Genomic DNA, 68,581 nt, shown 5'->3' on the forward strand with positions numbered 1-68,581 from the left:
TAAAAGAGATTCCGTGATAGGTTTGCCAAAATTAAAATTTGAAAAGAACAAAATATGTGAAGCATGTCAATTTGGCAAACAATCTAGGAACTCATTTAAATCCATAAAATGTGTCTCTACCTCTAGGCCTCTAGAATTATTACACATGGACCTATTCGGACCAACTAGAACAACAAGCCTAGGTGGAAATAAATATGGTCTAGTTATTGTAGATGATTATTCTAGGTACACATGGGTCATGTTCCTAGCACATAAGGATCAAGCATTTTCTGTTTTTAAGAAATTCCATAAAGAAGTAACCAATGCTAGAGATACCTCAGTAATAGCTATTAGAAGTGACCATGGTACCGAATTCGAAAATCAGTCATTTGAGGAATTTTGTAGTAAAAAGGGGATAACCCATAATTTTTCTGCACCTAGGACACCACAACAAAATGGAGTTGTGGAGAGGAAAAATAGAACTCTAGAGGAAATGGCTAGAACTATGTTATGTGAAAGTAACCTCCCTAAGTACTTTTGGGGAGAAGCCATTAATACTTCTTGTCATATATTAAATAGAGTTCTATTGAGACCCATCATAAAGAAAACACCTTATGAACTTTGGAAAAACAGAAAACCAAAAGTTAATTACTTTCATATTTTTGGATGTAGGTGTTTTGTTCATAATAATGGGAAAGATAATCTAGGTAAATTTGACTCTAAATCTGATGAGGGCATATTCTTACGTTACTCTACAACAGTAAAGCCTATAGAGTTTTTAATAAAAGAACCCTAGTTATAGAAGAATCTATACATGTTGTATTTGATGATTCTAGTGACATCTCCTCTAGTAAGAAAGTTAACTTTGATGATGATGCTGAAATTCTTGAAGAAAAGATAGATGAAATGACATTACAAGATGATAATCAAAAATTGATTGAAGGAGCATCATCAAGCCAAGAGGCTATTGTGGATCATGGGCTAACTAAAGCTTGGAGGTATGCTCACGGGCATCCTAAGGAACTAATTCTAGATGACCCATCTCAACCGGTTAGGACTAGAGCATCCCTTAGGAATTTAAATAACCATCTAGCTTTTGTCTCACACTTTGAGCCCAAACATATAGAAGAAGCCGAAAATGATGTAAATTGGATAAATGCAATGCAAGAAGAATTAAACCAATTTACTAAAAACAAAGTGTGGAATCTAGTTGAGAGACCTTCTGAATATCCAATTATAGGTACAAAATGGATTTATAAAAATAAACTAGATGAAAATGGAATCGTAATAAGGAATAAGGCTAGACTAGTAGCAAAGGGGTATAATCAAGAAGAAGGTATAGATTTTGATGAAACCTTTGCTCCTGTAGCTAGACTTGAGGCTATTAGATTATTATTAGCATATGCATGCTCTAAGGACTTCAAACTATTTCAAATGGATGTAAAAAGTGTATTTTTAAATGGGTATATTAATGAGGAGGTATATGTAGAACAACCTCCTGGTTTTGAAAATCATCAATACCCTAATCATGTTTATAAATTGAACAAAGCACTTTATGGTTTGAAACAAGCACCTAGAGCATGGTATGAGAGACTTAGCAAATTCCTATTAGAACATGAGTTCTCTAGGGGTAATGTAGATACAACTCTATTTCTGAAAAAGAAAAACCAAGATATGCTGTTAGTACAGATTTATGTTGATGATATTATTTTCGGTGCTACTAACAATCGTCTCTGCGAAGAATTTGCTAACTTGATGCAGAGTGAATTTGAGATGAGCATGATGGGAGAGCTGACTTACTTCCTTGGACTCCAAATCAAACAATCTGAAGGAGGCATCTTCATCAATCAAGCCAAATATATCAAGGAGATGCTCAAGAAGTTTGATATGGAGGGAAACAAATCAATCAGCACCCCCATGAGTTCATCATGCAAATTAGACCAAGATGAATCAGGTAAATCTGTAGATCAGAAACTGTATCGAGGTATGATAGGATCCTTATTGTATCTTACTGCAAGTAGACCTGATATTATGTTTAGTGTTTGCATGTGTGCTAGATATCAGGCTAATCCTAAAGAATCACATCTAGTTGCAGTTAAGAGAATTTTTAAATATTTAATAGGAACTAAGAATATAGGGCTATGGTACTCTAAAGAATCTAGCCTAAACTTAATAGGATACACAGATTCAGACTTCGCTGGATGTAAGCTTGATAGAAAAAGTACCAGCGGGTCGTGTCAATTTCTAGGAGAAAACCTTATCTCATGGTTTAGCAAGAAACAAAACTCGGTTGCATTATCTACTGCTGAAGCTGAATATGTTGCAGCCGGGAGTTGTTGTGCTCAAATCCTGTGGATTAAACAACAACTAGAAGATTATGGCATTAAACAAGATAAAATTCCCATTAATTGTGATAATACAAGTGCCATTAATCTAACTAAAAATCCAATTCAGCATTCAAGAACTAAACATATTGAGATAAGACATCACTTCATAAGAGATCATGTATTGAATGGTGATGTGACACTCCAATTTGTTTGTACTGATGATCAATTAGCAGACATTTTTACAAAACCCCTAAGTGAAGAGAGGTTTAGTGTGCTTAGGAGGGGATTAGGAGTGATTGATCCATCCTAGTGGTAGTTTCCACTAGATTCGTTGATTTTGATGATTAGATTGTGGTTAAAATAGAGTTTCTTTTCAATGTTCATCAAATCAGATCATAATTTAGTGATTTTCCCTCATTCGGCACGAACATAGCATGATTTTTAGGTGCATGTCAAAGTTAGAGACGACTCGAGTAAGTTTCAGAGTCGGCTCCTAAGGGAGAGTCGACTCGCGCATTTGCGGGAGTCGACTCGCAAAGATGGCAGCAGAGGGGGAGTCGACTCGCATATAGTCGGGAGTCGACTCGAGGTCTACAAGCGCATAAGAAGAGTCGACTCGCGCATATTCTGGAGTCGACTCGAGGTCGAGTCGACTCGCGACTCAGTGGAGTCGACTCGCAGTCGGGATCCGACTTTTTAACCCTAGCTTTGTCGTTTCGAAAACACTTTCTTTCTCAGCCGCCATTGTTCACAAGCCCTAGAGCCGACTCCTAGGTCGTCCCCGATTGTCTCCAAGCCCTTTTCCGTCGACCTTTCACCGTCCCTTAGGGTTTTCCTCCCTTTCTAGGTCGTCCCCGGTCGTCCCCAAGACTTTCCCGTCGGTTCTTCACCGCTCATTAGGTTTTCCTCCCATTTTAGGTCATTATGCCGCGTAAGACCGTAGTCCGGAAGAGGTCCCAACCCGAGGCCCGTCCCGAGCGGCGCTCCAAGGCTCGGCACGATCCCGCGAGGCCACAACCTCCGGCTCGTTCCCCGCCTAGGGCGGTTCCCGCGAGGCCATTAGCCGGGAAGGCCGTCTCCACCGGGAGATATGTCGATTTCGACTTCCTCTCCCGGGAAGGGTTCACTATAGGTGATAGACTTAGGGCCCAGGGCTTAGAGTACTTCCTCACCTTAGATCTCCCCACATATCCAGACCTCATTAGAGAGTTCTACGGTACCGTCCATCGGGGAGATGGAGGTATCGAGGGCACAGTAGCCGGTGTCCCTCTGTTCATTACGGAGGATCTCATTGCCCACATCCTCCACCTTCCACAAGTCGGGGTGGCTCCCACACACTCCGAGGACAGGGTTGAGGCCCTTACGGCCGTACTAGGGCATCCACCTCAGTCCCCCCTAGACGAGGTATCTGCTAGCTCACTTCCGATTGAGGTGCGGATCCTCTTGAGTATATTGTCTAGGTCCATCTTCCCTAAGACAGGGAGATTTGATTTTGTAAATGAGAGAGACCTAGCTCTTATGTTTTATATTCTTCAGGACACCCCAATCAACTTCCCCAAACTCATCTATAGGTATCTGTGTGAGCCCCTAGATAGACCTAGGCTCACCCTCCCATACGGCATGATATTCACTCTTCTGTTCAGGGAGTACGAGATTCCCATTCCTGAGGGGGAACCCTCTAAGGCATTGCGATGGACAGATCGCATGCGAGCGGGGACCCTACACAGGATGGGGTTTTGGAAGAGAAAGGGGATCTGGGTTAGGAAGTCATCCATCACCACACAGACCACCAGACCTTCCCCCAGTCCTGAGCCCGATTCTGACTTTCCCGACGTACCAGACTTTCCATCCACTTCTGCTCCTACCACCTCCGCCAGACCCTCCTCCTCAGCTCCACCCACTCAGCCTATGGAGGTCCGGATCTCGTCTGAGCAGCTCCGGGAGCTGCGGCAGGAGATAGTCCGAGATCTGCTCCAGGAGCTCCGGGGTTCAGTGCCTGCTCCCACTCCTGCACCTTCGTCAGCGTTGGTCCCTTCCTTGACAGCCGTGACTGACATGACGGCCCATGTGCGGGAAGAGATCGACAATGTACGGTTCCTGGTCCAAGCCCAGTTCCACAGCATGAGTGAGGTCACGAGCACCACTCGACGGATGCGGGATGACATCGGCCGTGACATGTCCACCACCACCGCGGGGGCCGAGCGCTTGTCGAATGTGCTCATCGACAAGCTGGATGGACTGCAGAAGTCAGTACTCGAGCTGGATACGACACAGAGCAGGGCCATCCAGGCCATCATTCGCCAGCTAGAGAACGTGACCAATGCGGTCCAATCACTCGTGGAGCGCATGCCTCGAGGAGATACATCCTCGAGAGGAGGAGCCACATCCTCGAGAGGAGGAGTCACATCCTCGAGAGGAGGACCTACATCCTCGAGGAGACCGTAGCTACTTTTTGTATTTTGCTTTGACATGTATTGCTTTACGTTACTTATTGTATTTTGAAATGTACTTACATACAAATTAATACAATGAGTAGCCGCATTTTTCTTCAATAATGTGCCTTTTGATCTATGTTTGATTGTGTATTCTGTTTACCTCCTTTTTGATATGATGACAAAAAGGGGGAGAAATATGTATAAAATATGTAAAAGGGGAAGAAATATGTATAAAATATGTAAAAGGAGAAATATGTATAAAATATGTAAAAGGAAAAATATGTATAAAATATGTAAAAGGAATCAATGGAAATCAATAAAAAGATAAACTCTTAAAACACACAAATTTGTTCTAAGTGGATTCGGTACCTCGAGGCTCATTATCTCTCTTTTGGGGCTCCTAATGGAGTAATCTCCAGAATCTATTCAAGGGATATTCGGAGATTAGCTGAATCCTACTCAAGAACAAATTGACAGATTTTCCCTCTAAAAACCAAAATTTCAGTTCAAAAACTTCAAAGCATTAAAAGGAAATTCAAAGAATCAAAACAAAGTAGTATGCATATGTTGAGGGGGAGAATCTGAATTTTTAAGAGAGCTAAATCATTAAATATATATAAGCCAAACAATTGATTGCATGATATGAAGGCTTATATAATTCCAAATGAAAGGGGGAGCTTTAACTCCGAAATTTATTGTTTCACTCCTTTCAAGCTTGGATAAATTGAACCACCAGACATTTGAATTCATTTATGGATTTTATTTCATTATTTATTGTGCAATTCACTTTACATATACTCAATGTTTTGTCATCATCAAAAAGGGGGAGATTGTGGAGTGATTGATTAAAACCCTATTTGATTTTGATGAGCTCAAAGCATTTGAGTATATTTCTTGTTTACTAATGAATTCAATTAAGTGTTTCAGTGAAAATCTTGTCTAAGTGTCTCAAGACTTGGTTCATAATTTTTGGATAAGTTAAGAAGTCAGCTTGAACCAAAGTCTGAGACTCGAGTCGACTCCAGAGTATCACGAGTCGACTCCAAGCGTATCAAGTTCACTGGCACGAGCTCGAGTCGACTCCGGATCAGTACGAGTCGACTCCGACTGAGAACAGACAGACGAACAGAAAGCTTCAACTCAGAACCTGTCAACGAGTCGACTCCCGAAGTGTGCGAGTCGACTCCGATGTTCACCGAGTCGACTCCAGGGTAGTAAGAGTCGACTCCAAGAGGAATACAAAGAAAAAGTCAGAGAGCAGTTTTCGGGTCTGAGATTCGAGTCGACTCTAGTGGAACGCGAGTCGACTCCGATGGTTGGCAGGTCGACTCCAAAGACAGCAAGAGTCGACTCTCAGCAGTACACAAAGAAAAAGTCAGAGGGCAGATTCTGGACTCTGAGATTCGAGTCGACTCCCGCATTACGCGAGTCGACTCCGAGACTCCGCGACCACAAAGAAGACAGAAGACCAAGTTACTGCCTCTGAGATTCGAGTCGACTCCCAGACAGCTAGAGTCGACTCCAAGGCAGCTTCACATCAAAAGGGCAGAAGATCAAGTTTCGGAAACTTAGAGCCGAGTCGACTCCGAGGAAGCTCGAGTCGACTCCAAGACTGGACAAGCCAAAAGACAGAAGATAGGGAGTTCGGGCTCTGAGCGCCGAGTCGACTCCCAGGACAGTCGAGTCGACTCGAGTAGACCAAATTCAAAAATACGTCCACGGACTTCATGGGATGAGCCGACTCCGAGAAAGCCAAGTCAGCTCCAGAAGTTGGCGAGTCGACTCTGGGTCAAGACGAGTCGACTCCCAGTCGCGAAGGCAACTTTAATTCAAATCTGGAACAGTTGCCGAGTCGACTCCGGAAAAGTATGAGTCGACTCCCGCTACAGCCGAGTCGACTCCTGATCGCGCGAGTCGACTCTAACCCACCAACGGACACATTGTTAGGCTGCACAGAGTGTGCAGAACGGGCAGAAAAAGCTCTCTAACAGCTAGTTTCTGTGGGGGTTGGTTTAAATAGCCACAGAGGACTGTAGCAAGGTAGAGAACAACCATTCCACTCCAAGTAATCAAGCTTTCAATCTCTGCAACTTGTTCTTCAACGAAAAAGAGGGAAGAGCAGCATTAACTGCATCCACCTACTTCTTCCCAACATTGAAAGAGCCTTCTCCTGCATTCAAGTCGACTACACATTCAAGAGGAGACCCGAAGTTCAAGAAGCCCTTCCTCTTCTCCAACTTAAAAGCGTTTGAGGGCTCTTAACTTCGTTATTGTTCATATTGCCATTTATCTGCTTTTGAGAAGCTGTATTTTTCTGTTTGTCTCTTTTATCTACACCTTTGTCTTTGCTTGGTTCAATCGGGGCATTGAATCAAGAGTATTGAGGTTGGTTGGTGAGCCGAGTGTAAAACCAACGTGTAAGGGTTCGATTGTGATCCCGGGAAAACAATCGGGGTTGGTTCTAGTCGGTGAGCCTGGGAAAACCGACCGAGTTCGTTGTGAGCTCGTAAAACAACAAGTTTGGTTGTGAGCTTGGAAAACAACCGGCTGTAATCCAAGGGGTTATAGTGAATTCCCAAGAGAGACTTGGGGAGCGGACGTAGGAGCAAGGGTTAGCTCCGAACCACTATAAAAGCTTTGTGTTTGTGATTGCTTGTCTCTTACCATTACTCTCATTTCATACACATCACAGCAACTAATTAATCATCTTGTAAAAAGCATTAATTAGTCACCCACAAACGCTTTAATAGTTAAAATTATTTTAAAACCCAATTCACCTCCCCTCTTGGGTTGTCTATCTGGGCAACAATATGAGCCACTACATGTAGAACCTCTTCCACCTCGTAGATCTAGTAGAAATTCTCGTCCTTCTAAAATGTACTTAGGTATGCTTACAGAGAAAGTAGAGGAAGTGTTCCTCATGGAAAATAGGGATCATTGTAAGGATCCCAATACCTACAACGAGGCGATGTTAGACATCGATTCCGTGAAATGGCTGGAAGCAATGAAGTTAGAGATGAACTCCATGCATTCCAACTAAGTCTGGACCTTAGTTGATCCACCAGAAGGTATAGTACCTATTGGATGCAAATGGATCTACAAAAGGGAGATAGGTTCGGATGGAAAGATAGAGACCTATAAAGCAAGGCTAGTGGCAAAAGGTTATAGCCAGCGCGAAGGCATTGACTATCAGGAGACCTTTTCATTTGGAGCTATGCTGAAATCTATTCGAACATTGCTTGCTATTGCAGCATTTCATGATTATGAAATATGGCAGATGGATGTGAAGACTGCTTTCCTAAATGGATATCTTGATGAAGCTATCTATATGAAGTAGCCTTTGGGTTTCACTTCCAGTGATGGAGATCACAAGGTCTGCAAGCTACAAAGGTCCATCTATAGACTAAAGCAAGCATGTCAGAGTTGGAACACTTGTTTCAATGATGTAATCAAATCGTTTGATTTCATCAAAAACGAAAAGGAACCATATGTTTATAAGAAGGTTAGTGGGAGGGCTGTTGTATTTCTCGTATTGTACGGGGATGATATTCTCCTAATTGGGAATGATATTCCAATGCTTACTTCGGTCAAGATTTGGTTGTCTAAGAAATTCTCCATGAAAGACCTTGGGGAAGCCTCCTATATTTTGGAAATTAAGGTCTATAGACATAGATCTAAAATGATGCATGGCCTATCACAGAAAATATATATAGAGGAAGTGCTGAAGAGATTTAGCATGGAAAACTCAAAAAGGGGATTGCTACCCCTTAGGCATGGGATTCATCTCTCAAAGAAGATGTGCCCCAACACATCTGAAGAGATTCAACGCATGAGCAAGATCCCTTATGTTTCGGCTATAGGAAGCCTCATGTATGCCATGCTATGTACACGACCTGATATAGCACATGTTGTGAGTGTCACGAGCAGATATCAATCAAATCCTCGCGAAGAGCACTGGACAGCTGTGAAGAACATTCTTAATTAATTAAGAAGAACTAAGGATATGTTCTTGGTCTTTGGAGGAGGATCATAATTAAAGGTAAAAGGATACACAGATTCAGACTTTATGACTGACATTATTGATAGAAAGTCTACATCAGGATATGTGTTCTTGTGCAATGGTGGTTCGGTAAATTGGAAGAGTTTTAAATAATAGATCATTGCAAATTCTACCATAGAAGTTGAGTACATTGCCGCCTCTGAAGCTGCAAAGGAAACATTCTGGTATAAAAGTATTGTTGAAGAGTTAGGCGTGATATCATCAGATGTCATCACACTCTACTGCGACAACAATGGCGCCATAGCACTGGCTAAGTGTTGGGATTTGTATCCTAAATGTCAATCGTCAGCATATTGATGATTGAATTTTGTAAATGAATTGACAAATCAATAAAGCATTTTTTGGCATTATTCATCATTTTACATCTTCAAATGAACTCTTATATGATGAAGTCCTTAGGACTTATTAATGATAAAGGAGGATTTTCTTCGAGTCCTTAAACTAGTTTGCGACCAAATGATATGTTGTTACAAGGACGACAACATTATCGAGATTAGGTCATTGTGTGACATATACGTTGGTTGTCCTCTTAACCAAGGAGTGTGGAGACACTGGTATGCCACACAGGTGAAGTGTAGGAGTACATTTCACTGAACGTGACCAATTTTGGAACGCTGTACGGTCAAGAGATGTTCCGAGTGGATATGGGTATAAGTTTGGCCCTCTAACCTGAGACCGCAACCTGTGACTAGCAGGCAACTCATTGTACTTTGGTACCGGACTACCTAGATTTTTAATTCAGTGATGGAAGGTCACTGGGTGCAGTCAAGTACTTGCGTAGTCAGTTGTGAGTCGAGATGGAATTGACCCCTCCTGGAAACAAGAGATAATGTCTTATGATTAATTTAGCAAAACCTTGGCCAGGGTAATCCCAGTGAGGAGTCACGGGATATCTAAAGTTAATCACATAATGGTTGTACTAATTATAGGGTTGACAGTGAGCTCTAAGTTATCCTGGCATTAGGAGTCAAAGGGATTGAATTATACAGTAACCATAGTCCAGGGTTCCAGAATATTTGCTTCGCATATATTCGGCCTATCCGGACGTCGGCTACCATTGCTAGATGGTCACATCGATTAGTATAGGAAGACGTTCCTATACTACCGGCTTAGGTTCGAACCTATGAGGTCACACGCATAGAAGTTTCTAGATTGATCAAATGGCTGATTGATGATTAAGAATCATTCAGGGATAATTTGGTCAATTCTATTGACAAATTATCCAAAGCAAAAGTTGTATTAAAATAATTATTGAATTATTGGAGGATTAATTAGCAATTATATTGCTAATGAACTCAATTTGATTGAGTAATTGGGCTTAGGTTGAGCCAAATTGAATAGGATTCAATTTAGGCTGCATCAGGATTTGACCTAATTGGATTGGGTTCAACCCAAGTAGATTGAGCTTGACCCAATTAATGGAACTTGACCCAATTGGATTGGGCTTGATCCAAATCAATTAGAAGACCTTATTTGATGAGGATTATGAATCCAAATAATCAGAATTGGATAAGGATAAGAATCCCTAAATTTTAGGAACCCATCCTTATCTTCTTGGAGAAAAATGACACCTTGATTTATCCCCAGGATTTCCCATGTCTATAGTATTTATTTTTGGCCAAAAATTTGGCGTGAGAAGAGAGGAGGCATGGGGCTATATTTTCTATAAAAATGGTGCCTTAAATCTTTCTAGAAAGATTTAGATGAATTTCCTAATTTATAGGGATTGCATGGCGCATGAAATAGGGTGGTCTGCGGCTGAAATTTGGACGTATGAATTCCCATCTTTTAGGGATCCAAAATACACAAAATTTGGATATGTTTATCTCCTCTTAGCTGCCAAACCACCAGAATTTTTTGGGGATTTTATCAGCTAAATTAATTGGCTAAATTAGGTGTGATACGTGGGGGGGTCTTTTGGCTATAAAAGACCCCCATGCCTTGGGTTCAAGATATACCATATTTAGAGATTTCAAAAAAATCTGAAAAAATTCTCTGAGGGCCTCCATCCCTTATTATCCTTCTTCCTCACATTCATCCTCCATCTTCTTAAAAAAAAAATCGAAGGTTGAGTGTTCAGAAGGAGAAACCTTCAGCCATTGCAGCATTCCTGCGCGAGCTAGCACTCCCGCGGAAGACGATCTACCTAGGGCTTCGCGTGTACTTCTCATAGAGGCCATTCGTGTACGTGGCTGCGAAGTTAAGGATCAGATCCACAAGTTTCTTTCATTATAAAAGGTATTAATTCTATATTAATCTTTTATTTTGGAGTCAGGGTCTAGGTCCGATTTCTCGAGGTTTTACCCTCCTTTGGGGCTCCTCACGGAGTTATCTCCAGAATCCATTCGATGAATATTCGGAGATTAATTGGAATAGAGTTCTTAAGTCTCAGATCTGATAGTTAATCATGCATGAAAGTTTTAGCATAATTGTTTAAACGATTCCGGCATAATCTTATGTGTTCTTAAGGTGCTGATTTCTATATTTGATCTTGTAAGCATGCATGAATTAAATTATTTGATTCGATTTTTCTGCTGCATTTTTGAAACTTAAAAAGAACTACGTATGGCTTGATCCCTCTTATGAAGGGGTACGTAGGCAACCCGATCAGGTTCAGCCATGGTTTTTTTAAAAAAAAAAAATTCAGCATGCTAAACACCGAAGAACCTAGGATTCACTTTCAGTCATATCAGAGCCAGGTTCATGTTTAAACTTTTATGTTTTAATTTTTGTAATTAAATCTGAAATCATGAGCATGCTTAGATTAGATCTAAAGTATTTTTATGATTGATTTAATTGCTGATTATGCATGATTAACTAGATCTGAAATTTTGAATACATATGATGCATGTTTGTGTTAAGATTTGTAACATAAATAAATCTGAAATCATAATATTGTTTAGATTAGATCTAAATAAAGTTTATAATTCATATGATCTCTGATTTTAATAAATAAATCAGATCTAAAAATAAAAGTGAAAAAACAAATACATAAGATGTATGTTGTTTGTATTAATTCATGTTGTTATATATATATGATGCATGAACATAAAACATAATGACTTAAACATGATTACATGTGATTAATTACAAAAACTCAGATCTGAAAATATGTTTTAAGCACTGAAAGAATGTAATTAATATGTAATTAAAAAGAAATATGCAATGATCAAAACTTTCATAAGTCTAAACTTAATTGAGAATTAAGTGTTATGAAATAGAATTGTAACTCAATTAATTAACATTGCATAATTCTTTGGGCATATGGGTTAGCTTGAATCAAGTTCCTAGGATTGGGTTAGACCTAAGGTTAGAATCATACATGGACAAATAGAATTAATTGATCAAATCTAATTAAGTAGTAACTAGATTAGGTCAAGAAAATTCTAGGTCAATTTACAATGGTTGTAGATGGATCAAGTCCATATCTTTGATTAGACCAAGATGGAACTTGATTTAGGCTCAGAGGTGTAGCCCGAGTCATTTGAGTAATCAAATCGAAATTGATTAACCAGTCGGTGTCTAAGGTAAGTTTGGCAGTTTTGACCGGTGGTTTTTAATTGAGAGCTACTTGCACTGATTCGTCTTTGTCGAGTTAATGGCATATCCCTTCCACCGATCTCACTTACCTGGCCGACATGGTCAATCACATTTTGATTGGATCACTTAATGATTCGAGTTAACCCATGCCTATAAGGAAAATCAGTTTGACTGATTTAGGTGCCTCCTTAACCGGTTTGAGTCTAATCTGATTTGATGAAGTCAGTGGGAGAAATTAGACTAACCGGATCTTCTCATCTATCCTAATTATGAAATCCTCTAAAATTATTAGGTCCTTAAAATGAAATAGTTATGGGGATAACTAGGTCATAGCCTCCCATTAAGTTGGGTGATAATGGGTTCAATGTTTTGATAATTATTGGAGGCACCACACGCCTGGTACTTATCAAGCATTGGAATTGTCATTCAATATATGATGAGTTAAGTATACCTTCAATAGGCGGTCAGGTGAGCCGAGCCACACTCGGGCTTGGTCGTCTATTAGTTGATTAGACTTAACCTTATCATTTAATGGTTGGACCTGACTAGGGTATTCGGTGGAGGCGCCACACGCCTGCCGAAGAACCTAAGGCAAAATTATCACTAGAAGTTGCTTGGTGAAGCAACTGGTTTAGAACCTACCAATAGGTGCATATGAGTTAGCCGAGCCACACTCGGGCCTATATGCGATCTATTGAGTTCTAGTGCCCACTAAAGAATTAGGAGTAATTTTTCGAATTAGAGGTAGAGGCTACCAATTTGTATAAAATAGTGGGAGTACCTTTAGACTAAAGTCCAAGTCTATTGAGTTTAGTCAATTCATATACTAATAGCCAAATTTTCTTTTTATGCAGAAATGGCCACTAATTTGTCACTTCGCTCATTGTTGGATAATGACAAGTTGACTGGTCCAAATTTCAATAATTGGCATAGGAAACTGAAAATAGTGCTAGAACATGAGAGGATCCTTTATGTGATAACAGATCAAGCACTTTTGCAGCCCGCTGTTAATGCATCAAGATCGGCCAGAGACACTTATCAGAAGTGGCTCAGTGACCGGATCACTGTTCGATGCATCATGTTGGCAACAATTAGTGATGAGTTTAGTAGGCGTTTTGAGAATACGCAGCCGGAAGATATCATTCAAGTGTTGAATGAATCATTCGGCGTTCCTGACGACATTGAGAGGCACAAAACTAGTTGTGCCATCTTCAGCGCCCGAATGAAAGATGGGACCTCGGTAACTGATCATGTATTGTACATGATTGAGTTGATCGAGCGTCTAAGCTCTCTTGGCTTTCTCCTTCATGATCAATTGGGGAAGGATGCCATACTAAACTCATTGCCTGGATCATACCGTTCTTTTCTCACTCATTTTCGTATGACGAAACCTGTCGTGAATTATCACCAATTGTTGGGGTTACTACAGACGTTTGAGAATGATCACCAACTTCTTAAGAAGACGGTGAACTTAGTGGGAGGATCATCCAAGGGTTGCCCCTTTAAGAAAGGGAAAAAGAAAAATAAAATCCAAAAGAAATAGGTGCACCATGCTTAGCCTAGTTAGAAAAAGAATAAAAAGGCTGATCAGAGCAAGGCGGAGTGCTTCTTCTGCAAGAAGCAAGGACATTGGAAGAGGAACTGTCCTCTTTACATTGCATCGCTCGATCCGAACCGGCCTAAGAAAAGTGGGCAATCAGTTGCCAATCAAGGTACTTATATGATAACACCTTGCAATTTTTCTATTTGTGATAATTCGACCTGGGTATTGGATACCGGTAGTCCTTTTAATATTTGCAATTCATTGCAGGAGCTACAAGTCAGTGAGTGGTTTGAAGAAGGAGAAAGATTTCTGAATGTTGGAGATGGAAGATCAGTTCCAGTTCTAGCTTTAGGAATTCTTAATCTTAAATTCAGCTCTTACGTAAATGTCCTTAGTGATTGTCACTATTGTCCAAGTTTTTTATTGAATGTCATTTCTGTAGGCCTTTTGGCCAAAAATGGTTATGAAATATCAATAAAAAAGGATTATTGCAATGTCATTTGGAATGGTGTTGTTGTAATGAATGGAATTCTAAGTAATGGCATTTACATTTCGTCACAGCCTGTTCATGTAATGTATAAATCCAATAAGCGCCCTAGAATAGATAACGTCACGGATGTCTACCTTTGGCATCATAGGCTAGGTCATATTAACAAGAACAGGATGAACATGTTAAGTAAAGAGGGAATCCTCAATGTTAATGATTGTGAATCATTGACAACCTGTGAGTCATGTCTTCCTGGTAAGATGACCAAATCACCTTTTACCGGAAAAGATGAACGAGCCAGTGACTTATTGACCCTTATACATTCTGATGTATGTGGGCCAATGAGCACAGATGTTAGGGGTGGGTATTCATATTTCATTACGTTTACAAATGATCTTTCGAGGTATGGTCATGTCTATTTAATGAGACATAAATCCGAAGCATTTGAAATGTTCAAATTGTATCGTAATGAAGTAGAAAAACAAACTGGAAAGAGTATTAAAACTCTTCGATCAGATCGAGGGGGTGAATACATTTCAAATGAGTTTTTGACATATCTGGGAGAGAATAGGATTCTTTTCCAATGGACTCCTCCTGGTACACCGCAGTATAACGGTGTATCAGAAAGGAGAAATCGAACTCTGTTAGACATGGTTCGATCCATGATGGAGTTTGCGAGTCTGCCCATATCCTTTTGGGGATATGCACTTGAGTCAGCCTGCTACATTCTAAATAAGGTTCCAAGTAAGTCGGTAAATAAAACACCACATGAGATGTGGACTAGACGTAAGCCGATGCTCTCTCACCTTAGGGTTTGGGGGTGTCCGGCGTATGTCAAATGTTTGAAAATAGACAAACTTGAACCCAAGTCTGACAGATGTTTCTTTGTTGGTTATCCTAAAGAAACTAAAGGATATTACTTCTACTTTGCTGAAGATCAAAAGTTGTTCGTAAGCAATAGAGCTGTTTTCTTAGAGAAAGAATTCCTTAGTGAAGGAACTAAAAACTCTAATGTTGAGTTTAGGGAAGTTCAACATGTAGAAGACCCGACACCATCCACTAAACCAATTGAGTCGGATTTGATTAGATCAGACCCAGAACCCATCTTAGATGCACCATTAAGGCGATCAGGTAGAGTACCACGTCAGCCGGACAGATACTATGGTTTCTTGGTCTGGAACGGGGATCCTGTCGAACTTGATGAAAACGATGAGGATCCTATCACCTATATGGATGCTATGTAGAGGCATAACTCTGATGCATGGCTTGGAACCATGCAATTTGAAATGGAATCCATGAAGGTCAATGATGTATGGACATTAGTTAACCCACCCGAAGGGATTAAACCCATAGGGTGTAAGTGGATTTTCAAAAGAAAACGGGGCGCAGACGGAAAGGTGGAGACCTATAAAGCCCGTCTGGTTGCAAAAGGATATCGTCAGCGTTATGGTATTGACTATGATGAGATGTTTTCTCCTATGGCAATGCTCAAATTCCATTCGAATTATGCTTGCGATAGCAGCACACTTAGATTATGAAATCTGGCAAATGGATGTAAAGACCGCTTTTCTAAATGGAGATTTAGAAGAGGAGGTGTATATGATGCAACCTGAAGGTTTTATATCTGCAGATGAGTCTAAGGTGTGCAAGCTTCAAAATTTATTTATGGATTAAAGCAAGCTTCACGGAGTTGGAACATACGATTTGATAAGGTGATCAAATCATATGGCTTCATTAAGAATGAAGAGGAACCTTGCATTTATAAATGGGCAAATGGTTCAGTTATCATATTTCTTATTTTATATGTGGATGACATTCTTTTAATCGGGAATGACATTCCTGCATTACAAGGAATAAAGGTTTGGCTATCATCTCAATTTGCCATGAAGGATTTGGGAGAAGCATCTTACATCCTAGGGATGAAGATCTATAGAGATAGATCGAGAAGATTGCTTGGATTATCCCAATCCACATGCATTGATACTGTACTGAAGAGGTTCAGTATGATTAATTCCAAGAAAGGCTATCTTCCGATGGGCCATGGAATTAACCTCTCTAAGAGGGATTGTCCCACAACCCCTCAAGAAAGAGAGAGTATGGATAGAATTCCATATGCTTCGGCAGTGGGATCTATAATATATGCCATGACATGTACTAGACCAGACGTGGCATACTCACTAGGAGTAGTGAGCAGATACCAGTCTGATCCAGGTAGCAACCACTGGAAGGTTGTAAAAACCATCCTTAAGTATTTGAGAAATACTAAAGATCAGTGGCTTGTCTATGGTGATTCTGACTTAAAACTTGAGGGATATACCGATTCAAGTTTTCAGTCAGATCAAGATGATAGCAAGAGCGTGTCAGGATATATCTTCACTCTTAAGGGTGGGGTCATCTGCTGGAAGAGTTCCAAGCAGCATACAGTGGCAGATTCTACATGTGAAGCAGAATATATCGCAGCATCTGATGTCGTCAAGGAAGCTGTATGGTTGCGGAAGTTCATCACCGAGCTTGGAGTGACACCCTCCATTGATGGTTCAGTTCCTATATTTTGTGACAATACTGGGGCCATAGCTCAAGCAAGAGAACCCAAAGCACATCAGCGGACCAAGCATATTCTACGTTGCTACCACCTGGTTCGAGAGATCATCGATCGAGGGGATATCGATCTTCAGAAGATTGACACAAAAGAAAATCTGGCTGACCCATTTACCAAAGTCCTTGGCATCAAAGAGTTCGACGAACACAAGTCGAAGATGGGTATTAGATACTGTGCCGATTGGCATTAGGCTAAGTGGGAGTTGTTGGGATTTGTATCCTAAATATCAATCGTCAGCGTATTGATGATTGAATTTTGTAAATGAATTGACAAATCAATAAAGTATTTTTTGGCATTATTCATCATTTTACATCTTCAAATGAACTCTTATATGATGAAGTCCTTAGGACTTATTAATGATAAAGGAGGATTTATCTTCGAGTCCTTAAACTAGTTCGCGACCAAATGATATGTTGTTACAAGGACGACAACATTATCGAGATTAGGTCGTTGTGCGACATATACGTTGGTTGTCCTCTTAACCAGGGAGTGTGGAGACACTGGTATGCCACACAGGTGAAGTGTAGGAGTACATTTCACTGAACGTGACCAATTTCGGAACGCTCTACTGTTAAGAGATGTTCCAAGTGGATATGGGTATAAGTTTGGCCCTCTGACCTGAGACCGCAACCTGTGACTAGCAAGCAACTCATTGTACTTTGGTACCGAATTACCTAGATTTTTAATTCAGTGACGGAAGGTCACTGGGTGCAGTCAAGTACTTCCGTAGTCAGTTGTGAGTCGAGATGGAATTGACCCCTCCTGGAAACAAGAGATAATGTCTTATGATTAATTTAGCAAAACCTTGGCTAGGGTAATCCCAGTGAGGAGCCACGGGATATCTAAAGTTAATCACATAATGGATGTACTAATTATAGGGTTGACAGTGAGCTCTAAGTTATCCTGGCATTAGGAGTCAAAGGGATTGAATTATACAGTAACCATAGTCCAGGATTCCAGAATATTTGCTTCGCATATATTCGGCCTATCCGGACGTCGGCTACCATTGCTAGATGGTCACATCGATTAGTATAGGAAGACGTTCCTATACTACCGGCTTAGGTTCGAACCTATGAGGTCACACGCATAGAAGTTTCTAGGTTGATCAAATGGTTGATTGATGATTAAGAATCATTCAGGGATAATTTGGTCAATTCTATTGACAAATTATCCAAAGCAAAAGTTGTATTAAAATAATTATTGAATTATTGGAGGATTAATTAGCAATTATATTGCTAATGAACTCAATTTGATTGAGTAATTGGGCTTAGGTTGAGCCAAATTGAATAGGATTCAATTTGGGCTGTATCAGGGTTTGACCTAATTGGATTGGGTTCAACCCAAGTAGATTGAGCTTGACCCAATTGATGGAACTTGACCCAATTGGATGGGGCTTGATCCAAATCAATTAGAAGACCTTATTTGATGAGGATTATGAGTCCAAATAATCAGAATTGGATAAGAAGAAGAATCCCTAAATTTTAGGAACCCATCCTTATCTTCTTGGAGAAAAATGACACCTTGATTTATCCCCAGGATTTCCTATGTTTATACTGTTTATTTTTAGCCAAAAATTGGCATGAAAGAGAGGAGGCATGGGGCTATATTTTATATAAAAATGGCACCTTAAATCTTTCTAGAAAGATTTAGATAAATTTCCTAATTTGTAGGGATTGCATGACACATGAAATAGGGTGGTTTGCGGCTGAACTTTGGACGCATGAATTCCTATCTTTTAGAGATCCAAAATGCACAAAATTTGGATATGTTTATCTCCTCTTAGCTGCTAAACCACCAGAATTTTTTGGGGATTTTATCAGCCAAATCAATTGGCTAAATTAGGTGTGATACGTGGTGGGGTCTTTTGGCTATAAAAGACCCCCATGCCTTGGGTTCAAGATATACCATATTTAGAGGTTTCAAAAAAATCTGAAAAAATTCTCTGAGGGCCTCCATTCCTTCTTCTCCTTCTTCCTCACATCCATCCTCCATCTCCTTAAAGAACAATCAAAAGTTGAGTGTTCAGAAGGAGAAAGCTTCAGCCATTGCAGCGTTCCTGCGCAAGCTAGCACTCCCGCGGAAGACGATCTACCTAGGGCTTCGCGTGTACTTCTCATAGAGGCCATTCGTGTGCGTGGCTGCGAAGTCAAGTATCAGATCTACAAGTTTCTTTCATCATAAAGGGTATTAATTCTATATTAATCTTTTATTTTGGAGTCAAGGTTTAGGTTCGATTTCCCGAGGTTTTACCCTTCTTTGGGGCTCCTCACGGAGTTATCTCCAGAATCCATTCGATTGATATTCGGAGATTAATTGGAATAGAGTTCTTAAGTCTCAAATCTGATAGTTAATCATGCATGAAAGTTTTAGCATAATTGTTTAAACGATTTCGGCATAATCCTATATGTTCTTAAGGTGCTGATTTCTAGATTTGATCTTGTAAGCATGCATGAATTAAATTGTTTGATTCGATTTTTCCGCTGCATTTTTGAAACTTAAAAAGAACTACGTATGGCTTGATCTTCCTTATGAAGGGGTACGTAGGCAACCCGATCAGGTTCAGCCATGGTTTTCAAAAAAAAAAAAAAAAAATCAGCATGCTAAACACCGAAGAACCTAGGATTCACTTTCACTAAGGAGCCGAGCTCTCACCAGAAGTCCAAGCACATAGAGCGGCGATATCATTTGATATGCGACTACCTCGAAAAGAAGTATGTAGAGGTGCGGATAGTAGACTCCACAGATAACGTGGCAGACTCATTCACTAAGCAGCTGAGTCAACAGAAGACAGAAACACATCTTGAGAAGATGGGGCTTAGATATATGTCTGATTGGCTTTAGTGCAAGTGGGAGATTGTTAGAAGTATGCCCTCAAGGCCAATTTGGCAGACGCATTGTATTTATTCTGCAGGAATGAAATTTGTACTTGATCTTTTTATTAATTAATAAAATTGGGCATTTTGTTAATTCATGTTATTATGTATCCATGAATCATCCTAGGAATTAATAAAATGAAAATACATATTCTCAAGAGTTGAGAATTTAAGACATGTGTTATTAGGTAGTTAATTTTTGAATTGTTCTTGATCGATGGATTATCACGAAGGACGGTGATCGATCCGATGAGATTAGTGCACAGATCACTTTCCTTGATGGACGAGTCTTAAGTCCACAGTGTGGAGACACTGGAGTGATTGTGCAAGTACTTGTTAGAGAACAAGGGTACTGAGTGTGACCAAAGCAAGAAGTCACTTGGATGTCTATCCATTCGTCAGTGACTTACTTGATGCTGTAGTTGTATGACTAGTACTTAGACCTGCGATGCATCAGCTAATCACGGTGAGGTTGCTATAGTTTGACGAGCACATAAACATGGGCCCTAAGGGTCCTTGTGGTGCAGATTGGCTGAAGTAAGTTTACTGTCGGATTAGGGTTGCATCTAGACGGGATCAATCGACCTTGATAGATTAGGAGTGATCATATGTGATTTATGAGACTGAGTTCGAAAGATCTTGGTCAGGGCAGTTCTGGAGAAAGAGTTTTTCAATCTCAAACTTGAGACAAATAAATTTGACATAAGACAGACGATAGGATTTGACGAGTTATCCATAACCTCCATCATGTCAGGATCCACGATAGATGTACTGTATCATACGCTAACTGCACGTAGAGGTTCATCTATTCTATTCTGCTGGGTTGCCACTATATGCTGCTAGGTGTCACTAGTGGATTGTGAGACTCAAAGACATTCACTTGGTAATCAGTGAACCCTAAGAGAAGAGTTGAAATTGTTTCAACCCATTGAAAGGAGTTTCAATGATATTATGGTAGAGATTATATTATATCTCACTATCAGACAGAATAGAACCTACGGGGTCATACATATTAGAGGTTTTGATCGTTCCGACGGTTGGATTGCGATTTAGAATCGCAATTAATATGATTATCAATTTGATTAACAATTGGTTTAACCCACTAAGAGTTAGTGAGTTAAAGAAGAAGAAATTACAATTGAATTGTAATTTAATTGATTCAATTGGACCTAATTAAATTAGGCTTAATCTTATTGGATAAGGATGGGAATGACTAATTAATTAGAACTCCTTATTAGATAAGGAACTTAATTCATGAAGTCTAATTTGGATCCTAATTGGATTAGGATTCATATGAATCAATTTGGAGGACACATTGGGTTCTAATTGGATTAGGATTCAATTGATCAAGTGGGAACATGTAATTTCTAATTGGATTAGGAGACCCATGCATGAAAGGAAGGAAAGGATCCCTTCCTTCATGCATGTGAGGCAAAGAAGGAAACAGGGAGGGGCGTCCGCCCCTCCTTTCCTTTTTGGTCCACACGCCAAGAGGAGGGGCATCTGCCCCTCCTCCTCCTTGTTCATGCGAATTGCCACATGGCGCAAACACATTCCTTAGATTCTCTCCAATCTCTTTTAAGTAAGGAGTGTGATAGAGTTAAGTAAGGGATGTGGTAGAATTTGGAGGGATGAATCAAGGAATGATTTATCATTGAGATTATTCCTTATTTGTATGGGCATAAAATACCTATAAAAGGAGGCCAGGTGTGAGGCATAGAAGCATTGGAGCTTTCATTCAGCCGCCCACCCCTTCCTCCTTCTCCTCCCTGGTGTGAGCAAAAGAAAGAAGAGAAGAGGCGTCTTCTTCTTCTTCCTCTTTGTCCTTCTTCGTCCTCCTTCTTCTTCCTCTCAAAGTAATCAAGGAGTTGATTAAAGGGAGAGAAAATCAGCCATCAAAGCGATCTCTACAAGGAAGCTAGCACCCCGGTGAGATCAAGGAGCTTGGAATGATCTACCTCATGGGGATACCCGTAGAGATTGGACGCTTGTGCGGCTTCAAACGAACTAAATCCAACGATCATCAGATAGCGGTGAAGATCTACCCGCTCAAAAGTAAAGATTAGATCTTTATAAATCCTTTACAATTAAGAATTGTAGTAGATCTCAAAATTAATCTTGTCTTTAATTTTAATCTTTCCTTTAGATTTCATAAATCTGAGTTAGAGAACTGTAGAAAATTTTTGAAATCTACATTTCTTAGGATGTTCATGAGATGAATGACCTCGTGTGTCTTTCCGCTGTGATCGTCGCAACGCGTGTGGGGGTAACCCGACATCTTTGTACAATGTTTCTTAAGCAAATTGTAGCCAACTTGGTCTTCAAGTTATAAGGGTCTCACCTAACAGTTATTGATCCCGTTTCTTGGTTAAGTCAGACCCACTATATTTTCTGCAGAAGTAAAGTTGTTATTGGGTCCTCACCTAACAGTTATTGGCGCCCAACCCCACATTTACCCTCACAACATCTCATGCCAATAGAGAGGTTTGGTCCTCCGATGCAACTTGCCCACTGTGTCCAGCCAAGACAAATTAATGCTGGTAAGACCTTAGCAACTTTACTATGGTGGAAGACCTCTAGACTTAATATTAAGTTTTCAGTCTAGTGATTTCAACATTAAGCCATCCATAATAGATAATTAATCTAATTGGCCAGGTAAGTAGGTGGGAGGCTTTCTGTGCGAGCATGGTTCTAATTAAGTAACTACCTTTAATACTTTTCTAGACACCAATTGATCAATTAATCAATAATGAGTTAGCTCAAAGTATCTTTCACTATGATTGAAAGAGGAGATTTAGTTCTATTTAGGTCTCGATTAGGGTTTACATCTTATATAAATGTTATATTTGTTTAGGCCTTGTTCACATCTTATGCAAATATGAAACTCCTTTCATATGTTATATGTTTACATCTTATGTAAATGACATATTTGTTCAAGTTTACATCTTATATAAATGACCTAACCTATTTAGGTTTTTATTCACATCTCATGTAAAATATTGCTTAACATATATATACATCTAATGCAAATATCAATTTCCTTTTAAGCATAAGCATAAACAAAAATATCCTTTAATGATCATGAATCCATAATGGGTCATATTATATACATCTCATGTATATAATTTCAGATCTGAAAGTTTTAATTAAAACATGCTACCAACTAAAATTTTTGATCATGCAAGGCATGTTTTTAATTATTGCAATCTTATTGTAATTAAAAATAATCATGCAAGATCGGAAAAGACAACAAAAATCTGCATGCTAAAATCTAAAATTTCAGCAAGCATACATTTAAAAATTTAGATACTAATTAAATCCTAATCAAGCCTATTAATCTTAATCTTAATCCCAAAAATGTGGCTCTGATACCACTGTCGGGTTATCCCCGCACGCGTTGCGACGATCGCAGCGGAAACACACGCGCGAGGTCGTTCATCATATGAACGTCCTAGGAAAGGTAGATTTTAAAAAAATTCTGAGTCCTCTAACATAGAAAATTATGAAATCTAAGAAAAAGTTAAAATTAAAAACTTGATTAATTTCAAATCTACAATTAAGAATTATAAAGATCCTATCTTTACCTTTGAGCGGGTAGATCTTCACCGCTATCTGTTGATCGATGGATTCGGTTCTCCTGAAGCCGCACAATCATCCGGCCTCTACAGATATTCACACGAGATAGATCGCACCAAGCACCTTGATCTCACCGGGGTGCTAGCTCCCTTATAGAGATCGCTTTTGATGGCTGATTTCCTCTCTCTTTCAATCAACTCCTTAATTGTTTTAAGAGGAAGAAGAAGGAGGAAGAGGAAGAAGAGGGCGCGCCTTTTCTTTCTTCTTTTCTTGCTCACGGCTGAAGAAGAGGAAGAGAGGTGGGGCGGCTGAAATCAATGGACTTCCAATGCTATTCAGCCCTCACACCTCTCCTTCTTTTATAGGCATCTCATGCCTAGTTTAAACAAGAAAAAAGATTTCAAAAAATTCTTCCTTGATTCATCCCTCCTAATTCTTCCCAACCCCTTACTTAAAAGGGATTGGAGAGAATCAAGAAGAGGCAACAGGGCTTTTTCTTGCGCCGTGTGGCAAGCCAAGAGGAGAAAGAGGAGGGGCGGACACCCCTTCCTTGGGCGTGAGGAAGCCATGAAGGAAAGGAGGGGCGGACGCCCCTCCTTTTTTCCTTCTTTGCTTCACCCGCATGAAGGAAGGGATACTCCCTTCCTTTCATGTTTTGATTTCTTAATCTAATTAGGAAATATGTGGTCCCTCTAAATTAATTGAATCCTAATCCAATTAGGATTCAATTTGTCCTCCAATTTGACTCATGTGAATCCTAATCCAATTAGGATCCAAATTGGACTTTATGAATTAAGTTCCTTATCTAATAAGGAGTTCTAATCAATTAGGACTTCCCATCCTTATCCAATAAGGTTAAGCCTAATTGAATCAAATTTAATTGCAATCTAATTGCAAATCTTCCTTCTTTAACTCACTAACTCTTAGTGAGTTTAAACCAATTATCAATCAAATTGACAATCAAGATATATTGCGATTCTAAATCGCAATTCAACTATCGGAACGATCAAAACCTCTTATGTGTGTGACCCCATAGGTTCTATTCTGTCTGGTAGTGAGATATATTGTGATTACCATCACAATATCATTGAAACTCCTTTCAATGGGTTGAAACAATTTCAACTCTTCTCTTCAGGGTTCTTGATCATCAAGTGAATGCCTTCGAGTCTCATAATCTACTAGTGACACCTAGCAGCATATAGTGGCAATCCAGCAGAACGGAATAGATGAACCTCTAGGTGCAGTTAGCGTATGATACAATACCTCTCTCATAGATCCCGACAAGACGGAGGTTATGGATAACTTGTCAAACCCCATCGTCAGTCATATGTCAAAATTTATTTGACTTATGTTCGAGATTGGAAAACTCCTTTTTCAAAACTGCCATGGCCAAGGCCTTTCGAACTTAGTCTCATAAATCACATAGGATTACTCCTAATCTATCAAGGTTGATAGATCCCATCTAGATGCAACCCTAATCCGACAGTGAACCTACTGCAGCCAATTTGCACCACAAGGATCCTTATGGATACAACAACCTTACCGTGAATAGCTGAGGCATCGCAGGTCTAAGTACCAGTCATACAACTGCAGCATTAAGTAAGTCACTGACGAGTGGATAGATATCCAAGTGACTTCTTGCTTTGGTTACGCTCAGTACCTTTATTTTCTAACAAGCACTTGCACAATCACTCCAATGTCCCCACACTGTGGACTCAAGACTCGTCCATCAAGAAAAGTGATCTGTGTACTAATCTCATCGGATCGATCACCGTCCTTCGTGATGATCTATCGATCAAGAGCAATTTAGGAATTAATCACCTAATGACACATGTCTTAAATTCTCAACTCTTGAGAATATGTGTTATTATCTTATTAACTCCTAGGATGATTCATGGACACATAATAACATGAATGAAAAGAATGCTCAATTTTATTAATTAATAAAAAGATCAAGTGCAAATTTTATGTCCCAGAACAATTACAATGTGTCTGCCAAATTGGCTTCTAGGACATACTTCTAACAATTAATTCTTAGTGGGTTAAACCAATTATCAATCAGATTGACAATCTCAAACTTGTAATTTTAAATCACAATTCAACCATCGGATCGGTCAATACTTATAATGTGTGTGACCCCATAGGTTCTATTCTGTCTGGTAGTGAGATATGTTGCGATCTCTATCACAATATCATTAAAAACTTCTTTCAATGGGTTGGAACAATTCCAACTCGTCTCACCACGAATCATCGACCATCAAGATAGTCCCTGTGAGTCTCACCATCCACCAGTGACACCTAGCAGCATGTAGTGGCAACCCAGTAGAATGGAATGATGAATCTCTAGGTACAGTTATCATATGATACAGTCCTTCTATCGTGGATCCCTAATCCCTACAAGACGGAGGTCATGGATAACTCGTCAAACCTCATCGTCTGTCATATATCAAGATTTATTCGACTTTAGTTCGAGAGTGGAAAACTCTTTTTCCACTATACATACTGCCCCGGCCGAGGTCTCACGAACTCAGTCTTATAAATCACATAGGATCGCTCCTTATCTATCAAGTTTGATTGATTCCATGTAGGTGCATATCTTACTCCTACAGTGAACCTACTGTAGCCAATCTACACCACAAGGACCCATATGGCTAGAGACCATGTATACGTGCAGTCAAACTACAGCAACTTCACTGTGAATAGCCGAAGCACTGCAGGTCAAAGGACTAGTCACACTACTGCAACATCAAGCAAGTCACTGACGAGTGGATAGACATACAAGTGACTTCTTGCTTTGGTCACGCTTAGTACACTGTGGACTCGAGACTCGTCTATCCAAAAGGAAAGCGATCTGTGCACTAGTCTCATCGGATTAATCACCGTCCTCGTGATGATCCATCGATCAGGAGCATTCAGGAATTAATCACCAATGACACATGGCTCAAATTCTCAACTCTTGAGAATATACATCATCATCTTATTAATTTTTTGGACGATTCATAGACACATACATAATATGAATGAAAAAGATGCCCATTTATTATTCAATAATAATAAAGTCAAGTACAAAACTATGTCCCAGAATTAATAATGTGTCAGCCAGATTGGTTTCTAAGGCATACATCTAACAATAACTGCATGCCAGGCTAGATTAAGTGTGTTCCAAGCTTACTTAACTGTATGCCGAGAAGATTTAATTGTGTGCTAGTCCGGCTAGATTAAGTGTTCAAACATTGATTAACAGCATGCCAAGCTTACTTAAATGTGTACATGTTATATTACCTCTGTACCAAGCTTACTAACCTAATTGCAATGGTGACTTAACTATATTTGAGACTATATGAATTAAGTTCCGAGCTTATTTAACTAATTTCAACGGCGACAAATCCACTGTACCTATCAATATCATAAAGATCAGATTATTTGTTACCCACTCATTATTTTTCTTTTTATTTATTTATTATTTTATTTCATTAAAATATATTTATTTATTTATTTATTCGTTCATTCATATATATATTTCTGCATTTATTTATTTATTTTCTTTTTTTTCCTTCTCTTCTCCCCTTCTTCTTTTTTCTTTTTTCTTCTTTCTTCTCCTTTCTTCTCCTCCCACGAAGCCAGCAGTGCCAGAAGGAGGTAGAGCCGGGACGGCCACGAGAGAGGGCCTGGGAAGGGGCTGGGCCACAGCCGGCGCCGCCTGCGGCAGCCGCGGCGGCCGTGGCCCGACCTCCCTTCTTCATTTATTTATTTATTATTTTATTTTATTAAACTATATTTATCTATTATCTTATTTATTTATTTATTTATTCATTCATTTATATATATATTTATGCATTTATTTATTTATTTATTTTTCTTTTTTTTTGCTTTTTTTTTAATTTTTCTTTACTTTTCTTCTTTTTTTCTTTTCTTTTTTCTTCTCTTCTCCCTCCTTTCTTCTTTCTTATCCTTTCTTCTCCTCCCACAAGACCAGCGTTGTCGGAAGAGGCCGGGCCGTGGTGGCTGCAGGAGGTGGCCGGGCCGCAGCCGCAGCGACTGCAGGAGGGGGCCGGGCTGCGCCGCGGCGGCTGGCCGCGACTGGCCAAAGGAGAACTCTTCTCCTCCCGCGAGACCGGTGGCGTAAGAAAGGAGTCGAGCCGCAGCAGACGCGGGAGGGGGCGGGGTCGTGGCCAGTGTCGGCCACGGCGGATGCGGGAGGGGGTCGGGCCGGGGCCGGCTGTGGGAAGCGAGAGGGTGCCCCCTTCTTTTTCCTCTTCTTCGGCACCTCCCCACCGTAGGGGCAGGAGGCTTCCCGACGGTGTGGAAGGGGAATGTGCCGGGGCAGCCGCGGGAGGGGACTCAGGAGGGAGCTGGTCGGGGCCGGCGGCGGCCGCGGCCGGCTATTGAAAAAAAAAAAAAAAAAAAGCTGGTCATTAGTTTCCTTTTTTTTTGTTTTTTGTTTTTTTGGTACAAGAAAACATCCCATCGTCCGCCGGAAATGCAGAGAGAATAAATTATGAGGGCCCAAAAAGGCGACGGGGGTTTGGGTAATTGGGTTCGCTGTCAACTAAAATATCTGCTCTTCTATCTATATTTTTATTTTCGCTCCCTCTCTCGCTCGCTCTAACGCTGTTCCGCGGGTTGGATTTCTCTGGAGCGAGAGGGGAGGGAGAGGGATATTTGGGCGGCGATCGGAGGTCGGTCATGTCGACGGAGGAGCAGAGGAAGGAGGCGGAGGCCGGGGCGGAACTGGAGGTGGTCTACAAGACGAAGGTCGTCCAGTTCCTTGGCCGCTCCACCCCAATCATCCTCCAGAACAACAACGGGCCCTGTCCTCTGATCGCCATCTGTGAGCCCTTTCTGTTTTTCCCCTCAATTTCATTTGCTTTCTTGGATGCGGAAATGTGGCTGTCTTTCTTGTTCCGTTTGATCTTTTCTATTTGGAGGGATGACGATGAAAAGTTTGCTTAGATTGATTTAATTTGGAGATAGTTTGGCCGTCTGGTGATGTTTTTCTTGAATTTTTGTTTTTTAGGTAATGTTCTCCTGCTGAGGCATAACCTTAATCTGAGTTCGGATGCGTCGGAGGTGTCGTTGCAGAAGCTGCTTTCTCTTGTCGCAGAAAGGCTGATTGATTCTAACAGCAACGTTCAGGTTCCCATAGGTGGATTTGGTGGAGATGGATAAGATGCCGAATGCCGTTCAAAGTTGTGCCCTTGTGTACTGATTCTTTCTTTTTGCTGCATGCAGGACAAGGATGACGGGTATGTTAGGAATCAGCAACAGAACATAGCGGATGCAATTGATCTGCTGCCTTGTCTTGCTACAGGGATCGATGTCAATGTGCATTTCAGGAAGTGAGTATCAATTAAAGCTCTTAGCTATTGTCATTATCACCTTATAAAGCTGCTCTTTTTGTACAGATGTTCTATACTGGATCCCAATAGTTTTGCTTAATTATGTAGGATAAATGATTTTGAATTTACACGGGAATGCACTATATTTGATCTCCTTGATATCGGTTTGTACCATGGGTGGATAGTTGATCCTCAGGTACTATTCTGCAGCACTTGGATTTGTTTTGGCTTTTTAAGCTTGTCTTATTTTCAATGTAATCATTTCTCTAGGCTGTTTGACAATACTTTGAAGAAGTCTGGGTTCTGTGTTCAGGCATCATTATTCATGTTTGACAGCCTTTATGCTCAGAACGTTATCTTGGTGACATGTCTTTGTTTAACTCACTCACTTCGTTTGTTGTAAAATGGTGCTTGTTTTTCTTATAATAATGCCAAACGTATGGCTGGATGTCATCGTCAGTTAGCTTTATTGTGCCACATGCCTTTGTTTTCTTTTATTCTAATCAAGGTCCGCCGTACCGGTACCGGTCAGCGTACCGGTGGCGGCCCGGACCGGTACGAAATCGGTCCCGTACCGGTCCGAACCGGTCCGTACCGGTCCTGTACCGGTCCTTCAACAATAAACTACCGGTACCGGATTTCACGCTGATCCGGTACCGGTCCCAGGCCGAACCGGTACGTACCGGCCCGTACCGGCCGGTACGGACCGGTACGGCAGATCATGATTCTAATAGTTATTGTTTTCTTGCACTAAATGTTGAAACTTGCTAATTTGGTTTCGTGTCTCTCACTTTGACGTTGGTGGACATATATATGACATCTGTCCATTTATTCGATCTTCATTGAGAATATTTGTATTTTTATTAGTGCACCTCCCTATTTTCTCCACATTGTCTTGCCTATTGTTTCTAGCATGATTGATGAACATAGCCCTTGATGACATCCAACTTTTATAGCAAGATGTCATTAAGTTCCGAGATACTGATGATCATTATGTCAATGACTTCTGTAGATTGACTTGTGATCAAGTAATCATTAGTAGAATGCGGAATATGGACAATTTTTTCTGAGCCTGATCATTATCTTAACCATGGTTCGCTATACCGGGCGGTACGGAGCATACTGTACCATATTGGTTCGGTACCATTATCTGGTACGGGAGATATACCGACACTCGGTACGCCGAAAAAATTCCGTGCCATGCCGTACTGACATAGTGTTAGTGTGGCATCGGTACGGGGTCTAACCGAGACGGAGATCCTTGATCTCAATAATATGAGGATAATTTTTCTAAGATCTGACCAAAAGATGTTTAATTGGTCTTGCCACATTACTATCATAAGATTTTAGGATGAACTTATCATCCTTTGTATTACATTTTCTTTTTCTTCTCTTTGTGGTGCGAGTCTTAAGTTGTGAATGACATATTAACTTGTCATCTTCTTATTGTTCAGATGAAATAAATGCTGCATACAGGTCGACAATATTTTTAGGTGCGGTATTGGAGTGGGCCTCACATTTAAGATAGCTAATCCTATCCAAACTCCTTGCCGACTTTACTTAATTTTTTTTAAAAATTCACTTAAAAATTGTAAAAATAAAAAGGCCCCTTTTGGGACTTCTGTTTTAAACGAAACAGGAGAATCAGAGGTGGCTTGCCGGTCCTTCGCCTCCTCCGTGCTGCTTGTGGGTACTTCGCTAGCCTCCGCTGGTCCTTCTCTCCCTCCCTCTGTCCCCCTTCTCTCTCTCTTTTCCTCTCTCTTGTTCTTCTTCTCTTCCGGCCCCTCTACTGCGTCGGTATAGGCCCGACACGGAACGACACGGGGCCATACCGTTCCGTATCGCCAGATAACCAGTTCGGGTCCCGATTCCGGCACAACAATCCTTGGGTAAGCTTCTATTGTATTCTCATTAAAATACTAGGCTTTCTGCAAAGGATGTGAATGATATGTTCACCTTATGCTTCTTAGACAACATATTTGGCAATACTTTTCCATGTTCGTTTTATCCAAATCTTACCTCATTATATTCCCATCTTCTTCCTAATTTGTTTTACCTCATATATTTTATCAAATTTTCTTTGATAAAATACAATTTTTATCTAAGACTTGTCAATTTCAGGTGCTATCCTATTTCTAAATACTAAAAGCTTTTTTCATGGTTATGCACATAGTTTGGACATGTTTGAGTGCAGTTAACAGTCAATTCTTCAAGGATGTTTACAATTTGTAGGTTGTTATCAGAACAATTCTTAAAATAATTTTAATATATTAGTGGGTTTTCAATTTAAAAAGAATGTTTTGTATATATACCCTCCTAAATATACAAATTGCATGAACATCCTCGTAAAATTACTATTTGCATGTATATCCTCATAAAATACTTGTTTTGCTTGTATATCCTTTTTTTTTGGCATATGTACACGTACCATCTAATGTCGCTAAAAAACAAACGACTTAAAATTACAATGACTGAAATACCCTTACAGGTAGATATGCAAAAAAAAAAATATAAGGATATACATGTAAATAGCAACTTTGAGAGGATATTCATGCAATTTCTCATATTTAGAAGGGTATACAGTCAAAAAAATCAAAACTCGGCTGAGATTTACTAAGTCTTTCATGATTTAGTTGGATCAACAAGTCATAAAAAGGTCAAGTCACATTATCAATTTTCTTTGTTTAAGATCTTAACTTGGTGAAGTCAGAATATTAAGTGATCATTTTGGTAATGCTATTCTCCATTTAATTTTGATATAATTATCGTTATTGAGTTTAAGAAATCTATATATTCTTCATTATTTTTAAAAGATTAAAGCATATCGAATTTAAATTAATTATATATATTGAGACTAGTAAATTTTTTTTAATGATTCATAAATATCGAGTTATTGTTTGTTTGTTGAGGCGAGAATTTTATAAAAGCAACATGATTTATTCTATAAGAGTTGATATTAATATGAGATTATGTGACATGATAATATTAATTTTTTTGTCATTTTTTTATTAAGAACAACTAAATTATCTTTATTGAATTTTGATCATTTTTATTAGATTTTTGTAAGTGTATACCCTCCTAAATATGCAAAATTGCATGAAAATTCTTGTAAAGTTACTATTTGTGTATATATCCTTATAAATTTTTTTTTTTGCATGTCTATCTGTAAGGGTATTTCAATTATTTTAAATTTAAACTATTTATTTTTTAACGATATTAGATGATACAGATATATATATATATATATAAAGAAGAAAGAAAAAGAAGTGTCGACATGCAAAATAAGTATTTTATAAGGGTATACATGCAAATAATAACTTTACAAGGGTGTTTATGCAATTTTGTATATTTAGAAGCGTATATGTGCAAAAAATCCTTAAAAATATGATTAAATTAGGGTTGTCCAATTTTAGAGAGCTTTAACCTTAATATTCTACATGAATGGTGGTGTAGTGTGCTTACCCATTCTTGGTTTGAATTTTGACATCAAGACCTTAGTCTCCTGAAGTGTGATTCAGTGCATGAGTGGATTTGTAGGTGGGTATGGGGAGCGCTCTCTCGAAAAATCTTATAGTAGGAAGCAAGGTTTTAAATCTTGTGGGAAGGTGGTGTCCTAATTTTTTCATGGAACAGGACACCCCGTGTCCCACCCCATCCTAGTGTCCTCTTGGTCAAGCATCCTAGTACTTGCTTGGGACCCTTTTTTTAATATTTTTAATTTTTTCTTAATTTACTTATGAAATTTTATTATTTTTTATTTATTTTTAAAATATATTTGAACTTTAAAAATAATATATGTAAGACAAATTTACCTCATTTAGTGTACTTTAAGTCTAAGGTGATAAGCTTTTTTTAAATGAAAATATAATTATCTGAATATTGCTTGTTAGTATTTCGTAGTTGATCAAATGATGCCAGCTAATATTACTTCGCCCCATTAGATCAATGCTAACTAGGCTGTATTAAGACTTGCTAGTGTCAGATTTCATGAGAGCAATTTTTTGTATAAGCTAAGGAGATCTGTATATATTGATCTATCATGTGCTAAAACTTGTTGATTGAATATTTTGACACTTTTTGGATCATTACTGTCTTGTTCATATATCTAAAACTGACACCATGGTCTGCCGTACCGGTCGGTACGGGTCGGTACCGGCCGGTACATACCGGTACCGGATTCTGCCGGTACGGTACAGCTATATATTTCGGTACCGAACCGTACCGACCGGTACCGATCGGTACCGGCCCGTACCGAACCGGTACCGATCCGAACCGACCAGTCCGTACGGGTTCCAAATTTTTTTTGGCTTTTAGCCCCATCGGTACCGTACCGGTTCGGCTCGGTTTGGTTCGGTACCGTACCGGTACCGATGCCCACCGGTACATCGGTACAGTCGGTACCGCGTACCTTAACTGACACTATAATTTCTTGCGGTGTTCTATGTTATCAATGATCCTTTCTTGATTACCCAGTAATGATTTCTTATAATTGATAATGCACAAGCCCTTGTTAGGGCAAAAATGATATGATTTGATGTTAAAGTGGCAATGTTTCCTGCACACAGCTCAATCGCATGGTTATTTTACCTTTAGTACTCTAGTGTTGAAATTTAGAAATTAATGCTTAGGTGCCCGCATGAGTGGCAATGAAGTAAGCAAGACTGTCATATTGTATGACAAAATAAGCTTAAGTGTGCATACATATTTGTTTTTATTGCTTCATTTTCTTAAATTATTACTTTGGATAATTAACATGGTGACCTGTTCTTCTGAGTTTGAAAATTTTATGGTTAGAGAGATGTAGGATGAGCAATTTTTTGATTTTTATATAATATTAATTTTGAGAATATATAATGTTATATATGTATATATGTAATATATCTTCTTTTTTATATTTGTGCTTTTTTAAATAATATTATTTCGAAGAAAAAATTAAATACTTTTGACTTTTATTTTTTTTTCTTTTTATGTAATATTATTTTGAGGAAAGTTTTTATGATGACCGTGGTGTTCAAACTTGTGCACATGGTATGAGCATCGTGCAAAGTTTCAGCCCCTAACCACTAATGGCCTAAAAGCGTAAATAATTATTTTCTTAAAGTATTTGGATTTGAGTACTTAAGAAAAAATTTACTCACCCCATTCAAAATCTTCCATTCTCCACCCTCTTTTTTTATTTCTTTCCTTCTCCTCCTCTCTTCCGTTGATCACTTCCCCTTTTCCTCTCTCTAGCCTCCAATGCTTATGTAGGATGTTCTTCATCGGATCTGGCATTTCCAATGCTTGATGATTCCCTCAGCTTCGAGGTACATCGGTTGTTGGTGGTGGTGGTTGGAGGAAGATTTATTTTATTTTGAGAAAAAGTATGATTGTTAGTTGGGGGAAGATTTATTTTATTTTTTAATTTTCTCTCCACTATAATAGATGGTGGAATTGCCCATTTCAGTTTGTGACTTGGCTGGGATGAAGGCAAGATGGGCGGGATGGCTCATGGATGTGGGTTTTGGATTCTTGCACCCATTCTAGGTCTCGTTATCTCACGGGAATGGGATGGGATAGCCGGACGCCCCCTGTCTTGCCGTGACTTAAAACCTTGGTAGGAAGTGTTGAGGAAGCAGGTTAATAAAGCAACCTACCTTGTGTTTCTTATCTTGAGTCAGCAATTTATTACTCTTATTTTAAGCTCATCAACTTGTTATTATGCTTCCAAGCAGCCCATTGCAGGCCATCTTGACAGTTGTAAACAATATGCAGTTTAGTGCATTTCCTTATTTAATTAAAGCCCTTGAATCCCATCTGCATATCTTGCTCAAGCTTGATTTCTTTTAGCACATTTTGGCTTATGTGATGTCACCTTCCACCTAACCTTGTGAGCTGACCCCATGATTTTCTTCTTCGCTTGATACCACAAAACTGCCTCCTACTATCCTATTTTATGCTCGTAGGTTTCACCCGACCTTAGTACTTGTTTGTTCTGTTGCAATTAGATTGCTCGAATTGTTAGTCCTATTGAGGGCGTAGGTCATCAACTGGACTTTGATCTGCATCATCAATTTGACTTCTGCCTAGGGGGAATGATGTCAGGTTCTAGGAGGTGGAATAAGGGATGCAAGCAGGCTGGGGCTTGACATATCTTTGCTCACTACTTGGTCCAACCAGGCGGCATCTGACCTAATTTAATGTAATTTTGCTTAATCTGCTTCAACAAGAGATAACCCAATCCTATCCTGCTTGATCATCTTGAAGCTATGCAAGCATAGCCAGATTTGATTTTAGTTGACATAACTTTAATCATTCAGTGTTGCAACCTTAAACAGACACTCGAAGTTGCTAGGACTGCATATGGCAAACACTATCAGTAAAACTGTAGTTCATTAAATTCCAATGGTTCTGCTTTTCAGAGTTACATTGAACCAACAAGTCTCTAGTGCACTTGTGTTTTGCCACTTATTCACTCATTCTACTTGCTTGAGGTATTTAAACAAAGTCAGGACTCAGGATGTTTGTCTCCATTGCCTGGAGATTTATGACCAATCATTTTGTTGCATATTAAGCCTCTCATGCCTATTTCATTTTATTTTTGTTTCACAACTAAATGATTATTTGACTGCAAGAGTCAACTGTCTTTCTTGCCATCCGTAGCTTTTATTTGTGCCTTTCTTTTTTGCACATTGCTTGTTTTCATGTTCCTGGCATTATTTGCTTGCAGCTTTGCCTTGTTCTTCTGTACCCTATCTGTCATGGTTAATTACAGCAAGGTCATTGATGTACAATGACAATTATGTTGGATGTTTGGGCATTAATTTTAAGGCAAAATTTTGGTTAATCTGAGTTACTATTCTTGTGCTTCATATCATTGACAGGATCTGCTATTTTCCAGGACACTGATACTGCAGAAGCAATTGGATCTAAGTCTTATAATATGCTTGTTGCTGAGCTTGTTGCTTTCGAAACAAGGAAATCTGAGGGGGAAAATAAGGACGTGCAAGAAGAAGACTCTGTTGATTTTGCTGCTGCAGCAACTGCAACCTTGGGAGTTCCATCGCCAAGCCTTTCAAGAGGTAGATCAATTGATGATTATCCAGTCTCAGCCACTGTTGATCAAACAAGAGGGAGTGATGACATAGAAGAAGAAGAGGAGCTGATGAGAGCCTTGAACCTCTCTAGAGCTGAAATGTCCAATCCTGTTAAGGATTCCATGTCCCCTGTTTTTGATTGGAGTAATCCATCTCCTAATTTAGAGGAAAGCACACATTCTAAGTGTTTTGGATCAGGAACTCTTGCTGATTCTTTGGGGGTACAAAATGGAGTTGAATCTCAACAATCGTATCAGTTAGACTTGTTTGCAGGACAAGAATCCATTACATCCAGTGATTGGAAGGATGGTGCCACATCAGAGGATAGTTCTTCAGTTCCGAGGATCAGTTCTGGAAATAACTCTGGTCAGACAGTCTCTGAAGGATCTGTGGAACTTTTAATGTCCAGTGATTCAGTGGAGAATGTAAGGACTCATATGTTAATACAGAATGTGTCTCTGCCTTTGCGATCTACTGATAAAGATGGTTCTAATGGGTGCTGCACTAATGAAGACCTAAGGATTGCTTCAGGAGGGGATAAATCTGTGAGACAAACATGCACTGAAGACATCTCCACATCTCAAATTCATGATAAGCCCACTGATGATCTGATCGATTGCAACTCGGCAGTTTTTTCTGGTCCAGTTGTCCATTGTTCTTATCTCCCTTCCGCAAGTGAAAGAGAAAAGCCTTCAGATGTTTCTGTGGTTGTCAGTTCAAGCCTTGAAAGAGAAGAACACATTCTTGAATCTGGACATACGGCATTTCAAAACCGAGAGCCAGTCTATGAAGGCGAGGTGGTTCTTGCTGAGCAGGATGACAAAACAGAAGAGGATAACAGTCCTACAAATTTGAAAGATGTTGTTGCTCGACACCAATGTAAGGGTTTGGATAACCTTTAGTCATGCAGATTTTTGAGTCCATCTGTCCCCTTTTTCTGGTATCTAAATGGTTCTTGCATCTGTTTTAATACATATGCAATTATTTATATGCAATTATTTGTTTTTAGGGCAACTGATAAAGAATTTTCTGGAAAATAATGCAAGCCAATTGACTATCTATGGGTACATATTCATCATGACCTGATGCAGTTGCTTTTCTTTCTGTGATACGAATGTATGAAGAAAAATTATATTCTTTTAAACTTGTCTCTTCTTTCACAGGTTATTTTGCTTACAAGAAGGTATTAAAGAAAGAGAACTGGGTGTCTTTTTCCGTAATAATCATTTCTGCACTATGTTAAGGTACAATCAAGCACCGACACTTATTTGTTGCTTGCTTTTTGTTGTATAAGTTCACTTTGTTGGGGTGATACAGTGAACTGAATAAGAAGGCATAATATTTAGTAGTTCAGTTTGTTTTGTTGAACCTTACAGTTTTGATCCTTGTTTTGTAGTTCAATGGTGAACTCTATCTCTTGGCTACTGATCAAACACTATCTCACAGTGAGGATGACTCCCCAACAGAACGGTGTGGCCGAGAGGATGAACCGTACATTGACAGAGAAGGCCAGGAGTTTGAGGCTGCAGACATCACTTCCCAAAACGTTTTGGGGTGATGCGATAACTTTTTTTTGTTTTCTTGTTAACAGGTCCCCCAATAGAAAGCTTGATGGAGGCATTCCAGAGGAGATCTGGAGTAGGAAGAAGGTGGAGCTTGGCCACCTAAAGGTATTCGGTTGCCCAGCCTATGCATTAGTGGAGGCAATCGAAAGAAGCAAACTTGATCCGAAATCACAGAAGATGGTCTTCATCGGATATCCACAAAGGGTCAAGGGTTATTTGCTGTGGGATCCTCATTCACAGAAGTCCACCATCAGTAGGAATGTTATTTTTGATGAAGAGAGCATCCTAAAGAGGCCGGGAGTAGCAGATGAAGCGCAAAAGGCTGGGCAGGACAGCAGTGGACGGCACTCACTAGCAGGTGATATTCCTTCAAATTCTACCTCGAAGCGTGTTTCTTTTGAGATGGAATTTGGTAAGCATGTTCCCACATATGTGGAGGACCAGCTAGGAGGGCCATCAGTCCAGGAAGAGGTGTAGGTAGAGCCACAAAGTTCTGGTTTGAGGTACCTTGTCAGGGGAGTTGCACCGCATAGGCAAAAGTGCATCATTTTTAAGCCTGTCAGGTATGGCATTGATGTGACCATCTCCTATGCTCTCATCACTGCCAATGGAGATCCAGAGATATTTGAAGATGCCATGGAGAGCTCAGAAAGGGAGTCATGGATTCAAGCCATGATGGAAGAGATGCAGTCTCTTGAGAAGAATAAGACATGGCAGCTTGTGGATCTACCGGAAGGTGCTCGGGCCATTGGTTCTAAATGGGTTTTCACAAAGAAAGAGGTGCCTTCAGAGCAAGGTGGAGTTAGGTACAAGGCAAGGCTAGTAGCCAAGGAAAATTCACAGAGAGAGGGAGTGGACTACACAGAGGTATTCTCTCCGGTAGTGCGGCATACTTCAATTCGGGTGTTGCTGTCTTTGGTAGCACAGTATGATATGGAATTGGAGCAGATGGATGTGAAGACGGCGTTCTTACATGGGAGCCTAGAGAAGAGGATATACATGCAGCAACCAGCTGGTTTCAGGCATCCGGGGTTGGAAGAAAAAGTGTGTCTATTGAAGAGATCTTTCTACGGTTTGAAGCAGTCACCCCGACAGTGGTATGAGAGGTTTTCCAGATGTGAGCATGATAATTGTGTCTATGTGAAGGATGTGGATGAGGAGAATGCTCTATATTTGCTTCTATATGTGGATGATATGCTCATTGCCAGCAGGAGTATCAATGCAGTGAATGAGCTGAAATCAGCATTGTCTACTGAATTTGAGATGAAGGATTTGGGTCCTTCCAAGAAAATTCTTGGAATGGAGATTTGCAGAGATAGAAGCAAGGGGTGTCCTCCACTTGTCATTGGGAGGATACATTCAGAAGGTCTTGATGAGGTTTGGGATGGGTAAATCCAAACCGGTTGGAACACCGCTTGCAAGCCACATGTCTCTTTCGAAGTTGCAGTCCCCCCAGACAGATGAAGAGAAAGAGTACATGGATAGAGTTCTATATGCCAGTGCCGTGGGCAGCGTGATGTATGCTATGGTGTGTTGTAGGCCCGACATAGCACATGCAGTGAGCCAGGTGAGCAAGTACATGGCAAACCCGGGGAAGGAGCACTGGCAGGCACTGAAGTGGATTTTGCGGTATCTACAAGGAACTCGGAAGCTTGGTCTGACTTTTGAGCAGCAAGATGGACATGGAAGGAACTCCAATGCCTCAAGGAAGTTTTCAGGTCCATTGGAAGGGTTTGTGGATGCAAATTTTGCAGGTGATCTGGATACGAGGAGGTCTACTACAGGTTATGTGTTCAGCATGTTTAGTGGACCGGTTTCGTGGAGATCGATCCTTCAACCTATCACGACCTTGTCCACCACAGAGGCCGAGTACATAGGGATCACAGAGGCTGCCAAGGAGGCTCTTTGGTTGAAGAGACTCATTCAGGAGATGGAGGTGAAGCAGAGTACAGTGGTGCTGCATAGCGACAGTCAGAGTGCTCTGCAATTGGTTCAGAATCCAGTCTATCATGCTCATATAAAGCATATAGACGTGAGGTACCACAGGATCAGAGAGTTAGTGGAGGATGGTGAAGTGATGCTGGTGAAAGTTCATACGAAGAACCAGTCGAATGGACTTACGAAGATTCTTCCATGGGATAGTTCTCTCTTGTGTGGGGTTGATGGGGTTGACGAACCAGGTGGGGCTTGCAGAGGCTTTGGAGCATCAAGGTGGAGATTGTGGGCACAAGTGTGATGCATCCAAAGTAAGGAATGCAAGAAACTGCAGTGAAAACAGTGCAAGGGTCGACTTATGCTGTTAAAGAGTCGACCCCTGAAGAGCAAGGGTCGACTCATGCTGTTAAAGGGTCGACCCCTGGTCTGTTTCAGATTTAGGTAGAGACGGGATTTGGTCTTCTACCTGCTTGAGACTCAAGTATTTGGGTCTTGAGGGGGCTATCCATTCTTGGGCCGGGCCGGCCCGAGCCCTAGATGATCGAGGCGGTCGTCTAAGGCCTCGGGCCAGTGGAAGGCCTCTGGGAGGCTGACCAAAAGGAAGCAAAGGCCCCATATAAAACGGGAACAAGAGCTGGGTACGAGTCTTCCCCCTTGATGGAAGGGAGGTGGAGAGTTTTCTGGCCTGCAGAGGGGCAATTTGGGAAGTTGGGGATAGTAGTTTTGTTTTGGGTGGAGACTGGAGAGAGAGAGAGAGAGAGAGAGGGATTTGGTTGGCTTGATACACGTCTGAAGCCACTCTTATCTTTCATCCCTTCTCTTTTTTGGTTTTGGTCTTGGTTCTCCTTCCCTCACGTTACTCCTGATCCAGCTGGGCCATCAGGAAGAAAGATAGGGGGATTGGAGATGGACTTCTTGGAGGGTAGAGAAAGAAAAGGAGGGAGGGGGGGTTGAATGGCTGCTGTGCTGTGATGTTGCAGTGGCTGCTTGGGTGCTCCCTTGAAGGGGAGATGGTGGGATGGGACTTTTATTAATCAGATAGAGTGAATTTCCCATAATGCCCCTACTTTCTCTCATAGAGAGGTTCCTTTCTGGACAAATTCTTTCCTTTACCTTGACCATGAAGTGCCATGGGATAACCTTTTCCTATTCTGCTCTTGCTTGACATGGTAAACAGTACTGCCAAGCATTATCTCTGTTATTTAATCAGTACTGCTACCTATTTTCATATATTTTTTTTAAGTATTTTATACTTATTAAAAAAATTTATTATTAAAAAAAAGGCCTCATTCACTGAATCCGCCTTAGGCCTCCAAATGTATTGGGCCGTCCCTGTTCTTGGGCTAGGTTTAGGCTCGAAGGAAGAGAGAGCATGCAAGTCATGGGTGTACATGGGCTTGGGTTGAGTGCTTTCTCATGTGGTTTAGCCTAGGGGAGTTTTTGGATTTGGGTCATGATTAACCATGTATATATACACTCACGTATATTGTGTATGGATGGGATGAAAACAGATGATACTTCTTTCTCCCTGAAAACTCTATTCTCTTCTCTTCTCTTCCTCTCATGCACGTAAGCCGTCGTCCCTAAGAATCCTAGGCCATAAGGAAGAAGAGCCTATTTCCGCTCGGCTCTTGTTCTCCTCCACCATCAAAGAACCAGTGATCCACGCCTCTAGCAGCCAAGGAAAGTCTTCAGGTGCTGTGGTTTGAGGCGGTTCATCTTCTTGGAAGATTGGGATCAGATCCGTTCGGTCTCCCACAGTATGGGGGCTAGTTCGGCATACTACGTGTTGGTATGCTTCTTGTACCGCGTACTGATCCGGTATCGGCACAATACAGTATGGTCGATACGTGCCAGTACCGATCGATGCGACAAACTTTGTTATGAATTCTGATTTGCATGTTGGGTAGTCCGGATAATCTCTAAGGAATCTAGAAAACCTGGTAGCATAATATAATATTATTACTAGAGTTGATGTATTAAGATTAAATATTACTAATAATATTATAAAATAATAGTATAATGCTAATGTATTATAATATTTGTTATATAAAATATTATGATAATGTTTGTCAAAATAACTTAAATATAAACAATATAATATATAGTATGGAATATGTAATATAACAATGTAATTATAATATTGTACATAATTATAACTATATATTGTAATAATGTTATTAGAATCTATAATGAAATGTTATAATAGTAATTCAATATACAATGTTATATTTATGATATAATAATAATTTGATAAACAATATCTTACAAATTATAATATATTATTTAAAATAATATGCAATTATAATTTTCTGAGAACTAACACATATCAAATATGAATATTAAAATATTATAATAAGATAATATCAATATAATAAACAATGAGTGTTAGAGAAACTATTAAATATATATTATAAAGTATTATAGTATATATAATTTTGTTATTAGTATTCATATAATAATGTTGTTTATTATTAGTATTCTAGTAGTATCAACATAATATTAATATTGTTACAACATCTTAATATTATATAATCGTATGATAATGATTATGTTATATATTATATAATATTATATAACTTGTAATTATATGAACTTTATAATTATAATGATAGAAGATATTTTATTGTTCAATAGTATTATTATTTTTATATAGTAATATTAATATTAATCTTATAAAAGTATTTTTATATTTTATTATAATATTAATACTAATATTAACATTGTTTTAGTTATTATAAGAATAATTCAAATATAATATGAACCATATAATATAGCAATATAATTATAATATTGTAATAATTATAACAATATTATCATTGTAGTAATGTATTATAACAATTTGATTGAACAACAGAATACTAATCTAATATATAGTATAATATATTATGATGCAATAATAATATGATTGATAATATTATAAAATGCAATATATTAATAATACAATATACAGCATAAAATATTATTGTTAAAAATATAAGAATAATATAATATCAGTAAAATGCATATTATTAATATAATATAATATAATATGTAATATCATATTATCTAATAGATATGTTTCATTATAAACTTAATATTAATAATACAACATGTAAAGGAATATCTTTTTATTGTCACTATAATTTGGAAACAATACCCAAACTCTTCCATGTTGTGGCTTTACCCCTTTTTATGGGAATCCAACATCTGTTGGAATCAACATTCGGAAGTCCAAATGAGTTACCTAACATGGGAATGGGTTGGGTGCAAAATTGATGGCCATACACACCCTCTGATCTTGCAAGCCAAATATGGCTGTAATAAATATATTTTAAATTTATTATTGACACATATTATTCATAAATTTAATTTGTGAGTTAGAAGTACAAAGTTTGTGCATACACTTTTCTTTTTCTATATAATGTTATATAACTTTAAGTTTAGCCCTTTTTTATTATAAGTATCTTTTACATTATTTATGAATGCCATTTACAGGATTTAGGCCCCGTTTGGCTGAGCTGTTGGCAGTAGAGCTTTTGAAAGTAGAGCTTTTGAAAGTAGAGCTTTTTGAAGTAGAACTTTTTGAAGTAGGATTTTTTGAAGTAGAGTTTTTATGAAAAGCTATTTGCTGTTTGGTAACTACATTTCTAAAGTGCTATGGAACTTTAATATGGTTGGTAAACAAATTGAGAAAGTACTTTTAGTATGACAAAATGACCATAAAGGATATTGCATAGTATTATACAATAGCGCATAATAAAATATAATATATATTAATACATCAATATATGATATAGTATAATATTACTATAATGTAATATTAATATAATATTGTATAATATAGCATAATAATATAACATAATTTGATATTATATAACATAACATATTAATGTATTATGATATAATATAATATAATATTATATTTATAATATAATATAATATAATAATAAAGCTATAAAAGATTATAATTATTATCATTATGTATTAATAAATATAAAGGGACATTTTCTGTAATTATAATATTTTATCATGGGTATTTTGGTCCAAAATGAAAAAAGTTTTATAAATCAAAACAGCTTTCCGAGACATGCTAAAAATGCTTTTCCGAAGAGGCTGTTTTAGCTTTCTGGCAAAGCTAAAACAACTTTTCGATTGCTAACCAAACACTTCTATTTCATCCAAAAGTACTTTTGGAGGGTCAAAAAGTGCTTTCTGGCCCACCAAAAGCTCTGCTAAACAGGCCTTAGTTTTTATTAGGGTTAGATTGAGTGCCCGTATCATTACTATTATAATAATACTGCTAATTAGTGTTTAATTGTCTCATACTTAATTTCCTATATATTTAATTAATATTAATTTTGCTAGAGAAAATTTTAAGAACTTTGTGATGCCTTTTTCTCTTTAAATATGTAGATCCAGATTTATTGAAGAACATATTTGAAATGGTCTCTTGTGTGTGAATTTTTCATGAGGTTGATTATAGTGATTTTGGGGAATAATTTGGGCGATTCCAATTTCTTGTATAAAACTCATTGATAAATTGTAATTAATCTAAGAGTACTATGTTTTAGATATTACTACGATATTATCTGATTTGTTTTACTGTGATATTATCTGGCACTGCTCGTATTTCTTTTCACAAATATTGTTCAGAAGAGGTACAGATCCATAATGATTCATCGAGACCTGTGCCATGCACATTAAACTTGTATGAACTTGTTTATGGTTGCTATGCAGTTTTGAACTCGGCTGTTAAAAGTTGGTACCTGATGTATTAGATTTTTCAGTATTTTTTCCAATCATTATATTCTGTTTAGGGTTCAATTTGGTACGGCATACTGTTCACATGTACTGTTCATGCTACAGTTTGAACAGTATTTGAAGCTTGGCTGCTTCAGTTGCTTTCTTATTGGAGTTCATGTCTAGATTAGGGAATCTTAATACGAGTTTAATTGTGTCCAGCTGGTCAATTAAAAAAAAACAATGGTTTAGTTGGTTATTTAGTTTAATTTTATTTTCCAATTTAAAAGTCCTGGTTGTAGTAGGAATAGTGGTTGGTTAAGTTTATTAAAAGGGATAAGTGGCTGAATGTTGTGGTGATTTTGAAATTCTACATGATTATTTTGAAGGATATTAGAAGCTGCAGGTTTTCTTTCCTTTCGCTTCTCTTCTCTTCTTTTCTTCTTATTCTTCTTTATGTTCTCCAACTGCTGTGTTTAAATCCAGCAGATATATCTGCTGGTTTCAGATCTGAATCAGGATATGGATCAATTTTTTCCTACTGTTATTCTCTACACAGTAGATCAAAGATCAGTTTTGAAGCTGATTGGTTTTGATTGGTTTGGTGATAGATACATAGATCATATCTGTTCTAGGAAAAGTTGCTGCAGATTTTATATTGTGTAGCCTTTAAATTTCATAGTCACATCAGTACCACACAATAGTCAAGGATTTATGAAAACTTGAGGATGGCTTCTCTCCAATATGGAGGTTTTTGATGTACATGCACATCAAACGGGACAAAATCTGAAGAATTTCATTATTGAGACTTGAGAGTAGTAATTTATTTTTTAACATTCTGATGCAGCACTGTCTCGTGAGAAGAGTGGGAGAAAGGAGGAGGAGAGAGGGAAGAGGATGAAGAAGAACAGAGAGGGGAGAAGAGAGGAAGATAGAAGGAAAGCAATTTTGTTAAAACATTCATCATTCTGTCAACAAATGCATAGACCCTATATATAGGGTTACGAAATACAAAAAGGTCCCTCCAAATAAACTAATCCCACAAAAGCCATAACACAACAATATGTACATAAACCCAGTCAACATAAAATAAACTAACATCAAATCAGTCTAGCCATAACGAAAGTGGCTGGACCCTCCTGCGACGACCGTAGACCCGCGTCACTGGCGGTCCAGTACTGGTGTCCGCACCAACTCCCCCCGGGTCAGAAGAAGTCGACCTCGACGAACGCGACGCAGTGCAGCTCTGGTAATACTCCAAAAGGTCCGGATTAATGCGCTGAAGCTCCTCTCGTGTGATCCAAGTCGAATCGGACTCTGGGCGGCCACGCCAACGAACTAAAAAACGCTGAATGCTACCAGCACTGGATAAATTAGTTTGCTCATCTAAAATGGCATCAATACGTTCTTTCTTGCTGGTGGGAGAGGCAAAGAAAGGGAAGATGGTATGGAATCAGGGATATGGGAAGTAGTGGGCTCAAGAGGGGTCTCAACAAAAGGGTCATTTGGGATGGATGGTGGACCCTTGTAAGCAACCAAATCTTCAATATTACAAGTGGAGCTGATACCATAATCAGAGGGGAGGTCAAGAACATAGGCATTCGTGCCCACCCGGTGCAATATCCGAAATGGTCCTGCGCTACGAGCCTGCAGTTTCTTAACGGTCCCATGCGGGAACCACTCTGGTCGAATACGTACCATAACATAGTCCCCAGGTTGGAATATTTTGTTCCGTCTATGAGAATCAGCTTGCAGTTTATATTGAGCATTACTAGCAAGGATGCGCTTTTGGATTTCCTGATGTAACTCATGAATATGTTGTGCAAATGCGTGTGCAGACTCAGAAATCCTAACATGGGGTGACATGGGTAAAAGATCTAAAGGTTTTCTAGCTTTGTAACCATGTACGACCTCAAATAGACTCATGCCGATGGATCGATTGATTGAATTATTATATGCGAACTGTGCAACAGGAAGAACTGAATCCCAGTTACGAGTATGTTAAAGGCACCGTAAAAGATTACCCAGACTTCGATTTACCACTTCCGTTTGGCCGTCAGTTTGTGGATGGTAAGCAGTGGAAAATGTAAGTTTCGTACCAACCGAGTGCCGCAAAGTTTTCCAAAAGTAACTCATGAAACGTACATCCCGGTCAGACACGATGGTGTGGGGAAGGCCATAAAGTTTAACAATCTCAGCAAAGAAAAGTTTAGCTACTTTGGAAGCATCCGCGGTTTTGGAACACGGAATGAAGCGGGCCATTTTAGAGAAACGATCCACTATGACAAGAATAGAATCATGTTGTCGGACGGTACGGGGAAGACCAAGCACAAAGTCCAAACTAATGTCATGCCAAGGACAATCAGGTACCGGTAAGGGGGTGTAGAGACCAGTGTTTTGTTTCTGGTGTTTGGCTAGTTGGCACGTTCACCACCGGCATGTACTTCCCACACCAAAAATTCTCTTACTGATGTCCGTGGGATATAGAGCTTCGCTGCTTTAAACAAATAACCATCCTGAAGATAAAATCCATCAATTGAGGGTTCATGTCCATCAGCAATGGTTTTGTAGAGTTCTCCAAAATCGGGGCAAGATGAGTAGTCATCTCTGAGTCTTTCGAAGCCCGTAACATGTACGGACATGGTCGAGAGTAGGGTCACTCGCCGGCTCAGTGCATCAGCAGCAGTGTTGGAGGCACCTGATATGTGTTTGAAAACGAAAGTGTATTCCTGAAGGAACTCAACCCATTTGGCATGCCTAGAATTCAACTTCTTTTGGGAGTTAAGGTAGCGAAGAGCTTCATGATCGGAGTAAAGTACGAATTCATTGGGTAGCAGGTAGTGGCGCCAATACCGGAGAGCCTGGACTACAGCATAGAATTTCTTATCATAGGTAGAGTATTTTTGCTTAGCCTCGTTTAACTTCTTACTAAAGTATGCTATGGGATGGCGTTCTTGACTGAGCACCCCACCGATGCCAAGGCCAGATGCATCACACTCCACTTCAAACGCCCTACTGAAGTCAGGCAAACGCATAACTGGCGCCTCCGTCATCCGCTTCTTGACATCGTGGAATGCGTTAGCAGCAGCGCTAGTCCAATGAAAGTCGTCCCTTTTTAGGCAATTAGTGATTGGGGACATAAGTGTGCTAAACCCCTTAATGAAACGACGGTAAAAAGTAGCCAGCCCATGAAAGCTGCGAACCTCGGTGAGGGTTTTTGGTTCAGGCCACTCGACTATCGCAGTGACTTTATTAGGGTCAGCGGACAAACCTTCTGAGGAGGTAATGTAACCTAAGAAGTTGACATAAGAAGTAAAGAACGAACATTTCTTAATTTTCATATAGTTTGGCATTCCGCAGGGCTGTACATACCAGTCGTAAATGATCGTAGTATTGCTCCTTTGATTGGCTGTAGATAAGAATGTCATCAAAATACACAACTAAAAATTTGCCCATGAAAGGTCGTAGTACTTGGGTCATCACCCGCATAAAAGTACTAGGAGCATTCGAGAGTCCAAAAGGCATAACCAACCACTCGTACAGACCAGCTTTTGTTTTAAAAGCCGTTTTCCATTCATCACCTGGACGGATCCGGATTTGATGATAGCCACTTTTCAAATCAATTTTGGAGAAGATAGTGGCGCCTGCCATCATATCCAACATATCATCCAGCCGAGGGATGGAAAAACGGTATTTGACCATGATTCGGTTAATGGCCCGACTGTCGACACATCCTCCACGTGCCATCTTTCTTTGGAGTTAGGAGTGCAGGTACGGCACACGGGCTTAAACTTTCATGAATGAACCCCTTCCGGATGAGCTCGTTAATTTGCTGTTGCAGCTCAGCATGCTCAGAAGGATTCATTCGATAGTGGTGTAGGTTAGGCAGGGTAGCTCCCGGAATTAGATCAATAGCGTGCTGTATGTCACGCAAAGGCGGCAGGTGATCCGGAAGGTCCTCAGGGAAAATTTCCGAAAACTCCTCAAGGATGAGTTGACCCTCTGTTGGTAGCTCGCTTGGTGGAATCAGTTGGTTTTCGAGAACAAGTAAAGCGTACACTATAGAATCACTAGAGATTTTCCGTTCAAATTTGGATGGACTCAGAATATGGAGTTCCTTGCTCTTTGTCTCACTGGTCTTCCTGCCCTCGTCAAGTGTCCTAGATCGTAGGGGATTAAGTTTAATTCTCTTGCCCTCAAATATGAAGGAACAAGAATTAGAACAACCAAAGATGGTGACATCAAGGTCGAACAACCAAGGTCTTCTCAATATTAGGTGACCTACATCCATCGGATTACATCACACCAGATGGTTTCTTTATATGAAAGAATTTGAATTGGGACGAGACACCGTTCTTTAATTTGGATAGAAGATGTATCGATCCAGGAGACCTTGTAAGGTTGGGTCTGAAGAACGGGAGTCAAACCCAAATGAGAGACAATATTTGATGAAATTGCATTAATGCAGCTCCCGCTATCAATGATAACTTTACAGTCCTTGTCTCCGCACTTAAGATAAGTGTGGAAGATCGAAGTACGCCTCCAGTCAGCCTGTTCCTTGGGTTGGGCGAGAGCACACCGGACTACATTCATAGCAGACTGAGTTGATTCGGTCACAATCGAAGGAGTTGTGGTTCGGATGCATCCTAAAGTGTCGGTACGTTCTTCTTGGTCATCATCAACATTATGGATGTCGTCTAAATTTGGTTCATAGATCTGTTCTTCTAATCGTCGTTATGATCCTCTTGTTGTTGTGCTGCAATGACAAGAGAGGTGTTCGCACATTGGGAAGCGACATGACCAAAACCTTGGCACTTAAAGCATTGGATTCGGGAACTTGCTTTCGGGGCTTCGCCAAGAATGCCCTTGCCCTTAGTGTCCCGGTTAGAGGTAGGGTTGGAGGAAATAGGTCTAGAAGGCGTAGGCCCAAGCGAATGTCGAGATCTTGAAGGGGAAACGTTGGTGGGTGGTCCGCGAAGGTCAGAAAGTCGAGCAAATGTAGACGTGGTTATCTGCTCATAGTTTTGGGCGAATGTGTAGGCCTGGTCGAGGGTGGATATTTCTCGAAGGATGAGTTCCTTCCTGAGCTCATCATTCAGACCTCGTCGAAACCTGCTTAGGACCATCCGTTCATTCTCTTCCACATTACATCGCATCATAAATTCGTCAAATTGGGCGATGTAATCACTAACAGACCGATTGCCTTGTCGCAAGGTATTCCATCGATCGAGAAGATCATCTTGGTAGCTAAAGGGCAGATACTTTTCTTTCAGTTTTTCTTTCATCTCTACCCAATCGATAATTGCGGGTTGATGTCTCCTAGCTAGCAAATGTTCGGTGTTTTGCCAGAAAAGTTTGGCGCGACCAATTAGCTTCATCCTAGCAAACCGGACCTTCTTGTCCTCAGACAAATTATACCACTCAAAGAAGTGGTCCATTTCGTGCATCCAGTCTAAAAAGACCTTTGGGTCTAAGCGACCATCAAATGTGGGGGCTTCAACACGAATGCCCTTCAACACGTCGTCCTCATGGTCACGAGGCTGTCTAGGTTCCACATTAAAGCGATGACCCCGATCAGCATTAGGGATGGTGCCCGATCCTCTAGGGCATGGGTAGGCATGATGACGTCCTGATAAGGGTACAGTGTCAAAATTTTCCTGTCGAACAGAGCCGTGGGATTCCAGGGTTTCATCGAAGTCGAGATCGGGGAAGTGGGCAGCACTATCTTCTTTGGATCCTATGAGCCTGTGTAGGGAAGATTCAACCGACTCAAGGCGGGCATTGGTATGGGTGGATTTAGTGGTCAAGTCTTCAACAGCTTTCAGTAGGGCTTCGATGCGGTCGTCCATGGTAAACTGGGTGTCAGAATGTGAGAGGACACGACCACTACGAAGGTGCATATGAAGAGTAAACTTAATTATATGCTATCCTGTCTTAGGACGACAATGATGATGTGAAGTAGACCTAATGCATGCAAAGATGATTAAAATGCAAGGTGGATGCTCAATATAACACAAGACTATGCTCGAACAGAGAAATACTCCAAACTGGGAATTAGAAAGGGACGCAAGCCAACAAGTAGCCGCAGTCAAGTAGAGTAGGTGTCCAGTGGATTATCAGGTGTCACAAAACCTTGTAGGCCCCAACGATAGCTAGCTCTACAATTAATAGTAAAGAGGGTTGTCACAAGGGTTGCTGTGTGTTGCGTGGTGTGTGAGAGCATGTGTTTTGGGTATTTAGAGTATGCCACCAAGCACAAAACAACTATTTGATGCCAAAATGAAAGCAAACAAAATATCCAGGAAAGGGCAAACCTGTTCTGGTGGAAGATGACGATTCAATTGCGGCAAACCGGCTCGCTAGTCGGTGCAAATCTGACCTGCTGGGCCGTGGTCCGAAGAAAGGAGGGAAAAGGGCAAGCTGCAGTGGGCTCTGCAGTGACGTAGCAGGCCTGTGGGCTGGTCCATGTGGACAAAGTCGGGTCAGGCCACTGGGCCGAGGTCCAAAGGGAAGCGGGCGTTCGGGCTTGGGCCTGATGAAAGTCGGGCGCGGGCCTGTTGAAAGGGTGGCCCGTGAACAAGTGGAAGCGGGGAGGGGAAGAGGGAAATGGAGCGATGAGATGGGGGATCGAGAGGTGAATGGGTTTGAGAAGAAGGAAGGCGGCAGCCGAGGGCAGCGGCGAGCAAGGGAGGTGGGGTGGCCGCGGAAGAAACGAAAGAGGTGGCGGTTCTTCAACGGTGGAAGGGTAGTCGTGAAGCTCGGGCGAGGGCGGTGGCGGTTGGACAGCCGGATGCCGACCGGCCGTGAGGTGGTAGAAGATGCTCTGGAGGGTTCAGGACCCTCCGATCCTCCCGTCAGTGAGGTGAAAAAGGGGTGGAAAAAAAAAGGTGGTGGGAGGTCGGGAAGATGGAGGAAGGAGAGATGGGGGGGAGGAAGGCGTTCGTGGTGGTGGTGGTGGGAGGTGACGGAAGCGGCGAAAGGCTGCGGAAGTGTGGGGCGCGGCGGCAAGAGTGGTGACTCAGCGTGCGTGGCAGCGATGCGTCGACGGCGGCGGAACCCCAGATCTAGGGTTCTTCGTCGGGACGAAAGGTACACTACTTTTTTTTTTTTGAACAGCACGTGCAAGTCACGTGCTTTCGCCTGTGGTTGTCACGTGCGGAAGTCACGTGTGGGAGTCACGTGAAGGTCACGTGACCTTTCTTCTCTTTTGTTTTTTTTCTCTTTTCTTTTTTTCTTTCTTTTTTTTTATATCCCGGAACGGATCCGGGTTATTGAACGAGGGTTAACGGGTTTGGAGCTTACCCGTTTACTAACTTGAAACTCTCCAACGGTTTCAAGTGAGCGTGCCGAGATTTACGCCCACGGTTGCTGGTGGTTCTTGGCAGCCGATCGTGCCGAAGTTCACGCCAGCAGTTGCAGGTGGGTCTCGGTGGCCAGTGGTGGTGGCCGGCGACCGGTCACCCGCTCCGACACTGGTTTTCTCCTCACTAGTGGTGTCTTCCCGGCTCTCTTCCTGTGCACGGTGGCCGGCGGGCGCTTCGGCGGGTCTGAGGGACAGGGCCGAAAGAAGGGCGGCGATGCTTCTCTTCTTTTTGGCAACGGGAGTCGCTCGTGGCCCGTCAGCACGCTCCGGCATCCGGGGTCGGGGTACCGCATAGATTTCGTGCGCCCACCGGAATCCTGGGATTCGGCGGTGCTCCGCCATACACCGGCGTGGTGCTTCTGTGGAAGGAGAAGCGGCCGCCGGCGGTGGGACAGAGGAGGTGCAGCACGGCGAGGGTACTGCGGGTGGTGGTGGCGTCGGGCGCGGTGATGAATGGAAGGGGAGGACCAGCTGCAGAGGTTTCTTCTTTGTTTTTGTTTTTCTGGTGCGAGATCCGAGAGAGAGGGATGAGGCAGCAGAAGGTGTTTTGTTTTGTCTGAAACCGAAAGAGGAAGAGAACAGTGGCAACAGTGGAAGAGAAAGAAGAGGGACCGAGGCTTTAGCAACAGTGGCAAGCCTGCCAAAGCTCTGATACCAAAGCTGATGCAGCACTGTCTCGTGAGAAGAGTGGGAGAAAGGAGGAGGAGAGAGGAAAGAGGAGGGAAGAGGATGAAGAAGAATAGAGAGGGGAGAAGAGAGGAAGATAGAAGGAAAGCAATTTTGTTAAAACATTCATCCTGTCAACAAATGCATAGACCCTATATATAGGGTTACGAAATACAAAAAGGTCCCTCCAAATAAACTAATCCCACAAAAGCCATAACACAACAATATGTACATAAACCCAGTCAACATAAAATAAACTAACATCAAATCAGTCCAGCCATAACGAAAGTGGCTGGACCCTCCTCCTGCGACGACCGTAGACCCGCGTCACTGGCGGTCCGGTACTGGTGTCCGCACCACATTCCTTGAAACTTTCAAACTTATGCTTTTGAATTGATTTTAAGTTAGAATGTATGAAGTTGGATCATTTTAGTTGATTCTCCTGCATCTTTGATTTATGAGTTCAACGTATGTGAAGTAACTAATTAAGTGTTCCGTAGGATTTGCTTATATTTTAATTAATGTATAAAATTGAATGCTTGATTTGATTTCGGTAAGAAATTCGCAACTTTCCCTAGTCTCTTCTTTTATTCCTCCAACTACACTATCTTGTTTTTAAGAACAAAAGTGATCTTTTGCTTCTCTTCCTCTTGCTTCCACCACTTTCCTTGTCATATTTTTTGATTTTCATCTTCTAGATGTTTTCTGCTTTAGATATGAGGCAGATCTGAAATGAAATTTGATTCAAGCTGTATTTCATTCTTTAAGTTCTTCTATAATCTTTGTATCGTGGTTAGCCATACAAGTGCGTAACGCCCTGTACTTGGCATTTTGTACCGTACCAGGCATTTTGTACCATACTGGTACTGATCTGAGACTTGGTATGAGACTTGATATGTTGTGACTCCTATACCGGGCATATTGACACTGTACTAGCATGGTATCAGTACGGGGTCTAGCATTGAGATGGCGAAACTTGCTTGATACATTTGTCCTTCTCATAGCTAGGTGCTCCTTGTTTATTAGTGCTTAGATCTCCTTAAGAATGTAAACATAATTTTGCAAAACAAGGCCATTCTTGAAGATAGATAATGATGGACATTGTATCCTTCAATTGTACCGAAAAATATTCTGGATCTATCTTTGCTATAGGAACCAAAGCATTTACTATGGCTGCTTTAATTGTGACTAGATTATGTTTCTATGCTGTGGTTTACTAGAGACATTGCCATAATCTTACTGCTTTTGATCCCCAGTTTTGATACTAAATCCAATCTCAAGATCAAAAGATGGAGTGTGACCATCACTAACATAATCACCACTGTATCCATCATCATATGCATTGCCACCACATCATTGTTCCTCATCAACCCCATCAGCATTATCAGCAATGTCCTCATCAAGCTGCTTTCGACAAAAAATCTTTAATATGTTCTGGAAAAGGGAGCTGGCATCTGGTAAAATTCTCTTCATATTGTTTTTGGCAGGCTGGAAGAAAAACTGAAATTTTTGACCAGAAACATGAGCTAGGATATGAACCGTGCCTTCCCTAAGGATATTGTTGTAAATTTGTTACATAGACCTATCGGAGTAGTTTGTACTTTGTTGTAATATTAGTAAGCACCCTTAGTATTTATTCTCATGGAAGTGTTTTCGTAATTTAACTAATGAATGCTTGTAAAGGTTCAACTACAGAGTTAATGATGCCTTGTATTCTGTGAAATTACAAAGACACCTTCATCTTTTGAGTACATAACAGTAAAGAAAAGAGGTGTTTGGATAATTTCACACTCATGTACAAACCTATCAAATACGCCTTATTAGGGTCGGCGGAACCGGTATCGGGCACCGTTCTGGTTGTCTGGCGGTACGAGTCGGTATGGGCCCGAGCCGTGCCGTGCCGTGCCGAGCTTGTACCAACAAAGTAGAAGAGGCGGGGGAGAGGGAGAATGAGAAGAAGAGAGAGAGAACGAGGAGGTTGGAGAGTCGCCAGGAAGCTGCAGAAGAAGGGCTCCCCTCCGGCCCCTGTTTCGAACTGCGCGGTTCGGGGCGTCCCGATTCGTACTGACGATGGACCGGGACGGTTCCAGGAAGGAAACCGATATGTGTCGCCTGAGGTGGAGAAGGAGAATGAAAGAGAAGAAAAGAGAGAGGGAGGAAAACTGGCGGAGGGCCGGTGGAGGCCGCGTCCCTCTCTCCCCCTTCTCTCTCTCTTTTCCTCTCTTGTTCTCCCTCTCCTCCGTCTTTTCTACTGTTGGTACAGTGCCCGGTACTGGTTCCGCCGACGTTGCTTTTAAACCATTCCATAGTAGGCTTCACCACCTTAGAAAATATTGAGGCCTCATCTACCTTAGATCCAGACTTTATTTGTAGATGCATTGAGCTCCTACTCAAAGTGTGCATTCTGATTGTTAAAGTTGCTTATGTGTAGGTGAGCTGACATGCATAAATTGATTATTCTTTTGCCAATGTGCATATTTTCTGTTTCAGTGACTGCCTTTTTTTTTCTTTTAATGCTAATCCCTGCAACTATCTGTTCTCTCTCCATCTCTTTCTCCCCCCCCCCCCTCCCTATCTCAATAACTTAAACAAAATCATCTTCATATTAGCTTTTCCTGTTTCCTGTTTCTTTATTATAATCCTCCCATGATTATTATCTGGCAGTTCTGACCTGCAATTGGCAATTGCGCTTCAACAACAGGAGTTTGAACAACAGCCCCAACGCCAGCTTTCCCAACAGCCACCTGTTAGTGGTCGAACGAGGCTTGTCACAGGTTCTCATGTAGGTTCCTTATCTCACATTATCTGATGCTTATTATTTTGATTAAAATACCAAAACTGCATTTGCAGATTACACATCTGCTCTCTCTCTCTCTCTCTCTGGTAGTTTATATTGATGAAAATTGTTTTTTTTTATTTTGGTACGTTAAGGCCTAATCTGGATGTGCAATAGTCCCTGGATAAGCCATTTATTTTTGGCCTATCTCGGAATAACTACCAAATGAGGCTAAATAGGTGTCATTACTGCTGATCCCTGACAGTTTGGAGAAATCCTAGATGGATCAGCGGTTCCTTAGGTGCACCAGAACCAGGCATCCTTGGCGTTTTAACACCTGTTTAAGAAAAATGAGCAGCACATCCTTCATTGCAAAAAAAGGTAATCCAAAAGGGTAGGGACATTTTAATCTTTTGACCAAAAATAACCTCAGTGCTGTTAGTTTTACTTGTGGTACTATGTAATTGATTATTAGATGGGAATACAAATATTTTCTTGTCTTCTCTGGAAATCAACTTTACCCATTGAGAATAAAAAAAAGTTAAACCAGAATTTTCTATTCCAGTTGCTGACGAGGCCTAGATTTTCTTTTCTCGTGGTGTTGGAAAAGAAGCATATTTCCTTTCATGGAGAATGGAAATGGAGATTTCTTTCTCTTCATCCGGTCTCTTCCTAAGTCTAGGGAATTTTGGATGCTTGCTCCTAAGTTGCATGTGATGGATACATGGGTTTCTCTACCTTATGATCAGTTTTCTTAGGTTTCATGGCAAGCTTGTGATTTGCCAAAAGTTGCCTTCACCATGAAACACTTATTTGTGAAGGGCCAATTTTAGGTTGACATGTGGTCATAAAAAATAGCATGACCTTCCATGAAGCATTTTTGACATAGAATTATGCTCCATAATGGAACCCAATTTGATGGGATAAGGATTGGATGGTGATGATGATGAATGGTTAAGTATTTATGCTCCGAAACCTTTAACTGTTGATGTTTTGTTTGGAGGGCTTAGGAATGACATGGTAATATTAGTGCTGCAAAAGGTGCTCTAAGTGCTCGCTTGGGTGCTCAGGTGAGGTGAGTAGACACTTGAGTGTCCCAACTATGGTTGGCTATACCGGCCCGAATTGGACGGTATGAGATGTACATATCGTACCGGTTCGGCACCAGTATCAGGTACAGGTGGCATACCGACACTCGGTACGCTAAAAGGATTCCGTACTGTACCTTACCGTACTGACACAATACTAGTATGGCATTAGTACGGAGTCCAGTATCAAAATAGCGAATCTTTGTCCCAACAGTCTACGGTGACGTAAGTTTACCAAAGGAATGCCTAGGCAAACACTTGGAATAAAGTGAGAGACATTTAGACAAGCACCTCTCCAATGGTCAGCATTATTCTTTTTTTTCCTTTTTTTTGTCTTTTCTTAGGCCCGTTTGGTTGGAGGTAATTTGGCGTGGGAATAAATCCCATGTCGGATTATCATATTTGGTACGAAAAGTGGATGAGAGATGATAAAATAAAGAAAGGGTCCCATATTTATTGTCATAAGAGAAGGTAAAACAAATACCACTAGGGGGTGTATTTATTTTTCCATGCTGGATTATCGAGTAGAGATAATATGAAAATATTATTTCTTGATGGAAATGCTCTCACTTATCTTATATTAATATTATATTAATTATATCATATAATTAATATTAATTATATTAATATATATATTATTAATATTATATTAACATACTATAAATATGTTAATATATTGATTAATAAGATTTAAAAATAATATATAATATATTAATATATTTATTAATAAATATTAATTATTAAATAAATAATTAATTTTTATTAATTATCAATAAATATAACATAGGATTTATTAATAATTAAATATTTATTTATATACCAAAAAATACTAAAAAAATATTTTTTAATATATATATAATTAATTTGAAAATATTTATTAACTCATGTAAATATATTTCAATATTTGAAATAGCCAATGTTGATGGTGTTTAAGTGGGCCATAAATATCCAACAAATGGACTGAGAAAAAAATTAATACTTAAATTGTTTATTCAAGGATTTGTTGGAAATTTGGAAATATTCCCATATGAGACTACTTGTAACCAAATAAAGTAATTTTTTTAATGCTATTTTCTAGAGTAATTTTTCCACTAACCGTACATGGTAAAATTTATTTTCCTCTATAATTATTTTTTTAGATAAATGATTCTTAGGAATCATCAGATTATCCTGTAATTTGACATATTCTTAAGTATCGTCAGATTATCCTGAAATCTGATATACCCCAACCAAATGATCCCTCAAAGCTCTATTAGCCTTATTTTGAGGGGCATCTTGGTCTATTGGAGCCCTTATAATAAAGGGCTAAAATGTTCTATGATTTTTTTTTTCATATTTTGTTTAAAGACATCAAATATGATTTGGGAAGCGGTATTTTGTTGTCATTTGAATCATGAAGCTATTCTAGGATGTCCAATGGTTATTTTTGTTATGTTTTATTTAAAAAAATGTTATGGGAAGTGGTATTTTGATGTGGTGTGTCGAAAGATGTGGAGCATTATATCCAATGTTAGATAATTATGATTAAGACCGTCAAAACTTGAATGATTTATATTTTAATGTTTGTGCTGTTTTTGATATAATTAGCACTTAAAATTTATTTAACTTTTATGAATTAGTTCCTTACTTTCTTCAAGCAAATGCCTTTTTGGCGTCTGGGGACTCGGGCAGTATGGGTTCTATTGCTCTTGGAATGTTTTTTGCTTTTGACAACCTTGGGTAATATTGAAGTTTTTCATTGTGTTAAGCAGGGTTAGCCGAACCAGGAGCAAAATCCATACCGGTCAACTATCGGTTCGGTATGGTATTGAATTGTTACCTTACTAGCACATGGTACGCTATGGTGTGCCGGTTTCAAAAGGGCACATCATTTTTTTTAATTTTGTAAGTTTTAATGAAAAGTAATTAATTTTTTATTTTTTATTAATTTTAAGTTTAATTTGATGTTTTTTCATATTTTTGATTTTTTTTGATTGTTTTATATGTCTATTATCCCGATACATCCTAAATGATGCTTCTTGATGTTTTAGAGTGATTATTCTACATTTCCGTAGGATTGCTTTGAAACAATGCTATCTTGGGGAGGCAAAAATTTGGCAAAGTTGTATCACTGGGTTTGCTGCCCCCAGCCTTTTGCATCAGTGTCAAGTCGAAACCAAAATGTAAAGAAAAAAGCTAGCGATCTTAGCTTTGCACGCTAGAAGAAGAAACATAAAATATCCTAAAATTACTTAGTAAGAAACCAAAATCTTAAAATGATATAATCAATTATATGTATTTCATGCACAACATATAAAACGATATCTAGAATCTCATCGAGTGGAAATGTCTTTTGCAGATATTTGAATCAATAGCATAATTAGGAGGCATATCAACCCACTTTTCTAACTAAGCGGCATTGTAATCTTGTATGCTCATTCCATAATATACGCACTCTACGTTATAACTGATCTTGATTTTTACTGAAGCGCTAGTTCTGAGAGGTGTTCTTTGGCTAATAATATGGCTATGGAGGGGTCCATCCAAATATGCTGATAGCAAAATCCGACTTGTAAGGTGTTTGGACTACGTTGTGTAGTAGTCACTAAAAGAAGATACCTCAGACGCACCATATCTATATCTATATGGATCATAGGCTGTCGCAGTTATGGGTAATAGGATCCAACGTATGACTCTGAACTTGATATGTAAATGGATCCTACTCCACGTGCGAGATTATTTGCAGCTGCATCATATCTTTGTAAATGATCTTGTGGAGCCCATCTCCTACATGCAATTGTATCCACGCGGGCTGTACTAGCTCGTGCACCATGGATCCTATTTTATCTAGCATGCATAAATCGGGACTCATCGGTGAATCGAAGACAATTCTGTGACTGTCTTATAAGTGGTGGTCTCATATTCTTCACTCCCTTTCTGGCCGTTGATTCAGGATTATTAGAACTGTTATCGCTGCTTTCTTTGGTCTTTGAATTTAAGAGAACTCTCCTCCAATCTCTCCATTGGGGCTACAATTGCCTTTTCTTTTTCTTTCAGGTTGCATTGAGTAATTGCCTACTTTCCTTTCATGCCTCTCTCTGCCCAACTATGCTGGGAGGATGGATGTTGCCTTTCCGACTGTGTCGACTGGATAGCATGGTGGTCTTATCTGAGCAACTCTTAGTCATATCTTTGGGAAGATGTCTCGGACATGCAGTCATGATGGTTGGCTTCTTAATGACCCCTATGGCTGTGGTTGATCAGCTAGAGGCATGCATGGAATGTTGCGGTTTGCCAATTGTCCTGCATCCACCATAGCCTCATTGTTACGATATTGGCCGGTCGTGGAGGCAATCCTAGCTCATCAATCTCTGGCTTTTGCTTTTAACCCACAATCTTTTAGATCATGGGATTGACAATCATTAAGCTCTTGCTGGCTACGAGGCTGAAATTTGCTCTCCTGCTACTCTCGGCAATGACAAATAGTTGACGTAGGCTTGCTTTTGTCTCAAGAAGGCCATTAAGCGCAATGTAGTTAGTAGGAAACCATGTCACACCTAGTTTTAAGATCTCTCCCTTGCTTACCTCATTAATAATAGGACCCATGCGTGGTTATAAATAAGTCTGGTGATGGATTGGGTTGTCTCCATTGTCTGCTGCATTTTAGGAATTTTTTCAATCTTCATCAATATGAGGTCGATATAATATACAACACATGAAATCTAGAAAATGTGGCTGATGTTTCATCAAAATCTTCCTAGTGGCCTTATATTATGGTCCGTCATCAATGATGACCTATACAACTTTCTTCTTTTTTAATCAATTACCTCCATCAATTTGAGGATGTACATGGCGTCGTGCACCTGGTTGAAAGCATCAACTGATTTCTGGAAGAAAATCTTTGTACGATAGTATGTCAAAAAGTTGATGCTATGCCTGGTAGGACCGATCCAACCATCACATATCATAGTCAGGCCATATATGGGCCACTTACTTTGGTATGAGGCAATCTACTTCTGTCGCTCTTTCTTATTATTGTCAAGAAGTTCACCATAGATATTCTTCCGTTCTGAAGGATCTACATTTAGATCGACAGTTTGTATGGAGAAAATGGCAGTCCTATATATGTGTTGCCTATCGCCTTAGCCGGGATCTAATAGTTGGCTGCATATCCTTCTTATCCTTCTTTAGCATGGTATCAATCCTTTGCTGCTTCGAATTCCTGCAGGGGAAGATATATAGATCAAAATTATGGATGATGGCTCCTAGTGGAATCTTTTTGGAGGACTTTTTCTTACTGTCAAAGCTTCCAGCATAGATGCAATACGGCTACCGTCTCTATTGACAGTCTTTTTAACTGACGAGGTCCTCGTGAACTTTGAATCTGCCTTGTTAATCTTAGAACTAGAGCTTGATTCGTAGTGTAAGGCTGCAAATGGATCGGGTTGACCCGTGACCCAATCCGACCCGATCCGATCCGTCCCACTGAAACCTGACCTGACCCATTTTGGAGGATCCGTGGGATCGGGTCGGGTTCTAAAATTGGACCCGTTTTATTTTTCGGATCGGATCTGGGTTTACTGAATTCAGATCCGACCCAACGCGATCCATTTGAAGTTTGGATAATTTCAGAATTTTGATCCTACGATTCGACCCGAATCTGTAAAATTATTTGGGCTTACATGCGGCAGCTCGCGCGGGTGCAAACAAGTTCTGAATTCATGGATGGGTTGACCCGACTCGGACCCTATCCGGATCCGAAACTTTTGGGTTGGGTCTGGGTTATACATGGACTCGACCTGATTCGATGATTGTTGGGTCAAAAATTGTGGTGGACCCGACCCGACCCGATATTCTATTGGGTTGGGTTTGGGTCCAAAATTAGGACCCGAACTAGGAACCAAATTGGGTCGGGGTCACTCATGACCCGACCCGACCCGACCCATTTGCACCCCTAAGTGTGAGAGCCCAAATGGAGCCTTACACCTGGCCATCTCATCCTGTTGCCACTGATCATCCAGCCTGCTTGTATGGCAGTTTGAATTTGTGTCTCGTCATCTAGAGCGGAGGCTTTTTTTGACTTTCTGGAGTGATAGAAAGGTGGCTCTGTTAATCGGTGTCTACCTCAACTTTCTTTTTGGCGACCTTTTCCTTTGCTGCTTTGAAATTAATAAAGTGCTTCTTCATTAGCTGCCGGACCTTCTATGGTCATTTTCGGATGCGTCGGAATAACCACCAGCTAGGTCCTATTTCAACTTGGTTACCCCTTCTACCTTGAATTATATGTTGCATGAGTTGCAATTTTAGTGATGCTGGTCCGAGAGCATTTGCCATGATCTCAACCAATATCACGTTCTGGGGCGTCCTTTTTATTGATGGATTCATTCCTGCAGTTTTATCAAGCACGTTAGTTTATTAATTATTTAAAAAATAGTAAAATTTTGTTCCAATAACAAATATTTTTTATTTTAGAAAATACTTCTGAATTATCTAATATATAACACTAATTTTTATTATTTTTCTTTTATTTATTTTTTAAAATATTTTTTATATTTGAAAATAATTTTAAATATCATAAATTTAGAAAAATATTTCACTTCTGAATTATCAATGCATTGCACTAATTTTTCATATTTTTTGTATTGATTATATATTTTTAATATTTTTTTAAATTAAAACATATATTTAGATATAAAAAGTTTAGAAACTTAATATGAGCTTAGATACATGTAGAACTCTACCATGGATAATACATTTATTTTTCTAGGCCTATGGGCATGTATCAAAAGCTACTTATTTTTTTAATTTTGTTCAAATTTGGGCGTACGCCACTATGTTCATGATCGCGTCCAAAATAAATGGACACCAAATTTAGGTTGAGAGTAGCTTTCTTGCTCCTAAACAAGCTTCTAAGTTTATAGTTATTTTTTGGATTTTATTTTTTTATTTTTTAATCCAAAAAAATATTTTTTTAATTTAAAAATTGCAGATTTAACAAAAATTAAAGATTTTAGTTTTATTGTGTATATTATCCATAGATCTACAACATATCATGAAATCATGCCAAAATCGAAAATTCTAGCATGATCTTTTCTTATTTTTCAATTTTCTCGGCATTTTTTTATATTAAAAAGTGGAAAGAAATAAGGTGGGGGAGAGCTACCTTATCTTGTTTGGGTTGGATCCTCTTTTAATCGTCGAAATCATAGGATTTTTGGCGAAATGGGGGGAGCGAAGGGTTGAAAATTAAAGGGAAGAAAAACTTGAGAAGGCTTGAGAGGTCTTCTTAAGCCTTTGTATTATTGAAAAAAAAGATTGGGGGGGGGGGAGTGAACTGGTTTACAGCTTTTTGTTGAAAAAAATTAGTTGAACCATGCCAATTCTGCACCGATTTGGTTCGGTATGGAGTGAATCGGGCAATTCGGCGCAGTTCAGCATACCATGGTGTTAATTAAATGGTAATACAATAATATTATGCATATGTGATGCCTTTTAGGCACCTAGAGCCTCAGGTAATACAGGTTCTATTGCTTTGGGGGTGCCTTTTGCTTTTGACAACCTTGGGTATTATTGAAGTTTTCCATAGTGTTAAGTAAATGGTAATACAATAATATTATGCATGTGTGACATGGCTTATGATGTGTATATCCAATAATGTTAGCATGAATGATGCATGAAGAAATTTTATATACAATGTGCTTAGAGATTGTTGAGCATCTCTTTGCAACTAAGATGGAAATTGGAGCTGCTTTTTTGCACTTATTGGCATTTGGTAGATGATGCTAGTTCTCTGATAGAGACATCAGAGCCGTTCGTTTAGATGATTCCAAGCTACCGGATTGAGTCAGACCCAGATTGGGTCCATTCGAGTCCGAGTCACTTTTATTTTATTGCATTATTTGCTTTTGTTTTAGTCAAGTCAATTTGGTCAGTTATTTTGTTATTAATCAAGTCAATTGAGTTAAGTAATTAGATCGAGTGATTGGATCGATTTTGATATGTAATCAATCGGTTGACTTAGTCAACGGATTGAGGATCCGATTTTGGTATGTCGTCAATTGATTAACTTGACTTGGTCATAATGTAAGGTCTATATAAAGGCCAGCCCTCTTATGCATGAGGGAGTTGTATGAGGCCAGCCCTCTCATGTATCAGAGCATCTCTTCTTCCTCCCTCCAAGAGCTTTGTCCGCCATCAGTTTGGTATCAGAGCCTCGGCTTTGCCTCTGTTGCCAAAGCTCCGGGATCCTGTTTATGGACGGACCACCTCCGATACCTTTGCCAGTCTGCCACATGAGTTCTTCACTAAATCTATTGCAACCGTGAACCCCGGAATGCGTTGAAGTACGACGTACAGCGTGCATTGTAAAGAGGAAGGGAAGCCTGATTTCCCTTCTCTCTTCTCTCTCCCTCGGTGCTCACCAAAAAGAGGGGTTCATTTCTCCCTCTCGGTTTGCATTAGAATAGAAGGGGAAGGCCCCCGTCACCGGATCCTTCCCACCCGCCGTCACACGTGCGACCACTCACCCTCGCTCGCCGCCAACAGCGTCGCGCTGCCACCGCCAGCTCGACTGCACTGCCCAACTTCCTACTGTGGAGAATTGGGAAAGTTCGGCTCTTCCCACTGCGGGTCCACATCTGGAGCGGGCCCCACCTGTGATGCGTCACCCATTGGCCATCGACCATAGAGCCGCGGCCGCGATCTCTGACGCCCCCCTCCTTCGGCTGATTCGCAACCGCCGCCCTCCCCTCCCTCCGCGCCGCCGCGAGGGTAGGCAAACCCTCCCGAAACCGTCAGGAGGTTGGGATCAGGTTAACGGGTAAGTGTCGAACCCGTTAACCCACAACCCACTAACCCGAATCCAATCGGGTTACCAAAAAACATAAAGAAAAAGGGAAAAAAAAGAATGAAAAGAAAAGAAAAACAAGTCCCCCGCACGTGCGTGCAAAAAAAAAAGTTGAAAAAAGTACTTGTTTGTCTTCTCCTTCCCCGTGAGTGCCCTGCTCCGCCGCCGCCTCCGCCGTGCCGCCAAGCCTCAACGAGCTCCACCGCTGAGCCGCGCCACCTCTCCATCCTCCGCCTGCGCCGCCGAGAACCGCCACCTTGGCCTCCCCCACCGTCGCTACTTCCTAGCTGCCGCACTGAGCCACCGCCGCTTGGTTCCTCGCCGCCGCCGAGTCCCATACGCCACTCCACCTCCCCTTCCAGCCGCATCCACATCCCGTCCCTCATCTCCCTCGGCACTGACTCCCATCTTCCCCACATCTCCTTCCTCCACTCCCCATCCCTTTTCCCTCATTTTTGTCAGGGGTTTTCGGCTTACAACAGGCCCATCCCCAAGCCCTCTTCACATCCGGTGTTTGGGTCCAACAGACCCAGTCCAACCCGATCCGCAGCTACCAACCGCGCCCATCCCATCCGCACCCTTCTCAATTGCCAGCCCAACAGGCCCACCGCCCCACCTGACCTTGTCCATCCCTCCATTTTTTATTAGGCCTGCAATAGCAGGCCCATCAGACCTGGTCAATCCAATTGAAGCCAATTGAAGGGTCCATCAGCTGCAACTGCGCCTCTGATCGCTGCCACAGCCCACGAGCAAACGGTTTTGGTCGACTGCTCCACGATAGGTGATAGGTTTTCCACTTTTCTTGAGCTTGTTCATTTAATTATGTTCTAGTTCTCTTGCATGATAGCTCTATTCTTGCAAACTTACATTGCTGTAAAATTCAAAACATTAAATCTTTCACTTCCGAACCCGTCCTATTACCCATTAAATCTTGATATTAAATTAGCACACTCTAGTAACAGAACGTTTCTCAACATCCTACGATCAGATTACTTTAGGATCAAAACAACCATAATACTTGATTGATTAATCTCATGCCCTAACTCTAAAATAACCGAAGTAAAAATCAGCAACATTTAAATTTTAAGTTACTTTGTGAAAGTTTGCTGATCTTTGAAATCATACTAGGTTGCATTAGGTTTGTCCTGCATTATATTTACTAGGTTTCATTAGTGACGTTGCATTTTACTTCATCGTACATAGTGTTATCATTGCATGCCAACCTGTAGTGATAAGGAGTATGATTTCAATCAACCCAGAACCTTCGTAGCTGCCATGGACTCCAACGTTTTGAGGTCTCTTATGGAACAGTTCGCTGCCATGCCGAGCTGCAGATAAAGAAGTCAAACAAGAGGTCTGTGAGTTCATGTGAATTTTAGGACCCCTAAACCGTCAATTCCCGTTGCAGCCCCAACCTAAAATCGGTTTCGCTGTACCATTTATAGTCCTTCCCCATTCTCCCTAGGAACGAAACCCAATGTTTTAAGGTGTCAACAATTTGGCCACATAGCGTCCCATTGTTCCACTAAGACCGACTTGATTACTGACCCAAAAGTGGGAACCAAGAGACCGACTATGTCGAAGAAAGTCTATGAACCAAATATAAAAAATTATGTAGAAGACTTTGAAGACGAACCCACCGGATTAGAATTTGTCCCAGAATGATCCCCAAAAGGAAATTGTTGGCCTAAGTACAAACACACCACTTCACATCACTACTTTGAAAGAGGTAAAAGATATCGAGAGCCAGTCTCCTGTATTGGCACATGTGGCTAAAGCTATCAATGAGGAATCCAACCTTCATCAATTCTCCTGTGATAGCTCCCTTTTTAGAGGAGTTTCATTCTGTAGTCTCTGATGATCTTTCGGATGCTCTTCCTCCAATGCATGATATCCATCACGCAATTGAGTTAGTCCCCTGAGCACCTTTGCCTACCCTTCCTTATCATTAGGCTCAACCCAAATGCATGCGCTGAGTTTGAAGCATCAAGTTGACGAACTCTTCGCAAGAGGGTATGATTGTGAGAGCCTAAGCCTCTATATTGTGTCTGCACTCTTCAACCCTACAAAAAGATAGTTTTTGGAGGATGTGCGTTGATAACCGTTCATCAACAAACTCACGGTTAAGTATGCTTTTTCATTCTTAGGCTAAACGACTTTTAGATTCTATGTCTGGTGCCACGATCTTTCTAAGATTGATTGAAAAGTGATACCACTTCAACACAGAAGAAGATTGTTACAAGGTGCTGGAAGGAGGGCCCGTGGCTTATAGAAGGAAGAATTATGATTTTGAGAAGTTTGCAAAGGGGGATGGGAATAGAAATCTAATTCATGTGTTCATGCGGAAAGAAGAGCGATCCCAATACACCAAGACAATTCGGATTCGTCCATGGCCAGGATGTCATTATGGATTCGTCTTAGGGCTCTCCACATACTTCTACCGAGCACCGATTTTTATTTTTGTGGTTGTGAACCGATTTCAAAGATAGCTCATTTCTTTTCCTGTTCTAAAACTTCTGATGCTTCTAGAATTGCCAAACTTAATTCGATGAAGTCGTTAGACCCTTGACATTCCAAAATCTATTATGCTGATAGGGATGTTAGATTCATGAGCTAGTTTAGAAAAACCCTTTGGTAATATGATAGGCACCAAACTGAAATTTTTTTCTACCTATCATCCTCAAACCGGCAGCCAGACTGAAGTTGTCAACCGTAGCCTTAGAAACATGTTAAAATGTCTGGCAAGTGAACATGCTAGGACTTGGGATTTAGTGTTATCGACCACTAAGTTTGCATATAATAGTTCGGTCAATAAGTTCATAGGCATGAGTCCATTCGATGTGGTGCATGGTTGCAAACATAGGCAACCATAGACCTGATCCATGTCTCATCAGTATAAAGTGTCTGAGTCTGCACAGTTATTCACATTGTATCCATTCATTGCATCAAGAATCAGCAATGCATTCACTTTAATAACTTAAATATAAATCTTTGCCGATTTACACAGACATTATAAAGAGCTAAGTGAAAGAGGTTACGTTATGATAAAATTAGACTTGAACGACTTTCTTCGGGAATATTCAAGAAATGCAAGCTCGTAGTGTGGAACGTTCAATGTCCTATGGAAAATCAGTTCGAATGTTTGTTGTAGATTTCCTGAAGACATGGGATAGTGCGACATTTAATATTGAAGATTTAGTCCCATACAAAAAGACACATTCAAGCCTTCTAACCCTTTTGTTGATCATATCCACCTTTGTTGATCACCGCTGACCATTATGCTGTTGAGCCGCTACCTCCAAAATTTCATGCACGCAGAGAACAAATAGAACATATATTAGATGAGCAGGTTATGTCAACCAGGAAAGGCGGTTACTAAATACATTATTCGGTGGAAAGGCCGACAAAGTCTGACGTGACGTAGATCTCCAGAGCCGAGTTGCAGCGTCTTGACCCGATCTATAGAGCAGTACGACAGCCGCCATACTATACTCAACGGGATAGAGTTTTTTCCACTGGAAGAAGTTGATGGGGATCAGAGCCGTTTGTTTAGATGATCCGGACACGGATTTAGTCAGACCCAGATTGGGTCATTCGAGTCTAGTCATTTTATTTATTGCATTATTTGATTTTGTTTTAGTCAAGTCAATTTGGTCGTTATTTTTGTTATTAATCAAGTCAATTGAGTCAAGTAATTAGATCGAGTAATTTGATCGATTTTTGTATGTAATCAATCGGTTGACTTAGTCAATTGATTGAGGGTGGATTTTGGTATGTGTATTGATTAACTTGACTTGGTCATAATGTAAGGTCTATATAAAGGCCAACCCTTTTATGCATGAGGGAGTTGAATGATTGAATAAAAACTCTAGCTTTTCTGCTTCTTTCTTCTTCCTCTTCTCTTCTCTTTTTCTTAGCGTCTCTATAACTCTTCTTCTGCGTCTTCTATAACTCTCTTCTCCTCCTGCTTTCTTTCTCTCTTTCTCTCTTCTCCCTGCAGTGGTCCATCAGCTTGGTATCAGAGCATCTCTTTTTTCTCCTCAAGAGTTTGTCCGCATCATTTCAACATTTTTTCTTAACTATTGGTTCTCGCACTCTCTAGTCTCACAGTGATGAATTCCAAGCCAAAGAGTTTCGTGCCAACTACTTGACCACAAAATCTTTTTTTTTTTATTCTTGGTACCATATATAATGGACGAATCGCTCGTTTGGCCGTACGAGTTGACCGGTGGAAAACGGATTGGTTCGCCATTAAATTGGTTTTGGCCCCGAATGGTTGAACGGGGTTTGAACACATTGAAATCGGCTGAAAAGGCCAAACCTGACCGAAGGCGAAACTGTTCGGAACCAGCTAGTTCTGTTCGACTGGTGCGCATTGGACCTCTCCCTTTGCTTCTTTTGTTAAAAGGACCAATGGGGGGCATTTTTTTATCACCTTGTTTAGCCATAAGATACTTAAACAGCTACTCCTTTCTCCAATTTTTCAAAATATTCACACGTTCAACGGGATAGAAGGAAGATCTAAGCCTAATAAGATCTCTTCTTCTTCCTATCTCATTCTCTCTATTTTTTTTAACTTGAAAAAGTAGTTTGAAATTTGCAAGATAAAAGAAGATCATGCCGAAATTTTTGATTTAGGCTTGATTTTATTATATATTGTAAATCTATGGATGATTTACACGATGAATATAAAATTTTTCATCTTCAGATTTTTTTGTAATTTAAAAAATTAAATATATATATTTAGATTAAAAAATAAAATATAAAAAATAAAATTCAAATAAAACTGTTAAATTAGAAGCATATT

The 68,581-nt window shown here is 40.1% G+C and overlaps 1 protein-coding gene across 14 annotated transcripts; it reads left to right on the top strand.

Moving 5' to 3' along the window:
• The first annotated feature begins 27,367 nt into the window (after nucleotides 1-27,367).
• Nucleotides 27,368-59,667, top strand: LOC103698954. 14 transcript variants are annotated; one of them, XM_039120040.1, is made up of 10 exons: nucleotides 27,368-28,250; nucleotides 28,437-28,555; nucleotides 28,652-28,758; nucleotides 28,867-28,954; nucleotides 35,639-36,713; nucleotides 36,844-36,898; nucleotides 36,998-37,078; nucleotides 37,231-37,757; nucleotides 54,750-54,867; nucleotides 58,986-59,118. In XM_039120040.1, exons 1-10 carry the CDS (start codon nucleotides 28,106-28,108, stop codon nucleotides 58,993-58,995), a joined length of 2,325 nt encoding a protein of 774 aa, XP_038975968.1. In that variant the 5' UTR covers nucleotides 27,368-28,105; the 3' UTR covers nucleotides 58,996-59,118. The 14 variants fall into 14 exon arrangements, with proteins under 14 accessions (XP_038975968.1, XP_038975965.1, XP_038975967.1 ...); XM_039120037.1 differs by lacking the exon at nucleotides 58,986-59,118 and adding an exon at nucleotides 57,701-58,060; XM_039120039.1 differs by lacking the exon at nucleotides 58,986-59,118 and adding an exon at nucleotides 55,127-55,420.
• Nucleotides 59,668-68,581: the final 8,914 nt, after the last annotated feature.

This window comes from Phoenix dactylifera, unplaced genomic scaffold (genome assembly GCF_009389715.1).
Source record: "Phoenix dactylifera cultivar Barhee BC4 unplaced genomic scaffold, palm_55x_up_171113_PBpolish2nd_filt_p 000696F, whole genome shotgun sequence".
In the NCBI taxonomy this organism is placed as follows: domain Eukaryota; kingdom Viridiplantae; phylum Streptophyta; class Magnoliopsida; order Arecales; family Arecaceae; genus Phoenix; species Phoenix dactylifera.

Excerpts from the sequence above, each read along its gene's own strand:
- LOC103698954 (XM_039120037.1), top strand. The coding sequence starts at position 28,106 with ATGTCGACGGAGGAGCAGAGGAAGGAGGCGGAGGCCGGGGCGGAACTG. Across the intron at positions 28,251-28,436 it reads CTGTCCTCTGATCGCCATCT|GTAATGTTCTCCTGCTGAGG; the intron begins GTGAGCCCTTTC and ends TTTGTTTTTTAG. Across the intron at positions 37,758-54,749 it reads TGGACGGCACTCACTAGCAG|TTCTGACCTGCAATTGGCAA; the intron begins GTGATATTCCTT and ends ATTATCTGGCAG.